General features: G+C 37.9%; 1 protein-coding gene and 1 non-coding gene across 2 annotated transcripts; one reads left to right on the top strand and one right to left on the bottom strand.

Moving 5' to 3' along the window:
• Positions 1–27,802: 27,802 nt before the first annotated feature.
• On the top strand, positions 27,803–63,862 carry SGPP1 (sphingosine-1-phosphate phosphatase 1). The gene is made up of 3 exons (XM_032624711.1): positions 27,803–28,633; positions 54,562–54,651; positions 61,414–63,862. Exons 1-3 carry the CDS (start codon positions 27,938–27,940, stop codon positions 61,963–61,965), a joined length of 1,338 nt encoding a protein of 445 aa, XP_032480602.1. The 5' UTR covers positions 27,803–27,937; the 3' UTR covers positions 61,966–63,862.
• On the bottom strand, positions 49,970–50,097 carry LOC116750252. Its single transcript, XR_004348950.1, has one exon. It is a non-coding gene; the product is annotated as a small nucleolar RNA SNORA61 (small nucleolar RNA).
• Positions 63,863–72,089: the final 8,227 nt, after the last annotated feature.

Genomic DNA, 72,089 nt, shown 5'->3' with positions numbered 1-72,089 from the left:
ACATCTACATGTGGAATAACTCCTACAGAACACCTTCTGAACACTGGCAGAAGACCTCAGACTTCCCAAAAGGCAAGAAAATCCCCAAGTACCTGGGTAGGGCAAAAGAAAAAAGAAAAAACAGAGACAAAAGAGTAGGGATGGGACCTGCACTTCTGGAAGGGAGCTGTGAAGGAGGAAAACTTTCCACACACTAGGAAGCCCCTTCACTGATGGGGACAGGTGGTGGGCAGGGAGAAGCTTCAGATCCACGGAGGAGAGCACAGCAACAGGGGTGCAGAAGGCAAAGCGGAGAGATTTCTGCATGGAGGATCGGTGCTGACCGGCACTCAACAGCCCGACAGGCTTATCTGCTCACCCGCCAGGGCGGGTGGGGGCTGGGAGCTGAGGCTCAGGCTTCATAGGTCAGACCCCAGGGAGAGGACTGGGGTTGGCTGCGTGAAGACATCCTACAGGGGGCTAGTGCACAACAGCTAGCCAGTAGGGAGTCTGGGAAAATGTCTGGACCTGTCAGAGAGGCAGGAGACCATTGTTTCAGGGTGTGTGAGGAGAGGGGATTCCTGCTCCATGTGCCCACAGAAGGCAGAGCACTGCCTAAGCGAGCTCCAGAGATGGGCGCAAGCTGTGGCTATCAGCTCAGACCCCAGAGATGGGCATGAACTGCTAACACTGCTGCCACTGCCACCAAGAATCCTGTGTGCAAGAGCAGTCACTACCCCCACCCCCACCCCAGAGCTTGTGAAGCCCACCACTGCCAGGGTCCCATGATCCAGGGACAACTTCCCCAGGAGAACACACAGCATGCCTCAGGCTGTAGTAATGTCATGCTAGACTCTGATCCCGCAGGGTCGCCCTGCATTCCAATTATGACTGCCATACCCCTTCTCCTCCCTGGCCTGAGTGAGCAAGAGAGCCCTAATCAGCTGCTGCTTTAACCCCCTCCTGTCTGGGTGGGGAACAGAAGCCTGAGGGCGGTCTACACACAAAGGTGGGGCTAAAACAAAAGCTGAACCCCAGGAGCTGTGTGAACAAAGAAGAGAAAGGGAAATCTCTCCCAGCAGCCTCAGGAGCAGTGGGTTAAAATCCCACAATCAACTTGATAAACCCTGCATCTGTAGAATACCAGAATAGACAACAAATGTTCCCAAATTTGAGGAGGTGGACTTTGGGAGAAACTGTAGATTTGGGGTTTGCTTTCAGTGTCTGATTTGTTTTTGGTTTTATGTTTATCTTACCTTAGTTTTTAGTGCTTGTTATCATGGGTGGATTTGTTTATTGATTTGGTTGCTCTCTTCCTTCTTTTTCTTTTAAATTTTATATTTAAAAATTTTTTTCCTTTCTTCTCTTTTTGTGAGTGTGTGTGTGTATGTTTCTTTGTGTGATTTTATCTGTTTAGTTTTGCTTTTACCATTTGGATTGGGGTTCTATCAGTATTTTGGTTTTTTTCTTCCTTTTCTTCTGACCCGTGTGGCTAGCAGGGTCTTGGTGCACAGCGGGTGTCGGGCCGGAGGCTCTGAGGTGGGAGAGCGGAGTACAGGCCATTGGACAACCAGAGACTTCCCGGCGCCATGTAATATCAGCCGGCGAGAGCTCTCCCAGAGATATCCGACTCAACACTAAGACCCAGATCCACCCAACGGCCAGCAAGCTCCAGTGCTAGACTCCCCATGCCAAACAACTAGCAAGACAGGAACACAATCCCACACATTAGCAGAGAGGCTGCCTAAAGTCATACTAAGTTCAAAGACACCCCAAAACACACCACAGGATGCGGCCCTGCCCACCAGAAGGACAAGATCCAGCCCCACCCACCAGAGCACAGGCATCAGTCCCCTCCACCAGGAAGCCTACACAAGCCACTGAACCAACCTTAACCACTAGGGACAGACACCAAAAAAAACAGGAATTACAAACCTGCAGCCTGCGAAAAGGAGACCCCAAACACAGTAAGTTAAAAAAATGAGAAGACAGAGAAATATGCAGCAGATGAAGAAGCAAGGTAAAAACCCACCAGACAAAACAAATGAAGAGGAAATAGGCAGCCTACGTGAGAAAGAATTCAGAGTAATGGTAGTAAAGATGATCCAAAATCTCGGAAATAGAATGGAGAAAATACAGGAAATGTTTAACAAGGACCTAGAGGAAAGAGCAAACAAACAATGATGAACAACACAATAAATGAAATTAAAAATACTCTAGAAGGAATCAATAGCAGAATAACAGAGGCAGAAGAATGGATAAGTGACCTGGAAGATAAAATAGTAGAAATAAATGCCACAGAGCAGAATAAAGAGAAAAGAATGAAAAGAATTGAGGACAGTCTCAGAGACCTCTGGGACAAGGTTAAACATACCAACATTCAAATTATAGGGGTCCCAGAGGGAGAAGAGAAAAAGAAAGGGTCTGAGAAAATATTTGAAGAGATTATAGTCAAAAACTTCCCTAACACGGGAAAGGAAATAGTCAGCCAAGTCCAGGAAGTGCAGAGAGTTCTATACAGGATAAATCCAAGGAGAAACATGACAAGACACATATTAATCAAGCTATCAAAAATTAAATGCAAAGAAAAAATATTAAAAGCAGCAAGGGAAAAGCAACAAATAACGTACAAGGGAATCCCCATAAGGTTAACAGCTGATCTTTCAGCAGAAACTCTGCAAGCCAGAAGGGAGTGGCAGGACATATTTAAAGTGATGAAAGGGATAAACCTACAACCAAGATTACTCTACCCAGCAAGGATCTCATTCAGATTTCATGGAGAAATTAAAACCTTTACAGACAAGCAAAAGTTAACAGAATTCAGCATCACCAAACTGCCTTTACAACAAATGCTAAAGGAACTTCTCTAGGCAGGAAACACAAGAGAAGGAAAAGACCTACAAAAACAAAGCCAAGACAATAAAGAAAATGGGAATAGGAAATACATATCGATAATTACCTTAAATGTGAATGGATTACATGCTCCCACCAAAAGACACAGACTGGCTGAATGGATACAAAAACAAGACCCGTATATATGCTGTCTATAAGAGACCCACTTCAGACCTAAGGACACATACAGACTGAAAGGATGGGATGGAAACAGATATTCCATGCAAATGGAAATCAAAAGAAAGCTGGAGTACCAATACTCATATCAGACAAAATACACTTTAAAATAAAAACAAGAGACAAAGGAGGATACTACATAATGATCAAGGGATCAATTCAAGAAGATATAACAATTGTAAATATTTATGCACCCAACATAGGAGCACCTTAATACATAAGGCAAATGCTAACAGCCATAAAAGGGGAAATCAACAGTAACAATTATAGTAGGGGACTTTAACACCCCACTTTCACCAATGGACAGATCATCCAAAATGAAAATAAGTTTTTATTTATTTTTTTATTAGACCATTTTTATTTCTCAACATTGCTTTGGCTATTTGGGGTCTTTTGTATTCCCGTACAAATTGTGAAATTTTATGTTCTAGTTCTGTGAAAAATGCCATTGGTAGTTTGATAGGGATTTCATTGAATCTGTAGATTGCTTTGGATAGTATAGTCATTTTCACCATGTTGATTCTTCCAATCCAAGAACATGGTATATCTCTCCATCTGTTGGTATCATCTTTAATTTCTTTCATCAGTGTCTTATAATTTTCTGCATACAGGTCTTTTCTCTCCTTAGGTAGTTCTATTCCTAGGTATTTTTTTGTTGTTGTTGCATTGGTAAATGGGAGTGTTTCCTTAATTTCACTTTCAGATATTTCATCATTAGTATATAGGAATGCCAGAGATTTCTGTGCATTAATTTTGTGTCCTGCTACTTTACCAAATTCACTGATGAACTCTAGTAGTTTTCTGGTAGCATCTTTAGGATTCTCTATGTATAGTATCATGCCATCTACAAACAGTGACAGTTTTACTTCTTTTCCGATTTGGGTTCCTTTTATTTCTTTTTATTCTCTGATTGCCATGGCTAAAACTTCCAAACCTTGATTGAATAATAGTGGTGAGAGTGGGCAACCTTGTCATGTTCCTGATCTTAGAAGAAATGGTTTCAGTTTTTCACCATTGAGGACAATGTTGGCTGTGGGTTTGTCATATATGGCCTTTATTATGTTGAGGTAGGTTCCCTCTATGCTCACTTTCTGGACAGTTTTTATCATAAATGGGTGTTGAATTTTGTCAAAAGATTTTTCTGCATCTATTGAACTTATCATATCGTTTTTATCCTTCAGTTTGTTAATATGGTGTATCACATTGATTTATTTGTGTATACGGAAGAATCCTTGCATTCCTGGGATAAACCCCACTTGATCATGGTGTACGATCCTTTTAATGTGTTGTTGGATTCTGTTTGCTAGTATCTTGTTGAGGATTTTTGCATCTATGTTCATCAGTGATATTGGCCTGTAGTTTTCTTTCTTTGTGACATCTTTGTGTGGTTTTGGTATCAGTGTGATGGTGACCTCGTAGAATGAGTTTGGAAGTGTTCCTCCCTCTGCTATATTTTGGAATAGTTTGAGAAGGATAGGTGTTAGCTCATCTCTAAATGTTTGATAGAATTCACCTGTGAAGCCATCTTGTCCTGGGCTTTTGTTTGTTAGAGAAGATTTTTTTTTTTTAACTGAGAGTTTTTTTAAAAAATTTATTTTATTTATTTATTTTTGGCTGCATTGGGTCTTCATTGCTGCGTGTTGGCTTTCTCTACTTGTGGCAAGCAGGAGCTACTCTTCGATGCAGTGTGCGGGCTTCTCATTACAGTGACTTCTCTTGTGGAGCATGGACTGTGGTGTGTGGGCTTCACTAGTTGCAGCAAATGGGCTCAGTAGTTGTGGCTCGCAGGCTCTAGAGTGCAGGCTCAGTAGTTGTGGCACACAGGCTTAGTTGTTCCACAGCATGTGGGATCTTCCTGGACCAGGGCTCAAATCCATGTCCCCTGCATTGACAGGCAGATTCTTAACCACTGTGCCACCAGGGAAGCCCCCCTTTTTAAAAAAATAAATACATTTATTTATCTTTTTTTTTTTTTTAATGTTTGACTGCACTGGGTCTTCATTGCTGTGCATAGGCTTTCTCTAGTTGTGGCGAGTGGGGGCTACTCTTCATTGCAGTGGCTTCTCCTGTTGCACAGCACAGGCTCTAGGTGCGCAGGCTTCAGTAGTGGCACGCGGGCTCAGTAGTTGTGACTACAGGAATCAGGCTCCCTGGCTTCCTACTATACTACAAAGCTACAGTAATCAAGACAGTATGGTACTGGCACAAAACCAGAAATATAGACCAATGGAACAGGATAGAAAGCCCAGAGATAAACCCACACACATATGGTCACCTTATCTTTGATAAGGGAGCCAAGAATACACAATGGAGAAAAGACAGCCTCTTCAATAAGTGGTGCTGGGAAAACTGGACAGCTACATGTAAAAGAATGAAATGAGAACACTTCCTAACACCATACACAAAAATTAATTCAAAATGGATTAAAGCCCTAAATGTAAGGCCAGACACTATCAAACTCTTAGAGGAAAACATAGGCAGAACACTCAATGACATAAATCACAGCAAGATCCTTTTGACCCACCTCCTAGAGAAATGGAAATAAAAACAAAAATAAACAATTGGACCTAATGAAACTTAAAAGCTTTTGCACAAAAAAAAAAAAAAAAAAGCTTTTGCACAGCAAAGGAAACCATAATCAAGATGAAAAGACAACCCTCAGAATGGGAGAAAATATTTGCAAACGAAGCAACTGACAAAGGATTAATCTCCAAAATATACAAGCAGCTCATGCAGCTCAATATCAAAAAAACAAACAACCCAATCCAAAAATGGGCTGAAGACCTAAATAGACATTTCTCCAAAGAAGATATACAGATTTTCAAGAAACACATGAAAGGATGCTCAACGTCACTAATCATTAGAGAAATGCAAATGAAAACCACCATGAGGTATCACCTCACACCAGTCAGAATGGCTATCATCAAAAAATCTACAAACAATTAATGCTGGAGAGGGTCTGGAGAAAAAGGAACCTTCTTGCACTATTGGTGGGAATGTAAATTGGTACAGCCACTATGGAGAACAGTACGGAGGTTCTTTAAAAAGCTAAAAATAGAACTACCATATGACCCAACAATCCCACTCCTGGGCACATATCCAGAGAAAACCGTGGTTCGAAAGGATACATGCACCTCAATGTTCATTGCTGTGCTGTTTACAGTAACCAAGGTATGGAAGCAACCTAAGTGTCCATCAATAGATGAATGGATAAAGAAGATGTGGCACATTTATACAATGGAATATTTCTCAGCCATAAAAGGAAACGAATTTGAGTTATTTGCAGTGAGGTGGATGGACGTCAAGTCTGTCATACAGAGTGAAGTAAGTTAGAAAGAGAAAAACAAATATTGTATGCTAACACACATATATATGGAATAAAAAATAATGGCTCTGATGAACCTAGGGGCAGGACAGGAATAATGACACAGACGTAGAGAATGGACTTGAGGACAAGGGGTGGGGAAGGGTAAGCTGGGACGAAGTGAGAGAGTAGCATTGACATATATACTCTTCCAAATATAAAATAGCTAGTGGGAAGCAGCTGCATAGCACAGGGAGATCAGCTCGGTGCTTTGTGACCACCTAGAGGAGTGGGATAGGGAGGGTGGGAGGGAGACACAAGAGGGAGGGAATATGGGGATATATGTATATGTATAGCTGATTCACTTTGTCTTACAGCAAAAAGTAACACAACATTGTAAAGCAATTATAGTTCAATAAAGATGTTTAAAAAATATTTTTTAAATGCCTGAAAAGATTTGCAAAAAAAAGAAATGTGGTACATATATACAATGGAATATTATTCAGTGATAAAAATGAATGAAATAATGCCATTTGCAGCAAGATAGATGGACCTAGAGATTATCATACAAAGTGAAGTAAGTCAGAGAAAGACAAATATCATATGCTATCACTCATATTTGGAATCTAATTTTGAAAAAATGATACAAATAAATTTATTTACAAAACAGAAACAGACTCACAGATTTTAAAAACAAACTTATGGTTACCAAAGGGGAAGCTTGTGGTGGGAGGGATAGATTAGGAGCTTGGGATTAACATACACACAGTACTATATATAAAATAGATAACCAACAAGACTTACTATACAGCACAGGGAACTCTATTCAGTATTCTGTAATAACCTATATGGGAAAAGAATCTGAAAGAGAATGAATATGTATATGTAAAACTGAATAACTTTGCTGTACACCTGAAACCAAAACAGCATTGCAAATCAACTATATTCCAATAAAATTAAAAAATAAAATAAAATAAAACTCTTCAACTATTAAAAAAAAAATAGTGTTCTTAGGACTTCCCTGCTGGTTCAGTGGTTTAGAATCCTCCTTCCAATGTAGGGGATGCAGGTTTCATCCCCAGTCTGGGAACTAAGACCCCCCCTGTGCTGCAACTACTGAGCACGCATGCTCTGGAGCCCACGAGCCACAACTAGAGAGAAGCCCACATGCTGCAATGAAAGATCCTGCATGCCTCAACGAAGATCTCATGTGCTGTAACTAAGACCCCATGCAGCCAAATAATTAATCAATTAAAAAATAAATAAGTAAAAAATAATAAAATTAGTGCAATCCAAATAAGATCTGTACCTGAGTTTATTAAAAAAAAAAAATAGTGTTCTTTCCCATCTCTGTAGGGGGTCATGGTCACTGTATGTATCGCTGGACTATGTATCCTTGGCGAACTTTGTATATGATTTTGATGTGTAATCCTTTGTTTCAAAAATGTATATGACTATTCCTTCAACTTATAACAGGTGGAACAGATCTCAGAGCTTTCTGAGAATCTACTTCCAGGGTTATAACCCTCAGTTTGGCTCAAATAAAATTCCCTTTTTTCTTCTTAACTTGATAGTTAATTGAATTTTCATTGACAGTAGAAAAAAAGTTAATTTATTTTTACTGCTGTGTAGAGTATTCCATTGTGGGAACCTACAACAACTTATTTGTCTATTCTTCTGTTGGAGGACATTTGGGTTTACCATTTTTTGCTACCACAAATATTGCTTCTATGAACATTCTTATATGCTCCTAAGGCACATGTGCAAGAGATGCCTTAAAGTGTATCTAGGAGTGGAAACAGTGGGATGTTGGGTATGCTTGTGTTCTTTTTTTCCAGGAAATGCCAAATTATTTTCCAAAGCGGTTGTAGCAATTTCAGCTTCTACCAGCAATGTATCAGAGTTCTGATTATTCCACATATTCTTACCAATATCTGGTATTAATGCTCTGTTTGGTTTAAATTTTCATTTTCCTGATTACTAAAGAGGTTGAGCATATTTTTATATGGTTATGAACCATTTGATTTCTTCTTGGTGAAATGCCTGTGTCTTGCATCTATTTTTTTGTATTAGTTTGTCTTTTCTTATTAACTAACAGTCTTACAATTACTCTGGATGCTAATCTTTTGTTAGTTTTATGTGTCACAGTATCTTCTCAGTTTATTGCTCTTTTTGGTGTCTTGATAAATAGAAGTTCTTAATTTAAATGTATTGAATTCATCCATATTTTCTTTCATGGTTTATGGTTTTTGTGCTCAATTTAAGAAACCCTTCTCTACTCCTAATATAATAAAGATACCTTCCTACATATCATTTAAGAGGTTTGAAGTTTTGCCTTCCACATTTACATCTCAATCCACCTGGAATTTTCTTTTGTATATTGTATGAGGAATGATCTGTTGCTTTCCTATAGGGATTCATAATGGCCGTGGCATTGTTTATTGAATGCCCAGTCTTTCCTCCATGATCTGCAATGGCCATTATGCTGGTAGGTTGTTCTGCTTGTTTGTTTGGTCTTTGTTATGCTCTGTTGGTCTTTGCATACAAGTCCATGCCAATTACACTTCGCTTTCCTTACTATAGTTCTTTAATGTCTTGTTATCTGGTAGATCAAGTCCCCTCACCCTGTTCTCCTTCCTTAGGAGTTCTTCTTGGTTAACCTTAGTCCTTTTAATTGGATATGAATTTTCGAATTAGCTATCAGGCTCCACTAAAAATTTAAAAATCTGTCTAGTTTTAAATTTTAACTTAATTGAATCTGTAGTTAAATTTAGGGAACTAAAACTATCAAATAGAGTCTTATCTAATAACCTGACATATTTATTTACTTAGGATTTTAATGTATTGTATTTTCATAACATTTTATCATTTCCATCAAAAAGGGATTATATCTATTTTATTAAATTTATTCCTGAGTACTTTTGGTTTTTCTGTTGCCATTGAAAATAGCATCTTTGGGGGCTTCCCTGGTGGTGCAGTGGTTGAGAGTCTGCCTGCCGATGCAGGGGACACGGGTTCGTGCCCTGGTCTGGGAAGATCCCACATGCCGTGGAGCAGCTAGGCCCTTGAGCCATGGCTGCTGGGCCTGTGGGTCCAGAGCCTGTGCTCCACAATGGGAGAGGCCACAACAGTGAAAGGCCCGCATACCACACACACACACACACACACACACACAAAGAAAATAGCATCTTTGGGGCTTCCCTGGTGGCACAGTGGTTAAGAATCCGCCTGCCAATGCAGGGGACATGGGTTTGAGCCCTGGGCCGGGAAGATCCCACATGCCGCGGAGCAACCAAGCCCGTGCACCGCAACTACTGAGCCTGCGCTCTAGAGCATGCGAGTCACAACTACTGAAGCCTGTGTGCCACAACTACTGAAGCCTGCGTGCCTAGAGCCCATGCTCCGCAACAAGAGGAGCCACCACAATGAGAAGCCCGCACACTGCAATGAAGAGTAGCACCCACTCGCCACAACTAGAGAAAGCTTGTGTGCAGCAACGAAGACCCAATGCAGCCAAAAAATAAATAAATAAATAAATTTATAAAAAAAGAAAAGAAAAGAAAATAGCATCTTTTTAAAAAATTACGTCTTCTGGACTTCCCTGGTGGCACAGTGGTTAAGAATCCACCTATCAATGCAGGGAACATGGGTTCAAGCCCTCGTCCGGGAAGATCCCACATGCCTTGGAACAACTAAGCCCATGCACCACAACTACTGAGCTTGTGCTCTAGAGCCTGCGAGCCACAACTACTGAGCCCACGCGCTGCAACTACTGTAGCTGACATGCCTAGAGCCCATGCTCCACAACAAGAGAAGCCACCGCAATGAGAAGCCTGGGCACTGCAACGAAGAGTAGCTTCCAATCGTTGCAACAGAGAAAGCCTGCATGCAGCAACAAAGACTGAACACAGCCAAAAATAAATAAATTAATTAGGGCTTCCCTGGTGGTGCAGTGGTTGAGAGTCTGCCTGCCGATGCAGGGGACACGGGTTCGTGCCACCGTCTGGGAAGATCCCGCATGCCGCAGAGCGGCTGGGCCCGTGAGCCATGGCCACTGAGCCTGCACGTCTAGAGCCTGTGCTCTGCAACAGGAGAGGCCACAACAGTGAGAGGCCTGCATACTGCAAAAATAAATAAATTAAATAAATTAATTAATTTTTAAAAATCATAAAAAAATAAAAATTACATCTTCGAATTGGCATTTGTTGTTGATGCTTTACTGTTGAATTGCAGTTGACTTTTGCATATTGATTTTTTTAAAATATTTATTTATTTATTTATTTGGCTGGGCTGGGTCTTAGTTGCGGTGTGTGGGATCTTTGTTGCAGTATGCAGGATCTTTAGTTGTGGCATGTGGGATCTAGTTCCCTGACCAGGGATTGAACCCAGGCCCCCTGCATTGGGAGCACCAAGTCTTAGCCACTGGACCACCAGGGAAGTCCCTGTATATTGGTTTTTATACATTCTTGCCAATTTCTCTTATCGATTTTAATAATTAATTTCTAGATTTTTAAATTTTATCATCTACAAATAATGATAGTTTTGTTTTTTTCCATCCCTATCTTTGTCTTATTGAAGCAACTAAGATTTCCAATACAAGAAGTGGTAATAATGGATATCTTTTACTTGCTCCTGATCTTAAAGACATGTTTAGTATTTTACTATTAAATAAAATATTTGGTATAGGTTTTTTGCAGATAACTTTTATCAAGTTAAGTAAGTTCCATTATAGTCCTAATTAAAAAAAATGGTTTTGTTGTGAATGGATGTTGAATTTTATTTAATATTTTTCCTTCATCTACTGAGAAGATCATATGTTTTTCTTCTTAGATCTGTTAATGTGGTAAATTACATTAATCAGTTGTCTACTATTAAACCAACCTTGTGTTCCCAGGATAAATCTGATATGCTAGCATTTTTAATGCATTGTTTGATTTGATTTGCTAATGTTTTGTTTAGAATATCCATATCTTATTTCATGAGTGCAAGTAGCCAGCAATTTTCCTTTCTTGTTTTGTCCTTTTCTGATTTTGGTTATCAAGGCCATGTTAGTCTGATTAAATATTACCCTATGAGATGGTACATCTAGAAACTATATCAGCTCTGGAATCCCCCAAATAATATATATATTTAATAAATTAAGTTATAGCATATAACCCCAAACATTCATTCAATCATTTCCATTAATATACTTAAAAACTGTTCAGGAGTACCATTTATCCATAGAAGAGAAATATATACATCTATAGATACAAATATTATTCCTCTGTAAATGGCGATTTCTGAATTATGTTGAAGATGAACCAGTTAAAGAATGCAGGTAAGACAGATATATTCAAACTAAATTCTTTCATCTACACTATCATTCCTTTTAATTTAATCTTCTTTCACTCCTACATAGAATATTTCTCTATGTATTGTGTAGGGCAGTGTAGTAAAAAGAAGACAGTACTCCACCAATACCCAGCAGACTTAATTCTCATTCCAGCTCTGCCACATTCTAAGATGTCTCAACTATAGACTGGTGAGAATAATTTATTATAGTATCACTGTTAGGATCAAATGAAATAGTGAATCATCATTATTCTTTTGATATTCTGGTATTCTTGATAACTCAATGTGTAAGAGTGTTCCATTTAAATTCTTTTTCAGTTGAGTATATTTTTGGATGAAAATACCTATTTTTGAAAATCTAAAGCAGCTAAATTTAGTTGCAGAATTAATATAAAAAGATTTTAAAAACAGAAATTATGAAGTTGAAAGATTGCTTTGTTCTTCTCAGACAGTAAGTGGGAGTGATATGGATTTATATACTCATAATTTATACATGAAACTAAATAATTTTGTGCACCAGACAATCAAAACAATATGAAAAAGAAGAATAAAGTAATAGGGACTTGCTTCTGAAGTGATAGCCTACTTCTGGATGTATATGCGAACTTGGCGTTGTTAAAAAAAATTGTTCATGACATTTTTAAAGAGAGTAAGGAAGATTTCATTCAAGACAAACTCCTGCAACGAGGATTTTGCGGTAGGGCAGGTTGTGTGGGCTCAACTCTGAATACCGTAAGGACAAGTGGGGATTTACAGCCAAGGAGCAGGGTAGAGGTCAGTGAATAGAACATTACTAAGAGGAAACATCAGGGGTAAGGGAGATTCTTGCTGAAGGCTGGCCCACGGTAATAAGATATCAAGAGTGCAGTATGAGGAATTTGATCTGATATTAAAGGTGATCAGATACCAAAGGTGGGGGATTTTCACTAAACCCACTCAGCAGGATTCTTGCTAAAACTAGACTAAGGGGCCAAGGACTGAGCCCAAGGTTGATTTAGGCTTGGTCAAGGAGAGTCTTTGTCAGTGGCTGTGATGTCTGCCTCTTGACTGGATGGTTGAAATGTCAGCTTTTTCTAGCCTCACACTGAGATAATCTAAGGTTGCTTCATGTCAACTCGCCTTGTTATCCTGAACTAGCAACACTTAAAACTACAGTGTTCAAATTACAGGTTTGAAGCCTAGGATCCAACGTTTGGACTCTACCTTTCAGCAATAATTTTAGTATCTGGCAACCATTTCTGTTCTTAGTGACTAGCACTAAACTGTAATAAGAACAACTTTGAAAACAGTGGAATGATTAAGCTCCAGATAAATTTTATAATACTGGAGTCTTTGTCCTTTTACTAGATGTGGGTGTGTTAGAATGAATGAGTATGCCTAGGTGTTGAAATGAAACTCAAGCAGGTTTGCACTTGACATCCAAATACTAACACTCTTGCTCCTCAACAGGAATCTGAGTATAAAGTAATGTCTTCTTATTTTATTTGACAACGTTGACCTTTATCTGAAGGTTAAGCAGTCCCCTCACCCTTCTTCCCCATAGGACTTAGATAAGATGCTTGCCTTGTTTGTCTATGACAGTGCCACACACAGACCCTCTAAATCTCCATTCTTTGCCTCATAAATGACTAGCTGAACTGTTTTGTCCCCACTGATCAACAGGAACAAAATGATACTAACCAAACTTTGGTTAAGCTTCTTTCCTTCCCCCAGGACCCTGAACTCGGACCCACCCTGAGCCTGAGGCAGCATACAGCCCCTCCTTAAGGGCAGCTCTCTGAGAAGAGGCTAGCCTCGGGGTAAAACATGCCTGATTTACTCTCCCATCACACTACCCTTGCATCCTACATCCCCTCACCTGGTCCTTTCTAGCCTTGTTCACTCCTCTCTATAAACGAGAACCCCTTTTTGCACAACTGCTGAGATACTTGCAGGTCTTCTGGTCACAGGTTCCCCCTTATTGCAACAGTCCCCCCACTTCTCCTGAACAATGCTTTCAGATTTGACATAGTCTGTCCTTGAATATGACATTTATTGAACTGATTTCACACTATTTCATCCTAAGTAGACCTATTTTCAGAATATCTTACATCTGCCATCTTCTTTCCACAGCTACTGCTCTCATTCAGGCCCTTATTAACTTCATCCTTGCCCATTATTAACTGGTATCCTTAGCCTCCAATTTAATTTGATTTCTCACATGGCTAGCAAATTAATCTCCCTCAAGATCACTACTCCAGCCTCAGCATTCTTTGCACTCTCTTTGTTCTTTTTTGGCTCTCTGTTGCCTAAGAATAAAGTCCAAATTCCTTAGTGAAGCTTTTACATCTTTCCAAGAGGTCTAACCTCATCTCTTCTTCCTCCCGTTGAAAGCTTTCAGCTGTTTCTAAAACCTTCCTTGATATTTCCAGTCTTGTTGTGTTTGCCCATTTTATTTTCTGCGCCTTGAATGTTTTCCCTCCAAAATTCCCCCCTCTGAATTTCTATCCAACACACATGCTATTCTTTCCCTGTTTGGGAATTAATCTCTTCCACTATTATTCCTCTGACACTGTGTCTGTACCTCCATTAAAATATTTAACACAGTCATCTTTTATTACAGTAACTTTACATTTTTGCTCTCTCCTTCCAGATTATAAACTTCTTGAGGGCATGACTGTGCCCATTCCTCTGTGTATCTTCTCTGGCCCTTAGTCTAATGCCTTGCATTTGGTAAACACTCAATATTTGCTCTTGTAATTAAAATGAATGGAGATAAAATATGAGAGTTCAGGACTCAGAAGTCAATTGAATGTTGTTTACAATAAGGCAGGAGATGGAATTTCCTGACTAATAATGGTAATAAGAGAATAGCAAAGATTGAACTGGTTGTTTTACGACCTCCTGGGAGGCAATATAGATAATGTGTCAAGACTGTGGGCTCTGGTTTCAGGTGTCCAAAGCAGGCTCTACTACTTACCAACTCTGTGACCTCAGGCATATTCTTTAATGTTTCTATGCCTCAATTTTTCACGTGTAGAATGAAGATAGAAAGATTTACCTTACAGGGTTGTTGTGAAGATTAAATTAGTTACTATTTGTAAAGCATAGCAAATAGTACACATCACATAACAAGATCCAATAAATATTAACTTTAATATCAAAATTGGGTATCCAAAAAGGAAAAGCTTCACTTTATTGTTCCCTCTAGTGATCATTTAAGTCAAATAATTCCAAGGAATTTGTTACCAAATAGTTACTGGACACACTGGTTTGAATTGATCTGTGTCATCTCTAAGGATCATCAGGTCTCTCAAAGATTTGTATAGGAACAGACAAGGGAATGACCTCTTACAACCTACAGCTGTGCTGGGAATGAGCCAAAGCCAAATAATCAAGTTCATATACGTTTTAACAATCTCTTTAGGCTTCAGGGTCTTTCTAGGAGAGTTCTGTAGGAATGGATTTCTAAAGTTCATTCACTCATATGTATTCATTCAGTTATTCAGTAAACACTGTGGGAGGAAAATCAAAATAGAGTTGGTATTGCTAGGAGAGCTCTCTAAAATGGAGCCAGGAGACCACTGAGGAAATGTGACTTATGCATGTCTCTGCCTGGATGGAATCTGACCTTTTGACCACTTATTGTCCTGACAAAGGCATCTAGAAAATCTGCCCAGGAGCTCAAAGTAATTGTTGGACCCTAAGAAAAGTTGGGAGAGCCTACCCCTTGAGGACAAATATTTCCTTTGTTATGTCAGAGTACAGCCTCGTGGCTTTTGCCTTTATAAGCTCCTGACTCCTTCTCTTCCCCGAAACACTCTTTTGGTTTTACCTGAACCTGTATCTTCTGAATTGCAATTCTTAAGACCCCCAATACACCTTTTTCTTATTTGCAGCCTTCTATATTTTATTACACACACACACACACACACACACACACACACACACACACACATATATTTTGGTTGACAACATTTAGGTGCTAGGTATATAGAAATCACTAATTCATGTTCTCGTGTAGGAAACAGTATTTTTTTTTTTTTTTTTTTTTTGGCGGTATGCAGGCCTCTCACTGTTGTGGCCTCTCCCATTGCGGAGCACAGGCTCCAGACACACAGGCTCAGCGGCCATGGCTCACGGGCCCAGCCGCTCTGCGGCATGTGGGATCTTCCCAGACTGGGGCACGAACCCGCATCCCCTGCATCGCCAGGCAGATTCTCAACTACTGAGCCACCAGGGAAGCCCAGGAAACAGTCTTGAAGGACTCAGCCAGGTGAGAGATGGAAGGAAGTGAGTTCAAGACAGAAATAACATAAACTGACACAGAGAATGGACACAGAGCACTGACACAGAGGCACAAGGGAGAATGAAATATTCAGAGCAATTCATTTCAGAATAACTAAATATAGAGTGAGGGTATCAGGGCAGTGGTAGGAGCAAGAGGCAGGAGCAGGATGATGACGACCTTGTATATGAGGCCTGAATAGCACCTGGCTTCCCTCACTCTGCCTGCCAACGTCCCCTTAGCTTGCATACCTCATGGGGGGAGGGGAGAAGACAACAAAAAGTCTGGTAGTAGCCAAACAGCCTCTGTAAAACCAAAGCTCTGGATAGACTAGACCTCAATCACCTGTTTTTCCTCTTGCATCCTGAGAGATCTAACATTAGCCCTTCGGGAATGCCAAAGTACAATTTGAATTTTATCCTGAAGGCCACGGGGAAAAAAGGAAGGATTTTAAGCAGGATAGAACTGGGATCCAGTTTGCCTTTCAAAAAGCAGTTTTTAAAGCAGGGAAGAGATTTGAGGGTCTGGTGAATGGAGCCAGAGGTATGAAGAAGACAATGATTCTAACCGAATATGCTGAGTTTGAGATAATGATGGATATTTGTACGGTGATGTTAAAATGATAATATACCAGATTCAGTTCTTTAAATAAAATTTCCAGGGTATATTCTGTGATTAACTCACTTAAGAGTTAAAAAATTTCTTACCTATATAATGTCATTTTAGCCTTTCCATAATCCTATAAGGTTCTTGTTCTCTCCACTTTGCAATGAGGATTTGTACCTCTGAAGTTGTAAGTGATTTATTTGCCTAGGATCTTAGAATCTTAGAGGAAGTCAGTGGCAGAGCCAAGCCCCAAATCTACCTCTTCTGAATCGAGATAGTGTTCTTTCCATAACTGCATACGTTTATAGTAACTCATTAACTCTTTATTCAGTGTCAATTTTGCTCCCAGCATTTTGTTACTGGAAATAAAAAGGAATTAGAAGCTCAGCACAGGGCCTTGACTCTGGGGGACAGCAAGAGGTTTTGCAGCAACAAAAAATTGTCAGCAAAGCTGTAGATTAGCAATCAGATCTGACTTCTAGTTCTAACTCTGCCTCTAACTACCTGACTGATTATATTTGATTTGAAAATTGGAAAACCTACCTCAAACAAATTTAAATAGAAAGGGGAATTTATTGGCTCATGAAATCCAAGGAAGAACTGAACAGTCAAGCATGAAGAAAGACAGGGCAGCAAAGGTGGCCTGAGGAACAACTGGGAGGAGGGGCTCAAACCTTGGCAGGAGTCTTTGACACCTTTTGTTTCTGCTGCTATCTGTGGCAGTTTCACTTTCTCTCACATGAACCCTGACTATGGGGCATGATATTGGTAGGTAGAAGGAAAGAAAGCCAGTGTTCCAGGTAGGCAAAGGAGGCTCTGAGTTAGTGATGTAAGTGGTCTATGAATGAAAGACAAGCCTGACTGGAATGGAGGCTTCATCCTTGTTCCTTGGAAATAACATTGGATTGCTAAGGTAGAAACTGATTATGTTGAACCTAAAAGATAGACACAGAATTTGTTATGGTTGAAGCAACAATTATAGGTTTCCTGTATAGAGTCAACTGTGACTCTGAAACCCCACTTTACAATGTAAATCTTCAACCACTTCCTAGAATGCTCCTTCCTTCCTTGTCAACTGAACTTGGCTTAAGAATAAAGAATGGGGGGCTTCCCTGGTGGCACAGTGGTTGAGAGTCCGCCTGCCGATGCAGGGCACACGGGTTCGTGCCCCGGTCTGGGAAGATCCCACATGCCGTGGAGCGGCTGGGCCCGTGAGCCATGGCTGAACCTGCGTGTCCAGAGCCTGTGCTCTGCAACGGGAGAGGCCACAACAGTGAGAGGCCCGCGTACTGGAAAAAACAACAACAAAAAGTACAGCTGCAAAGAGAGATGTTAACAAACAAAGAAGTAAAATATTAGGGAGAAAAAAATTATTTAAAAAAAGTACTACAGAATTGGGGTAAAATAAACCTGAGTGTAAATGGTCTGCATGGTAAGGAAAAAAATTCCATGGTGATCTCAGCCTGTGTGCACCAGAAACAAAGTGGGTGAGAGGCCATTTAATTTGTTGACTGAGATACACTCAGACCATTTTTCTATAAGGTATTTTTCCCGTAGAATCTTTCTTTGGGAGAAAGTGATTGAAAGGCTGGGGCATAGAAAATGTAGAGGATAAAAAATTTAACTGTTACTTATAAAATTTTATCTATATTTGTCATACATTTTCTTTACCTTTGTGGTATGATAGGTATCTTTTTGAGAATGCAAAAGAAATCCTATTTTTGAGAAATATAAAACTAATCAAAGATGCAGGATAAAACCATTAGGTTATATGAAGTTAATAAACATGGGTTTAATCTTTCAAAAATATTCATAATGACCACTTATTGATGCCATAAGTGCTATGTAATGATATCTACATGTCAAAAATATTCTAGTAATAGCAATAATTTATGGTAAATAGTTTGCAACATATAAATTCTGTAGTTTAACAAATACAAACTTAAGTTGAAACAGAAATAGGCTCACAGACATAGAAAACAAACTTATGGTTACCAAAGGGGTAAGGGCAGGGGGAGGGATAAATTAGGAGTTTGGGATTAACATATACACACTACTATATATGAAATAAACAACAAGGACCTACTGTATAGCACAGGGAACTAGACTATCTTGTAATAACCTATAATGGAAAAGAATCTGAAAAAGAACATATATATAGACACACACACATATATATGTAAATTATATATATATATGAATTCAGTTATATATATATATATATAAACTGAATCACTTAGCTGTACACCTGAAACTAACACAACATTGTAAATCAACTATACTTCAATAAAAATTTTTAAAAAAATTCTAAACAAAAAAAAGAATGAAATTAACTTGGGTTCCTGGTAGACAAAAGAAAATAAATTAATTATAATGAATATTCAGTTTAAAATGAATATCATCATTTTCTTATTAAGTAACACAGTTTCCCCCACCCCAGGGGGTTTTATGGACATATAATTCACATTGCACATTGTATTAGTTTAAGGTGTACAACATAATGATTTGATATATGTATATATTGCAAAATCATTACCACAATTTTAGTTAACATCCATCACTTCACATAGTTACAAATTTTTTTCTTGTGATGAGAACTTTTAAGATCTACTCTTTTAGCAACCTTCAAGTATACAATACAGTATAACATAGTTTTGAACATAAATTACTTAGAAGGTGCATTTCTAATGATAAAGTTCTTTGAACTCATTGTAAAAGTAGCTGAATCAATGATTTATCACAACTCAATATGATAAATTACCTGTTGAAGGTAAAATGACCAAGGCTAAGACTGTATATTGTGTTTTCCCACTACTTTTAGGAAAGTTCCATTAGAAATGACAGCAACATTTACCTTTATAGAACACGAGTCTTAAGAATGTTTCAGAGGAGGAACCAAGATGGCAGAGTAGAAGGACGTGCTCTCACTCCCTTATGCAAGAACATCAGAATCACAACTACCTGCTGGACAATCATCGACAGGAAGACACTGGAACTCACCAAAAAAGATACCCCACATCCAAAGACAAAGGAGAAGCTACAATGAGACCATAGGAGGGGCACAATCACAGTAAAATCAAATCCCATAACTGCTGGGTGGGTGACTCACAGACTGGAGAACACTTATACCACAGAAGTCCACCCATTGGAGTGAAGGTTCTGAGCCCCACATCAGGTTCCCAACCTGGGGGTCTGGCAATGGGAGGAGGAATTCCTAGAGAATCAGACTTTGAAGGCTAGTGGGATTTGATTGCAGGACTTCGACAGGACTGGGGGAAAGAGAGATTCCACTCTTGGAGGGCACACACAAAGTAGTGTGTGCATCAGGACCCAGGGGAAGGAGCAGTGACCCCAGGGGAGACTGAACCAGACCTCCCTGCTGGTGTTGGAGGGTCTCCTGCAGAGGTGGGGGGTGGCTGTGGCTCACCGTGTAGACAAGGACACTGGCAGCAGAAGTTCTGGGAAGTACTCCTAGGCATGAGCCCTCCCTGAGTCCACATTAACCCCACCAAAGAGCCCAGGTAAGCTCCAGTGTTGGGTCCCCTCAGGCCAAACAACCAACAGGGAGGGAACCCAGCCCCACCCATCAGCAGTCAAGCAGATTAAGTTTTACTGAGATCTGCCCACCAGAGCAACAGTCAGCTCTACCCACCACCAGTCCCTCCCATCAGGGAACTTGCACAAGCCTCTTAGATAGCCTCATCCACCAGAGGGCAGACAGCAGAAGCAAGAAGAACTACAATCCTGCAGCCTGTGGAACAAAAACCACATTCACAGAAAGATAGACAAGATGAAAAGGCAGAGGGCTATGTACCAGATGAAGGAACAAGATAAAACCCCAGATAAACAACTAAATGAAGTAGAGATAGGCAACCTTCCAGAAAAAGAATTCAGAATAATGATAGTGAAGGTGATCCAGGACCTCAGAAAAAGAATGGAGGCAAAGATCCAGAAGATGCAAGAAAGGTTTAACAAAGACCTAGAAGAATTAAAGAACAAACAAATAGAGATGAACAATACAATAACTGAAATGAAAACCACACTAGAAGGAATCAATAGCAGAATAACTGAGGTAGAAGAACGGATAAGTGACCTGGAAGACAGAATGGTGAAATTCACTGCTGCAGAACAGAATAAAGAAAAAAGAATGAAAAGAAATGAAGACAACCTAAGAGACCTCTGGGACAACATTAAATGCAACAACATTCGCATTATAGGGGTCCCAAAAGGAGAAGAGAGAGAGAAAAAGGACCAGAGAAAATATTTGAAGAGATTATAGTCGAAAACTTCCCTAACATGGGAAAGGAAATAGCCATCCAAGTCCAGGAATAGCAGAGAGTCCCATACACAATAAACCCAAGGAGAAACATGCTGAGACACATAGTAATCAAACTGGCAAAAATTAAAGACAAAGAAAAATTATTGAAAGCAGCAAGGGAAAAATGACAAATAACATACAAGGGAACTCCCATAAGGTTAACAGCTGGTTTCTTAGCAGAAAGTCTACAAGCCAGAAGGGTGTCCCATGATATACTTAAAGTGATGAAAGGGAAGAACCTACGACCAAGATTACTCTACCCGGCAAGGACCTCATTCAGACTCCATGGAGAAATCAAAAGCTTTACAGACAAGCAAAAGCTAAGAGAATTCAGCACCACCAAACCAGCTCTACAAGAAATGCTAAAGGAACTTCTCTAAGTGGGAAACACAAGAGAAGAAAGGAACCTACAAACACAAACCCAAAACAATTAAGAAAATGGTCATAGGAACATACATATTGATAATTACCTTAAACGTGAATGGATTAAATGCTACAACCAAAAGACACAGGCTTGCTGAATGGATACAAAAACACGACCCATATCTATGCTGTCTACAAGAGACCCACTTCAGACCTAGGGACACATACAGACAAAGTGAAAAAGGAGAAGTTACAACAGACAATGCAGAAATACAAAGCATCCTAAGAGACTACTACAAGCAACTCTATGCCAATAAAATGGACAACCTGGAAGAAATGGACAAATTCTTAGAAACGTATAATCTTCCAAGACTGAACGAGGAAGAAATAGAAAATATCAACAGACCAATCACAAGTAATGAAATTGAAACTGTGATTAAACATCTTCCCACAAACAAAAGTCCAGGACCAGATGGCTTCACAGGTGAATTCCATCAAACATTTAGAGAAGAGCTAACACCCATCCTTCTCAAACTCCTCCAAAAAATTGTGGAGGAAGGAACACTCCCAAACTCATTCTATGAGGCCACCATCACCTCAATACCAAACAAGACAAAGGTACTACAAAAAAAAGAAAATTACAGACCAATATCACTGATGACTATAGATGCAAAAATCCTCAACGAAATACTAGCAAACAGAATCCAGCAACACATTAAAAGGATCACACACCATGATCAAGTGGGATTTATCCCTGGGATGCAAGGATTCTTCAATATACATAAGTCAATCAATGTGATAAACCATACTAACAAATTGAAGAATAAAAACCATATGGTCATCTCAATAGATGCAGAAAAAGCTTTTGACAAAATTCAATACCCATTTATGATAAAAACTCTCCAGAAAGTGGGCATAGAGGGAACCTACCTCAACTTAACAAAGGCCATATACAACAAAATCACAGCAAACATCATTCTCAATGGTGAAAAACTGAAAGCATTTCCTCTAAGATCAGGAACAAGACAAGGATGTCCACTCTCACCACTATTATTCAACATAGTTTTGGAAGTCCTAGCCATGAGAATCAGAGAAGAAAAAGAAATAAAAGGAATACAAATTGGAAAAGAAGAAGTAAAACTGTCAGTGTTTGCAGATGACATGATAGTATACAGAGAGAATCCTAAAGATGCCACCAGAAAACTACTAGAGCTAATCAATGAATTTGGTAAAGTAGCAGGATACAAAATTAATGCACAGAAATCTCTTGCATTCCTATACACTAATGATGACAAATCTGAAAGAGAAATTATGGAAACACTCCCATTTACCATTGCAACAAAAAGTATAAAATACCTAGGAATAAACCTACCTAGGGAGACAAAAGACCTGTATGCAGAAAACTATAAGACACTGATGAAAGAAATTAAAGATGACACCAACAGATGGAGAGATATATCATGTTCTTGGATTGGAAGAATCAATATTGTGAAAATGACTCTACTACTCAAAGCAATCTACAGATTCAATGCAATCTCTATCAAATTACCAATGGCATTTTTTACAGAACTAGAACAAAAAATCTTAAAATTTGTATGGAGACAAAAAAGACCCCAAATAGCCAAAGCAGTCTTGAGGGGAAAAAACGGAGCTGGAGGAATCACACTCCCTGACTTCAGACTATACTACAAAGCTACAGTAATCAAGACAATATGGTACTGGAACAAAAACAGAAACATAGATCAATGGAACAAGATAGAAAGCCCAGAGATAAACCCAAACACCTATGGTTAACTAATCTATGACAAAGGAGGCAACGGTATACAGTGGAGGAAAGACAGTCTCTTCAATAAGTGGTGCTGGGAAAACTGGACAGCTACATGTAAAAGAATGAAATTAGAACACCCCCTAACACCATACACAAAAATAAACTCAAACTGGATTAGAGACCTAAATGTAAGACCTGACACTATAAAACTCTTAGAGGAAAACATAGGAAGAACACTCTTTGACATAAATCACAGCAAGATCTTTTTTGATCCATTTCTTAGAGTAATGGAAATAAAAACTAAAGTAAACAAATGGGACCTAATGAAACTTAAAAGCTTTTGCACATCAAAGGAAACCGTAAACAAGACAAAAAGACAACCCTTAGAATGGGAGAAAATATTTGCAAATGAATCAACAAAGGAGTAATCTCCAAAATATATAAACAGCTCATGCAGCTCAATATTAAAGAAACAAACAACCCAATCCAAAAATGGGCAGAAGACCTAAATAGACATTTCTCCAAAGAAGATATACGGATGGCCAAGAAGCACATGAAAAGCTGCTCAACATCACTAATTATTACAGAAATGCAAATCAAAACGACAATGTGGTATCACCTCACACCACTTAGAATGGGCATCATTAGAAAATCTACAAATAATAAATGCTGGAGAGGGTGTGGAGAAAAGGGAACCCTCCTGCACTGTTGGTGGGAATGTAAATTGATACACTCACTATGGAGAACAGTATGGAGGTTCCTTAAAAAACTAAAAATAGAATTACCATATGATCCAGCAATCCCACAACTGGGCATATGCCCAGAGAAACCAATAATTCAAAGAGACACATGCACCCCAATGTTCATTGCAGCACTATTTACAATAGCCAGGTCATGGAAGCAACCTAAATGCCCATCGACAGACGAATGGATAAAGAGGATGTGTTACATATATACAATGGAATATTACTCAGCCATTAAAAGGAATGAAATTGGGTCATTTGTAGAGATGTGGATGGATCTAGTGACTGTCATACAGAGTGAAGTAAGTCAGAAAGAGAAAAACAAATATCGTATATTAATGCATATATGTGGAACCTAGAAAAATGGTACAGATGAACCGGTTTCCAGAGCAGAAATTGAGACACAGATGTAGAGAACAAACGAATGGACACCAAGGGAGGAAAGCAGGGGGTGTAGGGGTGGTGGTGGTGGTGTGATGAATTGGGTGATTGGGATTGACATGTATACATTGATGTGTATAAAATTGATGACTAATAAGGACCTGCTGTATAAAAAAATAAATAAAATAAAATTCAAAGAACAAAGAATGTTTCAATATTACATAAAGTTAAACTGAAGTACAGAGAGAGAGGGATATAACAAAATTTGTTTAACATGTTGATTGTGAGACATGGATTAAGACATTTTTGGCTTTGTAGGCAAGACACTGAATCACACCCATATAGTCATATCCTTTCTTGGGAGCAATATTTTTTTCTTTTAAAAAATGTTTATGCTTTATTATAAAAATGCTTGCCACAGAATGTTTAAGTTTGAATCTTTTGATATAGTTAAATTTCTGTTAAGTTTTAAGATATTCTATTATAAAAAGTTCAGAGTGAATGTGAATAGCATCCACCAAAACTACTATTCTTTCCAGTGTGGTGTTTTGGTTTCCAGCTAAGACTTTGTCCTTATCATTAACAGATTTATTGCACCAGCAGGACAGTGTTAGCCTCTTAAGTTTGGTCAACTTGCATTCTTTTTCCTCTTTAGTGCAGTCGTAGGCCAAATTCCCATTTCCCCATCATTTTTGTCTCCATTGCCTTTAAAGGGAATATTGCATTCTGATAAAATCTGCCAGTGCTGAAGGAGTCGTAATTTGGCCATGGAATACACAGACAGTCCCCAGTATGTGATGGTTCGATTGAAGATTTTTTGACTTTATGATGGTGGAAAATATTACACATTCAGTATACACCATACCTCAAATTTGAATTTGATCTTTTCCAGGGCTAGGGGTATGCAGTACAAAAGGCTGGGCAGGGCAGGGAGCTGCAGCTCTCAGTCAGCCACTAGATCATAAGGGTAAACAGCTGAGACACTTATAACCATTCTGTATCCAGCCATTCTGATTTTCACTTTCAGTACAGTATACAATAAATTACATGAGATATTCAACACTTTATTATAAGATAGGCTTTGTGTTAGGTGATTTTGGCCAACTGTAGGCTAAAGTAAGTGTTCTGAGCACGTTTAAAGGTAGGCTAGGCTAAGCTAAGATGATGGGTAGGTTAGGTGTATTAAATGCATTTTTGACTTACGATATTTTCAATTTATGATGGGTTTATCAGGACCCCCACCTCAAATAGAGTAAGATCTGTAAAGATCACCTTCTACTTTGTTTTATATATTTTCCTCTTTTTCTGCTATCTTTAGATTAATGCCCAGAATAAAAATTTCTTGGATAAATCTGAATAATTCCCCTACAAACAAATTATTTTCACAGAAAAGCATGTGTAAAGTGCCTCACTGAGACTGTTCGACATTTCTTTCTACGAACAAAGTTGCTCCTTGACTATGTCTGTTTCACAGAACCAGTCACAGCTAACCCAATGCCGCCTCTCTGCCTCTCTCCACATAGTGATTGCTTGTATCTCACTTCCTAGAACTGTTTATTATGCCTGGCTTTACATCTTTGAATATACTTGCATGTTTTCTCATGTTTTGTCTTCCTCACTAGATTAGAAATGTCTCAATATTAGACACAATAATTTCCAATCAGGGATGGACTATTATTTGCCTGCAGATCTCTGAATTCAAATGAAATCCTTTCAAATCCCTTCCTTCCAATTCCCAGAACCCGGTTCTAGTTCAGGCACTCATTCTCTCTCGCCTGATTACTGTAATCATCTTCTAATGATTTACCTGGCCTTTGGTCTCTAACCTCTGGCAATTCATTGCTGATTTCCTTCCTAGTCATCTTTCTAAAGCACAGTTCTGCTGGTGTCACTGCCTAGCTTAAAGGCCTTTGATGGCTCCCCACTGCTTCCAAAATAAAATCCCCAGCCTTTACAATCTGGTCCTATCTTCCGTTTCTAACCCCATTCCAGCCACTTACCCTTCCTACTCTGTATTCTATGAGCTATTAATTGTTTACCAAATACATCTTTGCACATTTCCATCCCCTATCTTTATTCATTTTCTCTCTTCCTCAGATGGACTTCTCCACTTATTCATATCTTGCTCTTCAATTATGATCCAGCTCAATTGGATCACCTCTTAACACCTTTCTTGCTGTCCCTAGTCAACTTGTTTCTTCTTTCCAGAGCATGTTGTTTATGACTCAGTTGTAGCACTTACCATCTGCTCTGTACTCCAGAGGTGGATCTATCTCTGTCTCCCATTTATACTGTGAGCAACTTGAGCGCACGGCTGATGATTTATTCATCTTTCCATGGCCACGGCCTGGCAAGTGGAGTGGGAGAAGGAGAATAATTCTCCCTGGGAAAGAAGAAAATATTTCTAATGACATAAGGGAGGGGAATTTTCCAGCCTGTTTCTTGGAAGAAGTTCAAATTTTAAAATTATAGACATTCACCGTACCTGAAATAACTTCCTGGAATTAGAGTTCAGAGCCCTTCTGATAAAAAACCATTCTTTCTAGAAGTCAAGTTTGTAACTTGTGAAACATGAAAGTTAAGTCTCTCAACCAGACGTATCAAACTCAAAAATCTACACCCTGTGTTCAGCCACCAATTATGTATCTTCTGTGCAACCCTGCTAGCTATTAGAATTTACTAAAAGGAATTCTATATGTAAGTCAATAATAACTGTGATCTCTTAAAACCAAACAAAGGCCAGTCTTGAAAATTCCCTGGGCAGACAAAACCAATTTAGTCATTTCTTGCTTATGCCTTTGGAAATTATAAACAAAATTTGAACTGTTTCTCACGGTTGATATGAGGTAACCACTGAAAATTCTACTATTTTAACCAATCACTATGAAGAAGAAACAGTCACGGCCTTTTCACTATATAAGCTGCTTTATAACAATATATCCCTGAGCCTCACTCCATGTTTTGGTTTGAGTGATTCTAGTTTGCAAACTGTTTTTTGGTGTGTGCACAATACCCTTTCACTAATGACTATTTCAGTGATTTATTGGTTTTACTTCGGCTATTTGTGAACTTTTGACAATCAATGACACGCTATTGTCCTGGGATCTATATCTACTCTTGTCACCACTAGTCAACTGGCACGTGGCTTTCAGGACACCAACCATCAGGGACAGCTCCGTAATTACTTGTTATTCCTTGAGTCGAACGATTCCGGGCGCATGGTGGTTACTTAGCCTTCATTCACCATTTGATTCTGTGCCAGCAGGTCGTCCGGGTGCTTGGCCACTGGCACCGCCGAACCTGGCACCAGGATCGTGGCCTCTCCCAGTCAACGCTGGACCGAGAGAAGCCAGCAGCCCCAGCTGGCGGGGAACAAGGGCTGAAGTTGGAGAAGGAGGACGCGCAAAGTCCCGCCCGCCGAGCGCCGCGACGCCTGGTGGGTATTAATAAGGAGAACCTCAAGGCCGCGGCCCCGCCGAGCCTCAGGCGCCCTGACGCCGCCCGTGTGAGCTCGGGGCGGACCCAAGCGGCCGGGCCCCCTTCCAGTGTGGCCATGGGGGCGGGGCGGGGCGCGGCGCGCGCCGGCGCGTGGAGGCCGCGGGCAGTGGCGGAGCGCGCGGGGCGGGGACGCGCGGGGCGGGGGCGCGCGGCCGCTGAGGCCTGTGGCGCCGTCACCCGGCGGACTCGAGCGGGTGGAGGGAGGCGCCGCCGGCGAGGCGCGCGGAGACAGATCGGGGCTGCACCGGCGGCCGGTCCACCCTCCCGCCGCCGTCCTCCGGCCCGCGGACCGCGCGGTCCCGTTATCATGTCGTTGAGGCAGCGGCTGGTCCAGCTGGTCGGCAGTTTGCAGGACCCTCAGAAAGTGGCTCGTTTCCAACGGCTGTGCGGGGTGGAAGCGCCGGTGAGCCGCACCGCCACAGCTGCCGCCGACCCGAGGGAGGATGAGAAGGCGGAGGCGCCCCTCGCCGGAGAATCCAGGCGCCAAGAGCGGCAGCTGGGGGCGTCCAGAGGCCCCCCGCCGCCCGGGAGCGACCGCAATCAGTGCCCAGCCAAGCCGGGCGGCGGCGGCGCCCCCAACGGCGTGCGGAACGGGCGGGCGACCGAGCTGGGCCCGGCCTCGCAGCGCCGCGCGGGGGTCCTGCGCCGCAACTCGCTGACGGGCGAGGAGGGCCAGCTGGCCCACGTGAGCAACATGCCTCTCTACTACCTGTTCTGCTTCGGCACGGAGCTGGGCAATGAACTCTTTTACATCCTGTTCTTCCCCTTCTGGATCTGGAACCTGGACGCCCTAGTGGGCCGGAGGCTCGTGGTCATCTGGGTGCTGGCCATGTACCTGGGCCAGTGCACCAAGGACATCATCCGCTGGCCGCGGCCCGCCTCGCCGCCCGTGGTCAAGTTGGAGGTTTTCTACAACTCAGAGTACAGCATGCCCTCCACCCATGCCATGTCCGGCACCGCCATCCCCATCTCCATGATCCTCCTCACCTATGGCCGCTGGCAGGTAAGGGTCCCTGTCCTCGCCCGGCTCAGCCTAGGGGAGTTAAAGGACTCCGAGCCGCTGTTGCTGTCTGCAGTTATTTGAATTTGGCCGTTCCCCTCCCAAACCTCTCTTCCCACAGGTTTTCACAGTACCCGCAAACAGGCCCTTTTTAGCTTTTAAAAAAATAATGAAACGATGGGGGAAACCTTCAGACTTAGTCGTCAAACTCTATTTTAATAGTAATACCTTTGTTGGAACCTAAAGTAAACACTATTCGTGGAGTAATACATTATCATCGGGCTTTGGTTGAGTTTCTAAGCGATTTTAATTCTTGTGATGCACAGAATATAATTATGGTTACTTAATGTAATGTCCTTATAATTAATAGTTGGGTGACTAGGATTCACCCGTTTTATATGGTGCCTTTCCCCAGACTGATTTCTGTTTCAGTCCTAGGTAAAGTCATTGGATTTATCCCGAGACAATGTTTATGAAACAAACATGGTCGTTCAGGCAATGAAGTAATGAATTTTAAATGAAAGCCACCCTTTGTGGAAGTTAATGGAGCACCGCCTGACTGCTCTTTTAAAGGGGTGTGGTTGCTAATTTGCTGATAGACACAGTTTAATTAGCTTTTGGATCACTGATCTGAACTATCACTTTGAGCTACAGTATTATTGTTGAATTAGCTTTACAAATGGTTTTAAAGTTATTCTTAAAATTAGGGTTCTTGGTCAGACTAGTGGGTTTGTAAAAATGGTAAATATGACAGCAAGATCAGCCTGACAGCTGGGGATGAGTTTTTAACAGTAAACTTTTATATTTTGCCTACTTCTTCTGGCCTCCCATTTTTCAGTTTTTCATGGTCTGTAAATGTTACTTAGATTTAAAAGCGAATTCTTTTTTATACAGAAGCAAAATTTATTCTTAGACTGATTTTTTATCTGTCTTTCTAAAATTCTTATTTTAAAAAGTATAGTTGGTTTACAATGTTGTGTTAGTTATCTGCCTTTTAAATTGTAAGGAGGTTTGTTCATTCTGCAGACCAGTCCCTTAATTTAAGAATAAAGTTAATAACTATGAAGAATCTAAGGAATCAGTCTTCCTTGATTTTTTTTCCATTACAGCACAAAATCATTTCACACTGAGAAATACACATTCTGTATAAAACTCCATTATGGTAAGCTTACTTATCTCAGGCTTAATTTCAGTATAGATAAACCCTTGTCCTCATGGACATTTCTGTGCAGTGCATCTCTCTTACAGGAACATGGAAAGTATGTAATGTATATAGTAAGAATGGCAGAATTATGAGGGAAGAGTACCATGAACAGTTTTTTTTTTCCTGTTTAACCTAAGGAGATACGCAGTAATATTCAGATTGTAAATTAGTGCTGCCTGTTTTGCATAATAGATAAATATCTCAAGTTTATTTAATCTAAATGCTTCAGAATTTAAGACTGTCATTGACTTATAATATTAACTGGTTAGCTAATAATGGTTCTCTTATTTTTATGAGATTTTCCAGATTCCATAATAATAGAGTATTTTGTAACTCCTCGTTGAGTAGCTATGTTGCAAGCTATTAATATTAACAGTCCAAGAAAGAGAAAGTAGTTGTTGCTCATCATTCATTCAGAACACATGCTAACCGGAAGTCTGAAAACAGTACTGCTGGATTGTTTATGGGATGCAGCTATCAATATTTTAACACTTAAGGGTTATTTGAATTATCAGAATATGCTTACATTACAGTTTTTGAACAACCTAGTATATTTAATTCAAAGTTTGAGGAATTTATATACCATACAGTTTTAGAATTTGGGCTAGACAGGACTTTAAAAATCACCTAGTCTCAAACTGTCATTTTACAGATGTGGAAACTGACCAGTTACATTAGAATTAATCTTGGAAAATTGTTTCTTCTTTTACGTGTCCACTCTAAGTTTGAATAAACTTCCAAAATTTGAATGATTGTTTTTGGTTAGTTGGTTTTTTTTTTTTTTTTTTTTTGCGGTACGCGGGCCTCCCACCGCTGCGGCCTCTCCCGTTGCGGAGCACAGGCTCCGGAAGCGCAGGCCCAGCGGCCATGGCCCACGGGCATGTGGGATCCCACCGGACCAGGGCACGAACCCGTGTCCCCTGCATCGGCAGGGGGACCCCCAACCACTGCACCACCAGGGAAGCCCTGGTTAGTTGTTTTGAAAGAAAGACTCCCGTACGTGAAAGTTCTGTGTTTATGAATGTTTGGTTGTAATAATGCAGTACAAAAAACCAAAATGACTTTTTATATTTTTTACTTTTTAAAAAAATCCTTGTTTTGATTGAAAACAAAAGTACCTTCCTTTGCTTAAGGTGTTTTGGTCCTCTTCTCTGCCAATTAGTATTATAGTACTTAGGAGGCTTATATTTCCAGAGTGGGTAATGAAAAAAATATATATTGGAAAGTGGGATAAGAATTAAACAATGCAAGCCTAGTGTTTTTTTAATTAATAGCAGTTTTGGTTGACAGTTGTTTCCATCTGCTTGTGCTCCTACTGCTTATTCAGGACAGGTGTGTTTATTTCTAATGCCTAGGATGCTGAAACCTCTGGAAACTGAGTTATCTCACATGCTATCCCTTTGGCTTGAGACAACTACTTCACTCACTCCTCACTTCATGTTCTTAACTTGAAATCTGGACAAGATTCACTCACATGGAGCCTTTTAAATGAACCTTTTCTGTTTCATTATTCATTTGTTCTTAAAATGACAGTAAGCCAGAAAAATCACTTGGGGCTTCTGTAAAGTGCAGTTTCTGCACCTTACTCCCAGAGATTCTGATCCATTAGATAAGTGAGGGGTACTGCATTTTACTGAAATTCCCCAAATATTTTTGAGGAAAAAATGTACTTTCTTCAATCCATTCAAAAATATCAAGGAGGTCTGATTCCTTAGATTCTTTTTTTTGTTTTAATTTTATTTATTTTTGGCTGCATTGGGTCTTCAGTGCTGTGCGTGGGCTTTCTCTAGTTGGAGCGAGCAGGGGCTACTCTTCGTGTGGTACACGGGCTTTCATTGTGGTGGCTTTTCTTGTTGTAGAGCACAGGCTCTAGGCACCCGGGTTCAGTAGTTGTGGCACGTGGGTTCAGTAGTTGTGGCTCACGGGCTCTAGAGCACAGGCTCAGTAGTTGTGCCACATGGGTCTAGTTGCTCTGTGGCATGTGGGATCTTCCTGGACCAGGGATCGAACCTGTGTCCCCTGAACTGGCAGGCGGATTCCTAACCACTGCGCCACCAGGGAAGTCCCCTTAGATTCTTCATAGTTATTAACTTTTTTCTTAAATTAAGGGACTGGTCCGCAGAACGAACAAACCAACCTCCAGCCAGTAAAATCAACTCTTGATCCTTAGAATATATTTTATATTTCTACAACATTGCTGTCTCAGTTCTTTTGCAGTTCGATTCTTTGAATCTTTTAAAGATATGTTAATAATACAAAAAGGGAGATTGAAACAGTATGGCTCCAAACAATTATTTGATATGCTGGAAGAATTTTTTCCAGTAATGCAAGATAGAAAGTGTTATGGCATTTCTCCAGGTATTAAATAGCTTGATCCATTGGCCAAGATAATGATTATTGCTCTCATATTATTTGTTGGAATTTTTTGTAGTCTGAATTGGGAAAAAAATAAGAAGTAAGGGACATCAGATATTAAGAACATAGTCTTTTGAAGAATAATCTAAAATAAAGCACTCCTTTTGTATTTATGTCTGCATGTTCTTTCCAGAAATAAAAAGTCTTAATTTTTAAATAACATGACATATAATGAGTTCTAATTATATACTTAATTTAATAACATTAAGCAAGTTTTAGATGAATTTCATTTTTAAAAAATGAGTGACATCTCACATTTTATAGGGTTACCTATAGGTAACCTATAGGTGCTACCTATAGGGTTACCATTCCCAACTAGGGCATATGCTTTCACTACTTTTAATAATAATAATAGTTATATTATTATCTTTATTAACATTTATTAAGGTCTTACTATGGGTCAGACATTGTTTGAAATGTTTATTACCTCATTTAGTCTGCTCTTAAAACATCCCAATGTTTGGTCCTACTATTAATACAAGTTTACAGATTAGGAAACTGACATGGAGGAAGGATAAATGACTTAGAGTAACATAGCTAGTGAGTCACAGGCTGTCTTTTTTTTTTTTAATTAATTAATTTATTTTTGGCTGCATTGGGTCTTCGTTGCTGCATGCGGGCTTCTTCTAGTTGCAGCGAGCGGGGGCTGCTCTTCATTGTGGTGTGCGGGCTTCTCATTGCAGTGACTTATCTTGTTGCGGAGCATGGGCTCTAGGCGTGCGGCAGTAGTTGTGGTGCGAGGGCTCAGTAGTTGTGGCTCCCGGTCTCTAAAGCGCAGACTCAGTAGTTGTGGCGCTCGGGCTTAGTTGTTCCGCGGCATGTAAGATCTTCCCAGACCAGGGCTCAAAGCCCTGTCCCCTGCATTGGCAGGCGGATTCTTAACCACTGCTCCACCAGGGAAGTCCTACAAGCTGTCTTTAAACTTACAGACAAACTCCAGAGCTTACAGAGAAAACTCTTTTCATATCATACTTTGTGATTTTTAAATAATCTTTGCAATAATAAAATTTTTGAAATAGATATGTATGTTCTTAAAATATAAAAACAGCTTTTATATACCTTGAGAAGATAATGTGTACATACATGTGCAATAATGATAAATATTTCTTTTAAACATTAAGTTGTTGACTGAAATCAAATGCTGATTTGATCATCTTTCCTTTCCTCTATCTTCCTAATATAAATAAAAAATTAAGCATAATGAAGTCTTTGGGGAAAAAAAGAACATAAGATATTCCATCATAATGTAGTTTATTGTAGATTAAAAAGGAAGATATCTGTGAGATCATGAAACAATAAAAGAAAGGCAAGACATAAGAGTTAGAAAAGTAGGTCACAAATGAGAGAGACCAGAAAAGGCTTCAAGAGCCAAAGAAACTTATCATTATAGTAATTCTTGGAAGAAACACAGTTTATTAAAAAATCAAATTGGTTCGCTACTTTATTTCTTTTTACCTAGTATGATACTTGTGTTTGAAATGCACATTTTCCTGATTTTATAAGTACTTATTATTAAATCTTCATTTTAAATTAATTTATTTGAACAGGTAATAGATTGTAGAAAATTCAATATTTACATAAAAATATGAAGAGGAGAGGACAGTTTCTCTTCTTTTTCTGTTCCACAGCTATGAGAATCTCATTTCCAGAGGGATTCATTGTTAGAAGTTTCTTATTTAGTCTTATAGAGATAGTCTTTACTTTTGTAGGCATATATTTATATAGTTTATTTTTCATACAAATGGCAACATACCTTTCTGGACCTTGCTTTTTTAATGTAGAAATATATTTGGGAGATTTTCCTTTTCTTTTACCCAAAAATTAACGAATACTAATTTTGTGCTTGCGATTGTCTAAATGCCTTACATGACTTTTAATCTCCATAAAATCCCTTGAGTATTGTCACTGGTTTGCAGAAGAAACTGAGGCAGAGGGAAGATAAGTAACTAGCCCAAAATGACTCTGCAAGTACCTAACAGAGCCTGGATTCAGACCCAGGCAGTTCTGCTATGAAGTGACACCATACTACTGTTATATTGCCTCTCCGTATTAGCATTTTCCATGTTTTATACAGAGAGCTATCTGATTTTTTTCACATGTGCATGATGTTCCAGTATATTAACAGCGTAATTTATTTAAAAGTTGACTATTCCAGTACTGCCAATTCAAAGACTTTCTCTATTTTTTTTCCTATCAGATTGTTGGTATTTTACTAATTTTTAAAAACTATACCTCTTTGGTTTTCTTTTTTTTCTTTAAGTCCTTGCTCTACCTTCAAATAATGTTACACCATTTCAAGTATAGCAACAGTATACTTCATTTTTCCCTTTTCCCAACTTTTTTTTTTTTTTGCGGTACACGGGCCTCTCACTGTTGTGGCCTCTCCCGTTGTGGACGCGCAGGCTCAGCGGCCATGGCTCACGGGCCCAGCCGCTCTGCGGCATGTGGGATCCTCCCGGACCGGGGCACGAACCCGCGTCCCCTGCATCGGCAGGCGGACTCTCAACCACTGCGCCACCAGGGAAGCCCTCCCTCCTTTGTATTATTGTTGTCGTACATTTTACATCTACATATGTTATAATACTCAGAATACATTATTATTTTTGTAGAGTGTTCCAGCATTATTTCTAGCAATATTTTTTTCTCCCTTCCCTCACATCATCCCCTTCTGGAACTTCAATCTCATGTATGTTAGATTTGTTTAACACTGGTCACTTGTAAATCACGAATGTGATGATGATGATGATGATGATTGCGGTGTTTCTGCTCTCTGTGCTTCATTTTGGATAGTTTCTATTGCTACAACTTCAAATTCACTGGTCTTCTGCAATGTCTAGTTTTCTGGTAAACTCATCAAGTAGAATGAGATATGATTTTAGATACTGTATATTTTATATCTGGAAGTTCCTATTGGGTCTTTGGTCTAGTGTACAATTAAATTGCTTGTCAGTTTAATCTTTTTAGGCTTGCTAGAGTGGGTCTAGAATAACCATAGTCTAGAGCTAATTTAGCCTCACTACTAAGGTGATAACCTTCCAAAGACTACCCAATTCCCTCAGCACTCTGCCTGGTGGGAAAGCAATTACAGGCCTGTGTAAGCTTTGGGAATTATTTGGCCTACTGCTTTCCAATAGAAAAGCCTGATGGATTTTCATCCCGTGTGTGCACAGGTTAGTTACTCAGCCAATGATTTGCAGAGACCCCCTCCACCACCACGGGGCTCTTTCTCTGTGTAGAGTCCTCTCTTGAAAATTATTGCTGCTTTGACCTCTGGGAACTCCTGTTTCTCTCCCCTCAACTCAGTGAGACTGTTGGACTTTGTTTTGCTTCCTCCTCCTGTGCTACAGCCTGGAGACTGCCTCTAGCAGCAAGCCAGGGCAGTCATAGGGCTCATCTCATTTGTTTTCCCTTTTCTCATGAATCACAGTCCTGTGCTATTTGTTTTCCAGTATCTGAAAACAGTTCTTTCATATAATTTGTCTAGTTTTCTGGTTGTTTACAGTGGAATAGCTTTTTTTTCTTTTACAACAGTTAATCGTTTATGGGCAGAAACAGAAATTCTCTTACCTCTACTTTTTTTTTTTTTTTTAACATACAACAGCTTACTGAGATGTAATTCATATACCATACAATTCATCCATTTAAAATATACAATTCAGTGGCTTTCAGTGTATTCATAGTATTGTACAACCATCACCACAATCAACTTTGGAACATTTTCATCATCCCCCAAAGGAACCCCATGCCCATAGCAGTTGTTCTCTATTTTCCCCCAATCCCTAGGCACCCCTAGGCAACCACTAATCCACTCTAGAGATTTGCCTACTATTGTCATCTCATGCAAATGGAAGCATACATATGTAGTCTATTGTGAATAGCTTCTTTCACTTAGCATAATGTGTTAAGATTCATCCATATTATAGCATGTATCAGTAATTCATTCCTTTTTATTGCAGAGTAATATTCCATTGGATGGATATACCACATTTTATTTATGCTTTCATCTGTCGTTGGACATTTGAGTTCACTTTTTAGTTATTCTGAATAGTGTTGCCATGGATATTTTTGCATAAGTTTTTGTGTGGACGTATTTTTTTTTCCTCTTGGGTTACTTACTAGCTTTTTTTTTCTTTTTTTGCGGTACGCGGGCCTCTCACTGCTGTGGCCTCTCCTGTTGTGGAGCACAGGCACTGGACACGCAGGCTCAGCGGCCATGACTCATGGGTCCAGCCGCTCCGCGGCATGTGGGATCCTCCTAGACCGGGGCACGAACCTGTGTCCCCTGTATCGGCAGGCGGACTCTCAACCACTGTGCCACCAGGGAAGCCCACTTACTAGTTTTTGAAGCCTTTTATGTAGTGGTGAAATTTGCCTTTTGACTGTGGTGTGATTTGGAAGTATGTTTCCCTAATCATTACTTCTCTTCTGACTTTTTTTCCAAGGAGAAATTTTTCTTTTTATGTATCAGTCTTTTATTTCATAGTTTTGCAATTTTGTGTATTATTAGGATGGCTTTCTACCATGGTTTCTTTTTTTTTTATTTAATTTATTTCTTCTTGGCTGTGTTGGGGCTTCGTTTCTGTGCGAGGGCTTTCTCTAGTTGTGGTGAGCGGGGGCCACTCTTCATCGCGGTGCGCGGGCCTCTCACTGTCGCGGCCTCTCTTGTTGTGGAGCACAGGCTCCGAAGCACAGGCTCAGTAGTTGTGGCGCATGGGCTTAGCTGCTCCGCGGCATGTGGGATCTTCCCAGACCAGGGCTCGAACCCGTGTCCCCTGCATTGGCAGGCGGATTCTCAACCACTGTGCCACCAGGGAAGCCCCCTCTACCATGGTTTCTTATAGTACTTTTATGGTTTCATTTTTTATGCTTAAATTTTTGAATCATCTCTTGTTTTGAGAAAGGAATCCAACTTGGTATTTCCCAATGGCACCATTTATTGAATAATCTATTTTTCCCTACTGACTTGAACTGTCACTTTTATCATATATTAAGTATAGGTATATATTTGGGTCTATGTCCATAATTTGATTTAGAATTGATATATCTAATATTTTGTGCAAGTACTATACTATTACATTTATTGTAGTTTTATAAATATTTTTTCAGAATTCTTGCTGTTTTTATTTATCTGTCTTCATGTACTTTTGATTCTGTCTAGGTCTAAAAGAAAAATCCTTTTGTGGTTTTTTTTTTAATTGGAAAGATAAAGTTGTCCTTTCACATTTAAGTTTTTCACCATCAGTTGCCTTGTACGTGCTGTGAGGTATGGATCTGATGTAATGTTTTATATAAATAATTAACTGACCTTGTGCCATTTTTGAATAGTTTATCCTTTCTCCACTTATCTATAATGCCACTTATGTTACATATCAAGTTCCCATGTATGTATGGGTCTAATTCTGGGTTCTCTGTTTTGTTTCCCTGGCCTGTTTGTCTCTCTCCTTAGCAATATTATCACCTTTCTTAATTGGTATAGTTGCTTTAGAATAAGTCTTGGTATCTGTTTATGAAAGTTCTCTATCATATTCTTCAAGACTGTGTTGGCTATTTTTGAATATTTGTTTTCAATATACAGTTTAGAATCAGCCCTTTAATTTCCATGTAAAAATCTGTCTGGACTTTTACTGAAATTGCAATGAATTTATAAATTAATATGGAGAGAATTGATAGCCTGACAATTTTGAATTTTCTTATGTTTGAATATGGTAAATCTTATTTATTTATGTTTTCTTAAATGCATTTCATGAAGTTTTGTAATTTTCTCCATATGGATCAAGCATATCTTTTGTTGGATTTATTTCTAGTTACTTTATTTATTTTTGTTACTGTTGTAAATGATATCTTGTTAAAATTCAAATATTCTAACTTTTTGTAGCTGGAATATAGAAATGCCCTTGGTTTTTATACATTGATTACATATAAACTTTGTTCAACTCGCCATTTAATAATTTGTAGGATAGTCTCATCTGTTCTCTATAGGGAAAATCATCTCAGCTGAGAATAATGACAAGTATATTTGTTCTGTTGTAGTTGTACACTTTTTTCCTTCTCATTGACTGAAAAGCTTTAATCAAGGTAATGACATTCAATTCCACAAATATGATCTCTTCACATTTCTAATAAGTAGTAGGCAATAACATAAGCCCTCCAGATATCAGAGTGACTAAAACAAATATGGTCTGTTTGCTCAAGGAGATTAGATTGGTGTTTTAGAAATACTCTTGTGTCTGTAGGATGGAAAATGGACTGGAGAGAAGCAAGACTGGAGGCAGGCAAGCCAGGCCTAGTAAGAGGTTACTCTGCCAGTGTAAGGGAGAGATGATGGGGACCTAGATCAGGAGACTGCAGACAGGCCTGCTGCCTGATTTTATATGACTTGTGAACTGTGAATGGTTTTCACATTTTTAAATAGTTGAATAAAGTCGAAAGAAGAATGATATTTTGTGACACGTGTACATTATATTATTCAAAAATTTAGGGGCTATACAGTAAAGCTTTATTGGAACACAGCCATGTTCATTCATTACATAATTGTCTGTGGTGCTTTTGTGCTACAGCAGCAGAGTTGTGTAATTGTGACCTTGATTGTATAGTCCACAAAGCCCAAGATAGTTACTTTCTGGCTCTTTACAGAAAAAGACTTTGCTGGCCCCTGACCTTTAGGTGGCAGTAGAGAGAAATGGTGAATTTGAGAGTTATTAGGAGGTAGACTGACAAGGCATGGTGATTAACTGGGTGTGGCTGTAAAGAGGAAAAAGTGGAATAAAGGATTATTCCCAAATTTCCAGATATTTGGAAAGGTGAGAAATATTAGTTTGATTTATAGAGATAGAAGATATTGAAATCAGGTCAGATTTGTGGAAAGGGGCAGGAGCGTGGAGGAGATGAGTTCTGTTTTAGATACGTTGAATTTGACGTGTCTGTAAGACAGCCATTTGCAACTATCTAGGAGGCAGCTGTATACATGAAAGAGACCTGGACAGGTTTGGTGTCAACAACATAGACGTGCAGAACAAAGTGATTAGAGTGGATGATATTGCCCTCAGTGAGGATACAGAGTAAGAAGAACAGAGGGTCTATAGGAAAAAAAAATTTAAAGACATCAATATTTAAGGAATGGATAGAGTAAAAAGAACCTGGACCAGAATCTGACAAGTAGCAGTTCGAGAGGTTAAGAGGATATCTTAGGGATTGTCTAACTAAGGCAGCGTGTGTGTGAGTGTGAGTGTGTGTGTGTGTGTGAGAGTGTGTGTGTGTGTGTGTGTGTGTTGTGGGGGTGCAGTGTTCTAGTAACCCATTTGAACTAGCTTAAGCAAACAAACAAACAAACAAAGAAACCAAAAAACGTTATTTGAAGGCTAGAGGGGGGCTGTCTTGTGGAAGTCAAGGATAAGAAAGTGCTACCAGGTCTCATGAGGGATTGGAGCTAGGCTCTGGAATGCTATCAGAACTAAAGGCATGCCATCCATCTTTGTTTCTTGAGGTTGCATGGTCTCTCATTTCTGCTTCTTTCTTTTCTGTCTCTACTTTGGCATGTGTATGTCAGCCTCACCCCTAGTTCTATGTCATTTCCAATTTCAAGCATGTAACAGAGACTGACTGACTTTCTGACTTTATTACTATTAGGAAAAAGAATCTAATCGGCTCAGCCCAGCCAATGGATTTGCTTCCCTAGAGCCAAGTGTCTGATTCAGGGGCTGTGGTCAAGAGAGCAGGATCACACAGTATGAGCATGTCTCCAGGGCCACACTGCTGGGTCTAAGTGGGGATGTTTGCAGAAGAGAGGGATATAGATTGGACAGTATCATAAAAAGAATATACTATAAACTACAAGTGAAAGAAAGAGAGGGTATTCTGGAAAGGGAAAGTAGTTAATATTGTTAAATGCTACTAAGGATAAACAGGATAAGTACTGAACCTTATAGAAGGCTTGGAAAATACAAGAATAGGAAAAAGCTAGTGTTAACTTTATTTCCTTACAATTTTGAAATAATTGGGACCATATTGTATACGGACTTTATTCTTTTTTTATTTAATATAATGTGATGGTAAATTTTGAGTCATATTGGCTAGGCCACAGTACGCAGATTTTTGATCAAACACTATTCTAGATGTTTCTGTGAGGATATTTTTAAAAGACACTAACATTTAAATCAGTAGATTTTGGATAAAGTAGATTACCTTCCATAATGTGGGTGGAGCTTTATCCAATCAGTTGAAGGCCTTAAGAGAAAAAAGACTGTCCTCCCCCAAGGAGGAAGGGATTCTGCCAGCAGACTGCCTTTGGACTTGAGCTACATCAAGTCTTCCCTGGGTCTCCAGGCTGCTTTCATACCCTGAAGATTTTGGATTTGCCAACCTCCATAATCCTTAAAATAAATCCAATAATAAAGCCAATTCTTTATAATAAATCTCTCAATATATATGTATACATATACATCCTATTGGTTCTTTTTCTCTAAAGAATTCTAATACATTATGTCATAAATTTTCTATCAGTGAAAATTCCTAGAAAACATTATTAATGAATGAAATATTTTCATATTCCTGCAAAATACTTTTTATACTATAGGGTTGTCCTTACTGTTGATATTATTATCTTTATAAACAAGGAAACTGCATTGCAAAGAGACTATAAAACTAGCCCATGGTCCCACACCTGAAGAAGTAGGCACCTTTCAGAGAGTCTGCCGAGTTCCCAACCCTCTGAAGGTTCCCTCACCTATAGGGCTGCCATATTTTCTCTACGTGTTCTTGCCCATCAGGAACTGAGAAGAGTACTGTTTGGGCAGGTTCCTCAATGAAGAAGTAGTGAATTCAGAAAGCTTTATCTACCATGTGGACTGAAGAACAGAGAAACTAGTCTGCAGAAAAAGAAGAATGAAGTGGATATGTAAAGAGAAGAGATGGTCCTGTGACTGTCCAGTTTATAATTCCAGTTTCTTCTTGAAGCTTAGCCTCATTCTGCCCTAGGGTTCTGTGAGATGCTCTGTGTCTTTACAGATACATCTCTTTTTTTCCCTTCAAGATAATTTAATATCTGTTATTTACATTTTTAGAGTCCCAATAAATGCATGTAGTAAGTGGCTAGACCCAGGTCCGTGTAGCTCCAAAAACTGATATTTTATTTTATTTTTTTGGCTTTGCTGCATGGCTTATGGGATCTTAGTTCCCTGACCAGGGATTGAACCAGGCCCTCGACAGTGAAAGCGCCGAGTCCTAACCACTGGACTGCCAGGGAATTCCCCAAAACTTATATTTTAAGCACTACTTTATTATCAATAAATGTTGATTTATTCATTGTTGTATGGTATATATAATTTTATTATAAACATGTTTATGTATAATCCTTGCCCTCATTTCTATTTCTTTAGTGAAGAATTCTAGGAGAGAGGTTACTAATTCAATGTATATGAACATTTATAGCTCATTATGTATTGACAAAATGCTTTCCAGAAAGGTTGCCTCAATTTTTACTCCACTAGCAGTGTATGAGAACAATGCAAGATATATCATTAATGTGTTCTTCCTGTCCTTTGTTGTTCATATAAACACTGTCCATTCCTCAAATGGAAAATATAATTTTTTTTCTTGGTGCTTGCCTTTGTCCCATGTTTAAGTTACTTAATTTTTGACTTCTACTAAGAACAGTCTTTGTAACTGCCTTTTTTTTTTATTTAATTTAATTTAATTTTTTTTTTTTTTGGCTGCTTTGGGTCTTTGTTGCTGCGCGCGGGCTCCCCCTAGCTGCGGCGAGTGGGGGCTACTCTTCGTTGTGGTGCGCGGGCTTCTCATTGCGGTGGCTTCTCTTGTTGTGTAGCACGGGCTCTAGGCGCGTGGGCCTCAGCAGTTGTGGCTCGCAGGCTCAGTAGTTGTGGCTCACAGGCTCTAGAGTGCAGGCTCAGTAGTTGTGGCACACGGGCTTAGTTGCTCCGTGGCATGTGGGAATCTTCCCAGACCAGGGTTCGAACCTGTGTTCCCTGCATTGGCAGGCGGATTCTTTTTTTTTTTTTTTTTTTTTTTTGGGGTACGCGGGCCTCTCACTGTTGTGGCCTCTCCCATTGCGGAGCACAGGCTCCGGACGCGCAGGCCCAGCGGCCGTGGCTCACGGGCCTAGCCGCTCCGCGGCATGTGGGATCTTCCCGGACAGGGGCAAGCAGACTCTCAACCACTGCGCCACCAGGGAAGCCTGGCAGGCGGATTCTTAACCAGTGTGCTAGCAGGGCAGCCCTATAACTGCTTTAATTGTAAGTAATTTTATTAACTTACTGACTAAAGTGAGTGTGAATGGAAAATGTCCTAATATAAAACATAATTCCAATTATGAGTGATAAATAGTTAAGGAAAGCATATCAGTAAGAGTAAAAACATTTGGTAGAATAACTGAGGGAATGTTTAGATAAGTGTTCTGTGATAGGATTTGCAATGAAAAGATTAGATAGTGGCATGAAATTAAAAACATCTAGGAGGTCATATAATCTGTTTTGGGTTTGGTAATTTTTTATTGATTTGAAAATAGGAAGGATTTGTACATTTTTCTTTCATCTTTTTGCTGTTGTTGTTGTCATTTTGCTTTTTTCTTTGGCCGCCCAGCTTGCAGGATCCCCAACCAGGGATCGAACCCACAGTCTCAGCAGTGAAAGTGAGGAGTCGTAACCACTAGACTGCCAGGGAATTCCCTCTTTCATCCTTTTTGATAAGATCTAAAGACTTAAGTAAAAACACTCTTTTTAGAGGAAATAACATAAATTCAGCAGATAAAGCTCAATATTCTCTAAGAAAAAGAAAATAGAAGCTAGGAACCCTTACCAAACTCAAAATTATTACCTATTTGTGTAGTGATAAAAGTGTAAAGTAATAAGCATGGTAAATTGGAAAAATCATCAGAATAGGCCACTAGAATATAATACTAAATGTTATTTAGCATTGCTGGGTCTGTTTCTTATTTTGTAAAGAGAGGGGAGAGGAATTAGTGTAAGATCCTTTGTACTTGCAATTAAGTGAAGTTTGTACCTAGCCTCCATTCTAAGAAAAACTAAGTAAAATGTATCTGTGGTATTTTTGATCCTAGGGATACAAGGAATTAAACAAAGAATACATTTTATACAGTTTATTATAGTGGTTAAGAGCTCAGACTTGGGAATCAGACCTCCAGTGTTTGAATCTCATCTCTGTAACTTAATACCTGTTTGATTTGGGGCCTCTCTCTGCCTGTGTCATTTAAATTAGAACACCTACCCCTTAGGGTTGTTCTGATGATTAAATGAGCTAATATTTGTAAAGCTCTTAGAATAGTGCCTGGTACATGGTAAATTGTACGTTAAATTATTTAATCTATTAACATCTCAGTAGAAAACAAACCCACACACATTTCTTCTAACATCTGCCTAGAATTGAATTTGGGGTATAAAAAAATCCAGTTTGAGTTTTCTATTGCAATGCCTTTTGCATTTTGAAAATTGCTGTACTTAATTGCCTTTATTCCACTTACTCTCCCAAGTGCTGAGGCAGCTCCAGAAGAGCTGTTGTCATCCCAGACTAGATTTGCTCCCAACCCTAGAGATTTGAATTAGGAATTAAAAAAAAAAAAAATCTCTACAGAATCTGTACTAGACACTGGAGAGATTTTCTGGGACCTTGTGAGCAAATAAGCTATATTATCCAAGAGACAATTAGATTAAAAATGATTTGACAGGTTACAATCATAATGAATTAATGAAGTGGATACTGCCTGGAAGAGGGGATTTACTAAATTTCTTTTGTTTCTACTCTGGTTTCTGCGGAGGGAATTAAGAATTTGTTGTTCACCTTAACTATCTGGAGAGCTGTGGGCTTGAGCTTCCTTTAGCAGCTCTAAAATGATGCAATCTATATAATATTACATGTAGCCCTTATCTTTTTTCCTCACAAATCCCTTCCCTATAATAGGAATCGGGAAATGGACTTATTTTGTTAACATAAGGTCACATCAACTAGTTTGCTAATAAATAGTATTTCCTTATTGTGGTTTGTAATATAAAAGATATTTAAAATTATAATTAAGTTCTATTGATGAGTTCTTTTGCTAAATTGTGATATAAAAGTTTGACAGTGAAACAGTAACTAAGATGACAACAAATGTGTATAGGTCAAAACAGTAGATTGAGCTGAAAATGTTTTAGTACACATTTTTATTAATATGTACATTAAATGACTGTATATGGGTCAGATTTTCTTTTACCTATTTGAACCGACATATTACTCTACATTAGTCTACTGGTGTGGAAAGTACCATGAAGGAAAACATGCTATTTTGATTAAATTTTTTTGATTATTTATTTTTGCTTTTAGTGTGGAAAATATAGTTCATATTGTGTTGTTGAATGAAGTGGCTTTTATATTTCTATGCAACTTGAGTTACTTTATTTTAGAAAGTGTATATTACTTTTAAAAGCTTAAGCTACAGAATTCTTACCTAATAATGTTTATTCTAAAACAAGTATTGGAAGTTCCCTTTCCTAGTTTACTCAACAGGATTTTCAGATTGCAGTTTATCATGGTGAATTCCAGAGATGCTCTTAGAACTAAAGTTTAACATAGCCCAGGTTTGAGGCCAGGAATTGAATGATACCATGGCTTTTGACCCCAAGTTATCTTGAATGAGTTACTGTAAGACTGATGTTCTTAGTGGCTAAAGGCTTACGTTTACTTCATTCAACAAGTATTTATTGACTGCCTACTATATGCAGACACTAGACAATAATTAAAATAAATACTATTATTTTAAGTACATATAAGCATTTGTAATATATATGTACATATAGAATATACATAAAATATATCCTAATGCATAAATATATCCTGTCAAAGATAAAGGTGTTTAATTTCTTTTATTAATATTTTGTAGTTTACAGTTTAATTTCTTTTATTAATGTTTTGTAGTTTTCAGTATACCATTCTTTTATTTATCTGGCTAAATTTGTTCCTACGTATTTTATTCTTTTGGGTGCTATTGTAAATTGAATTGTTTTCTTAATTTCCTTTTCACATTACTCATCACTGGTGTATAGAAACAAAACTTTTTTGTGTGCATTGATCCTGTACCCTGCAACTTTCTGAATTCATTTCTTAACTCTAGTAGTTTTTTGTGGATTCTTTGGGATTTTCTGTTTTTAACATCATGTCATCTGTGAATAGAGATAGTTTTACTTCCTAATTTAGATGTGTTTTATTTCTTTTCCTTGCCTAATTGCTCTGGCTAGAACTTACAATACAGTGTTAGATAGCAATGGTGAGAGGTAGACATCCTTGTCTTGTTCCTAATCTTGGCAGGCAGGGTGGGAGGGACCTTTCAGTCTTTCAACCATTGAACGTAATAGTATCTGTAGATATTTCATAAATGCCCTTTATCACGTTAAGGAAGTTCCCTTCTATTCCAAGGTTTTGAGAGCTTTTATTAAGAAGGAGTGCTGGATTTTGTCAAATGCTTTTTCTGCACCAATTGAGATGATCATGTGTTTTTTTTGTTTTGTTTTGTTTTGTTTTTGCGGTAAGAGGGCCTCTCACTGTTGTGGCCTCTCCCTTTGCGGAGCACAGGCTCTGGAGGCGCAGGTTCAGCGGCCATGGCTCACGGGCCCAGCCGCTCTGGGACATGTGGGATCCTCATGGACTGGGGCACAAACCCGTGTCCCCTGCATCGGCAGGCGGACTCCCAACCACTGCGCCACCAGGGAAGCCCATGATTTTTGTTTTGTTTTTAATTCATTCTATTAATGTGGTGTATTACATTGATTGATTTTTCTTTGTTGAGCCACCCTTGTATTTCTGGGATAAATACCACTTGATCGTGGTGTATAATACTTTTAACGTGCTGTTGGATTTTGTTTGCTAATACTTTGTAGAAGATTTTTGCATTAGTATTCACAAGGGATATTGGCCTGTAGTTTTCTTGTGATGTCTTTGTCTGGTTTTGATATCAGGGTAATAACAGCCTTACAGAATGAGTTAGGAAGTGTTCCCTCTGCTTCCGTTTTTTGGAAGAGCTTGGGAAATACTGACATTAAATCTTCCTTAAATGTTTGGTGGAATTCACCAGTGAAGCTGTCTGGACTCAGGTTTTTCTTTGGAGGTTTTTTTTTTTTTTACATCTTTATTGGAGTATAATTGCTTTACAATGGTGTGTTAGTTTCTGCTTCATAACAAAGTGAATCAGTTATACATATACATATGTTCCCATATCTCTTCCCTCTTGCCTCTTCCTCCCTCCCACCCCTCTAGGTGGTCACAAAGCACCAAGCTGATCTCCTGTGCTATGCGGCTGCTTCCCACTAGCTATCTATTTTACGTTTGGTAGTGTATATATGTCCATGCCACTCTCTCACTTTGTCACAGCTTACCCTTACCCCTCCCCATATTCTCAAGTCCATTCTCTAGTACTTTGGAGGTTTTTGATTACTTACTCACTTTCTTTACTTGTAAGTCTGTTTAGACTATATTTCTTCTTGAGTCAGTTTTGGTAATTTGTGTTTTTCCAGGAATTTGTGTATTTCATCTAGGTTATCTAATTTGTTAGCATATAATTGTTCATAGTTTTCTCTTATAATCCTTTTTTAAAAAAATAAATTTATTTATTTATTTTTGGCTGTGTTGGGTCTTCGTTGCTACGTGCAGGCTTTCTCTAGTTACAGCGAGCGGGGGCTACTCTTCATTGCGGTGCGTGGCCTTCTCATTGCGGTGGCTTCTCTTGTTGTGGAGCACAGGCTCTAGGTGTGAGGGCTTCAATAGTTGTTGCACGTGGGTTCAGTAGTTGTGGCTTGCGGGCTCTAGAGCGCAAGCTCAGTAGTTGTAGCAAAAGGGCTTAGTTGCTCTGCAGCATGTGGGATCTTCCTGGACCAGGGCCTGAACCTGTGTCCCCTGCACTGGCAGGCAGATTCTTAACCACTGCACCACCAGGGAAGTCCGTCTTATAATCCTTTTTATTTCTGTAAGATCAATAGTAATGTTTCCACTTTCATTTCTGATTTTAGTTATTTGCATCCTCTTCTTTTTTTTTTTTTTGTCAGCCAGGATGTAGATTTATTAGTCTTGTTGTTCTTTTTTTTTGCAGTACGCGGGCCTCTCACTGTTGTGGCCTCTCCCATTGCGGAGTACAGGCTCCGGATGCGCAGGCTCAGCGGCCATGGCTCACGGGCCCAGCCGCTCCGCGGCATGTGGGATCTTCCCGGACCAGGGCACGAACCTGTGTCCCCTGCATCGGCAGGCGGACTCTCAACCACTGTGCCACCAGGGAAGCCCTTGTTGTTCTTTTTAAAGAAATAACTTTTAGTTGTGTTGCTTCTCTTGTTTTTCTATTCTGTATTTCATTTTTCTCCACTCTTATCATTTTATTATTTCCCTCAGTTGCTAGCTTTGCATTTAGTTTGCTCTTCTTTTTCTAGTCCTCAAGGTACAGAGTTGTGACTGATTTCTTTCTTTTTTTTTTTTTTTTTTTATGCGTTACGCGGGCCTCTCACTGCTGTGGCCCCTCCCGCCGCGGAGGACAGGCTCCGGACGCGCAGGCCCAGCGGCCATGGCCCACGGGCCCAGCCGCTCCGCGGCACGTGGGATCCTCCCAGACCGGGGCACGAACCCGTGTCCCCTGCATCGGCAGGCAGACTCCCAACCACTGCGCCACCAGGGAAGCCCCTAATTTCTTTCTTTTTAATGTAGGGCTCCACTGTTATACACTTCCCTCTGAGTGCTGCTTTTATTGTATTACATGATTTTTATTATGATGTGTTTTGTTTTTACTTGTCTCTATTTTATAACTTCCCTGTGATTTTATCTTTGGCCTATGGTTATTTAAGGGTAGTTTAATTTCGGGACCTCCCTGGTGGTCCAGTGGTTAAGAATCTGTCTTCTGGGCTTCCCTGGTGGTGCAGTGGTTGAGAGTCTGCCTGCTGATGCAGGGGACATGGGTTCACGCCCTGGTCTTGTGCCCTGGTCCGGGAAGATCCCACATGCCACGGAGCAGCTAGGCCCGTGAGCCATGGGCGCTGAGCCTGCGTGTCTGGAGCCTGTGCTCCGCAACGGGAGAGGCCACAACAGTGAGAGGCCCGCATACCGCAAAAAAAAAAAAGGAATCTGTCTTCTGATGCAGGGTACACGGATTCGATCCCTGGTCAGGGAACTAAGATCCCACATGCCACGGGGCAGCTAAGCCTGCACCGCAACTACTGAGCCCTTCCGCTCTAGAGCCTGCAGTCCACGACTAAAGAGAAGCCTGTGGGCTGCAACTAGAGAAGCCCCCACACCGCAAGGAAGAGCCCTCGACTTGCAACGCGTGCCGCAACTAAGACCCAACACAGCCAAACAACAATTAAAAAAAAAAAAGAGTAGTTTAATTTCTACATACAGTTGATCCTCATTTTTCATGCATTGCTTGTTTGTAAGTTTACCTACTCAGTAGAATTTGTCGCTTGAGAATCAGTACATTCAGACCTGTGTAGAGTGGTGAAAAATTTGAGTCATCTGGTATACATGTTCCCAGCCAAGGCTGAGCAAGGCAATAAACTGCTTTCTTGTTTCAGCTGTTACACTGTAAACAAGAGTCCTTTTTGCAGTCTGTTCAGTACCACATTTGTCATGTCTTTGTGCTTTTTTTTGATGGCTTTGCTGTTTAAAATGGTCCCCAAGCTGCAGTGCTGTTTAGTGTTCCTACATACAAGAAGGCTGTGATATGCTTTACAAAGGAAATATACGTGTGTGAAGTAAGATTCATTCAGGCACCAGTCATAGTTCTTTTGGCCATGGTTCAATATTAATGCATCAACAATATAGTACATCCAGAAAATGGAAGAGGAAATCACTGATGTGTATGTAAGGCCACTTGGAAATGCTGAAGTAGTAGTATCTGTAGTGTCTGATGAAGCTATGGAAAAGATGGAAAAGTGGCTGACTTTGTGGATTCATGAGATGATAACTAATTAAAAAAAAGAAAGCATAGTGGACAGCATCGTTATAAAGCTGAAAGTCAATGAAATTATGTTACCCAGAGTAAGGAAAATATTAAATTCTTCTCTTGTAGTACTGACTGGCCTGCACATTTCAAAAGACTATACAGCATGAAAAATGTTAAACTTGCAATAATCCTGAGTCAAGATCAAGAGGCTGTGGGAGAATCTTTAGGTTGTCTGCTAAGTGTTATTTAGGAAAAAGGCTATGTGGAAAAGCAGGTTTTCAATGCTGACGAGACTGGCTTATAGAACTATTTCTCCAATTCTGTCAGTGTTTGCTTCAGTTATTTTTGGGCTTTGTTTGGTGCAAATGTGTTTACAATCATTATATCTTCTTAATGAATTGATCCTCTTATCAATACATATTGTCCTTTGTCTTTGGTAACAATTTTTGACCTGAAGTCTGTTTTGTCTGATTTTAGTAGTGCCACATAGTTCTCTCTTTTGGTTACTATTTGCATGAAATATGTTTTTCCATTTGTTCACATTCAACCTATTTGTGTCTTTGGATCCAAAGTGAGTCTCTTTAGGCAGCATACAGTTGGATCGTGTTTTCTTATCCATTCTACCAATCTCTGCCTTTCATTGGAGAGTTTAAACCATTTCCATCTAAAGTAATTACTGATAAGGAATGACTTTTGACATTTTGCTATTTGTTTTCTGTATGTCTTTTACTTCTAATTTCCTACATTACTGTTTCTTTTGTGTTTGAGCTTTTTATAGTGTACCTTTTTTTTTTTTTTTTAACCTTGTTTTAAACTAGCCCACATGCTATATATAGCAGACGCTATGAGCACAGCTTCAGGACTACTATTCCTCCTTTTACGACCACTGAGACCAGGGTTCAAATCCAATGGGAAAGGGAACTGGAGGGTTATGGCATACCATTTTGATTCCCTTCTTATTTCCTTTTGTGTATATTTTTTAGATACTTTCTTTGTGGTTACCATGGGGATTACAATTAATAACTAGATATATTTTGAAGGTATAACTGACACTTTTAATGGATTGGATGATGGGTATGAATGAGGAAGTCAAGGTTAACAACAAGGTATTTGTTGTTTTTTGAGGAATGGAACAGTGGAGAAGTCATTTGTTAGGAAGGAGATAACCATAGGAATTTAAGCTGGTCAGATGTGGAGACGGCAGAGAAATCAGGAGTTCAGATTTAGTCATGTTACATTTGAGATGCCTGTTAGACATTGATCACGTAGGCAGTTGGATAATAAAAGTCTGAGATTCAGGAGACGTGTCCTGGCTAGAGATGGAAATTTGAGTCATGAACATATGGATTGTATATAAATCCTTGGGACTGGATGAGATCACTAAGGGAGTGAGTGTAGATTGGGAAATGGGCACACTAATACTAAAGAGTTGTGAATAAAGGGGAGAACTAACAAAAATGACTGAAAAGGAGTGGTCTATGTATATTTTATATATTTGTAATAGATTCTGTCATTTCTTAGGAAAGGATAATTCCACATAAATCTGTTTTTTTTCCAGCAATATCTAAATGAGGACAGTGGTCCTAAATATTAGTGGTCCTAAATTTTAGAGACAGTTTAACATAAAATAAAAAGGTAGTTATAATTTGGATATTCTTAAATATAAAATAAGTGTGCCAGATGAATTGGTTATTATGCATAATCTTCCTCCCCCAACATGATCCCACTTGAGGAATATTACTTTATCTAGTTTTTCTAGGTGGTTTTACTTTTTTTTTTTTTTTTGGCGGTACGCGGGCCTCTCACAGTTGTAGCCTCTCCCGTTGCGGAGCACAGGCTCTGGATGCGCAGGCTCAGCGGCCGCGGCTCACGGGCCTAGCCACTTTGCGGTATGTGGGATCTCCCTGGACCGGGGCGCGAACCCGTGTCCCCTGCATCGGCAGGCAGACTCTCCACCACTGCGCCACCAGGGAAGTCCGGTTTTACTTTTTATAGTCATTAAAATCTGTGATCTTTTTTATCTGCTTAAAAGATTGCTTGATAAAATACTTCTTTGCTTTGATACTGTAATTATACTGAATTCTGTTCTGTGGGGAGCGAATGTGAAAGTTATGTAGTAAGAACTGAATCAGGTCTTCCCCCAAATGTGTTTCTTTCCACAAAAAAAATCTAGGGAAAATATTGTGAAGGTAGAGACTAATTGCTTAAAAAAAATCAAACATCAATAAAAAAAAATGACTTGTTCTTTTCCCAAGTAGTCATCTTACCCCAGTGAGATCTAAAGGTGCTCTGGAATAGGGGAAAAGCTTCCGCATCTAGCTTGTTTGTATTCCTAACTCTCCCATTTAAACACCTTGGAGTTAGTAAACCTGAATAAAGGTGGATTAAGTTAAATTCAGTTAACTTAAAATGCTTCTTTTTGCCTACCTTCAGTCCTAGCTTTTGAGAGTTAATAAATGAATTTTTCCTCTATTGTGTAAGAGAATTCCCACCAATAACTTTGTACTTTTTTACTTCCTTATGGGGTCTAAGTGAAAAAAGAGGAAGAAGAAAGACGCATAGGAGACTTTTTTGGTGGTGGTGGTAGTTTTTACTTCTTTGCCTCTCCCTTGCTATTAACAGTTAAAAAAAAATTAACAGAAAAATTGAAAATACCTGAGTGCCTGCTACAGAGACAAAAGCCACTGTTATCATCTCTCACCTAGATTGTAACAGCAGCCTCCTAACTGGTCTTCCTGCTTCCACCCTTGCTCCCTTATTGTCTAATCCCATGACACTGCTCTGCTCAAAACCCTGCAATGGCTCCCCATTTGATTGCCCACAAAATCAGATTTCTTACGGAGGGCTCTCAGGCTCTGGTTGTCATGACCTCTCTCACCTCTCCTCCTACCTGCTCTCTCTGTTCCAGCCACACTAGCTTCCTTGCCAGTCGCATTTCCTCATTAAAGACTTTGCTCTACCTGATCCCACTCCCTCATATATGTTCTTTCCTCAGATACCTGGTTGGCTAATTCTCTGACTTCCATCCAGTCTTGCCTTAAATCTCAGCTTGTCAATATAAAGCCTACACTGACTATCTTTTAATACTTTAACCTGCCCCACTCACACTCCCATACTCCTCATCCTATTTCTGTTACAGTTTTAATTATGATAGGTGTGGTTATGCTCTGGTAATGACTTAACCCTGAAAACAGCTTAACAACAAAAGCTTATTTCTCATTTGTGTTTCATATCCATTATGGGTTAGCAAACGACTCTGTTCCACTTAGAACCTTAGGGACCCAGGCTGATGGAAGTTTGCCCATCTTGTGATGCATCTCAACATGCAGCTTCCAGCGTCCCATCTGTAGGGAAGAGAGAGTTCATAGAATGATTGAAAGGGGCAGAAGTCACCTTTTTCCCAGTTCATTGTCAGAACCAGTCACATGGCCCCAATCTAACTGCAAAAGGAGCACAAGGAATATTTGGTGAAGATTACTGTTTCAACACCTGTTCTCTTTTTATTTCTCCATAGTACTTATCATATTTTATTGTATAATTTGTATATTTTATATAAAATGTCATTTATATATTTACATATTGTATAATTTGCATATTTTGTTTTTATTATTTAGTGCCTTTCCTCAGCAAGAATTTAAAACTTATTCTCCTAGAAAACCTCACTACTTACAGCTTCTTGGACACAAGCATTTCTTCATTTGCTCCTGCTGTTTGTAATGTCCTCTATCTTTTTTGCCCTGTGCTCCTTTTTCCTCTAAAGAGTAAATCCGACTTATCTTTTGGGACAATTTGAATCTTAATCTGGGAGACTCAACTAACATCCTTAAACTAAGTTAAAGGCCCATCCCTTAGACTCCCTCTGAATTTTTATTATACTCCTATCATAGCCCTTAACCTCCTTATAGGGTTACATGTCTGTCTGCCCCATTAACCAAGTTCCTCATGCACATGGAAGAATGTCTGGAGAAATACATGGGGCCTAGAAAAGAAACTATGAGGATCCGAATAAGGACAGTATAAGTAGGGTGAAGAGATGACAGAATCAAGAAATATTTAGAAAGTAAAATCAGCAAGACTTGCTTATTGGTTGAATATGAGGGATAAGGGAGAAATCAAGGATAATTCATACTTCTCATTTAGATTATGATACTTCCAAGTGAAATAGGGAATATGAGAGGAGGAACAAGTCTAAGTGGTGGGATGATGAGTTGGGTTTGAGGTATAGTATGTTTAACTCCATAAGGATCTCAAGATGGAGATATGTGCAGGGGTTGGCTAAATGGTTCTTAATCCAAGGACATGGATAGGTGTTCAGCATGCTAAGCAGTAGTTAAAAGATAAGAAAAGGTGAGACTGCCAATAACTACTAAGGGCAGAACCCTTAGTTAAACTAACGTTTAAGGAACAATTAGAGGAATCCATGCTCTTGTGCAGAAAACACAGAAAAAAATAGGTGGTGAAAGGGGAACCACGAGAGTGTGGTGCTGTAGAAATCAAGGTATTTAGACTTTCAGGAAGAAATATGTGGGCCATGTTAAAAGCAGTAGAGAAGTCAAATCAAAACAACTGTGTACTAAATCTTGACCACTCTTCTTGCAACGTTACTTAACTCTTTCAACTCCACTTCTCATTGAACCACCTTGAATTCTTATTGAATTGAACTATCTCGGCTTCAATTTCATTGAGAAATTTGAAGTTATCAGGCACACGCCCATCCATCAATCATTTCCTCCTTCCGTTTAATATCAGGAGCTTCAAAGCCAAGTCTGATACCAGTGTCATTAATACTAAGAGTTGTCTACATTTTAAGTTTTTTCCCAATTTATGGCTTTCTGCTCCGAGTATCCCACCACAATTTTTTGCAATAAGGTTGCCATTTGAAATTTTAGTGGAGGGGCAAAAATGGACAACAAATTACGTGATGCTGAATATCAAAAGGAAGATGTGGAAATGGCAAATAGCAGTCAGTCACTGATGGAAGTGAGAGGGAGATAATGCCTCCTCCCCAAGGGAGCAATGATATTCACCTGGACCAGATTCAGGTGTTATTCCAGAGGCACTTTCATTTTGGAGCTACAGTAAAAGTATGTCTCTTACTTGTTTTTCTTCTGTAGCATACCAGTGATTGAATCTTTACTGTAGAAGCAAAAATGAGCCAGTTCCCACAACGAAGATTGTAGAAGCATTCCATTTGATTCATTTGTTCATTCATGTAAAAGTATTTCCTGAATGTTTGCTATGTGCCATGCTTATGGTTAGGTGCTGGGAATACAACGGAGAGTAAAAACCACATAGTTCTTGTTCTCCTGGAGTTTTGTAGTATAGTGATTTTTTATTTGCTTGTTTATATTTAACCTAATTTATTTAACTAATTTTACTTTTTTTTCCCTTTAGTATCCTCTTATATATGGACTGATTCTTATTCCCTGCTGGTGTTCTCTAGTTTGCCTAAGTAGAATTTACATGGGCATGCACTCCATTCTGGTAAGGAAAACATTGTGTTCATAGAGCTTTATTTTTTTCTGAAATCGACAGGCAATTGTATAATTTTTACTCATTTTCAAACTTACTGGAAACCTAAATGAGAAAATATAGTTACTGTAAATCTTCTTTGTTTTGCAAAAATAGAAACAGGATGCTTTGTAAAGTTTTAATGTAGTTATCACGTATTTCATACAAACAGTTCCCACAATAACCAAGTATTATACTCAGGATAACATTTCTCCCTCCTTCCATTTTCACTTTTCTTTTCTTTCTCATTCTCTTCTATGCCTTTCCTACCACTGAGTCAAAACCAACAATGTAAATACAGACACCAAGGAGCTCTACTTAAAAGTGAGGACCCAGTGACTAGAAGCTAAATGAACTTAAAACTGTCCTGGTGCCACTTGTATTTGAATATTAAACTCTAGTTTTCTTCTCTTTCCTGACAGTATTTTAGGGCTTACATCAGATATTTTATTTTGAGAATGCAATTCAGTTTCAAAAGCAGCAGCACAGAGACCCTGTACTCTTTCAGCCAACCACGCCTACTCACTTCCCTTCCCCTCCATCCCATTGACATTTCCTAGTTCTGGCCTGTACCATCTCTTAACCAGATTACTGCAGCAGCTTCTTAATTAGCAGCCCTACTTCCAATAAGATACTGCTCCGTACAGTGTTTAGCCTCCTGTTGTAGTTTACTGTCCAAAACACAAGTGAGATGCCGTACTGAATGACTTATGTTTCCTCAAATGCAAAGGGTGTTTCATATCCCAATACCATTAGGAATGCCTTAACCGCCACACGGAATGCCCTTTCCCTTTTCTTTGCCTAACGGACTATCCTCTCCTGTTCTTCACGACACACAAAAAAACATTATCTCCTAAAGCCTCATTACCTTCCCCATCTTTCCTTTCTCAAGACTGGTTAGATAGCCTTTCTCCCAGAGCGTATTGAACATAATTCTGGCATAGCACTTATGCTAAATTGCTATTGCTTTTTTCTTTATCTTTCATCCCCTCTAGATAATAAGCAACATGAGAAAAGTAACTCTCTATCCCTTGCATTCAGTGTGGTGTCTCTTACGACACTCTGTGAATGTATTATGTATTATCTTGTAGATAAAGGATCAGAAGAAAGATGGAGAGATAGAAATGAATTCATGGAATCCAAAAGTTTATAATAGGTTATATAAAATTTTTCTTGTCCTTAACAAGTTCACATTTTTAGACTTTTCTACTCATAAAAGGGTCTCATTAGCTTATTTCGTAGCTGTAGAAGTATTGGGTTTCTACTTCTTCCTCAGATTGCTTGCTTCCAGCAGCTGCCCCTTCACTAGTAAATTTCCAGAAGTGCCAAATGCTATGTTAAGAAGCAAGCTATTTGTGTTTTATTTTTTATAATTATTTATATTAATGCAAATTATGAATTGGCATATAATTCTGTCTTTGACTAATCTCTACTAGTTTTATAATAGACTAAGTATCACATTTTTATATCAAATCTTAGTCACAAGAAAATGTTTTCCATCTCTGTGCCATGTTACAGTTATTCCCTTCCACTACTAGTTAGCAATATTGCACCTAAAAAACTAACAAAAGGTTATGCATCTATGAATGATAATATTATCCCTAGATTCATTATCATCATAAAAGAGGAATAAGAATCTTAATATATTGAATATGTAATCTCAACCATGCTGTTCTTAAAAAAAAGGAAATGTATAGTGAATTAATTAAATATTCAAGCTGAGTTCAGTTCTTGTTTAGCTACTGGATAACATCTGTTCTTGAATCAGCTGAAGTAAAAACAATATTGATGTATTATTTTTCAAATCATGAGTCTGACAACCAAATCATGAGTCCGATAACCCTCGGTCTTTTTTTATGGCCGCACTGTGAGGCTTGTGGGATCTTAGTTCCCAGACCAGGGATTGAACCCGGGCCCCAGCAATGAGAACACCAAGTCCTAACCACTGGACCACCAGGGAATTCCCCAGCCCATCTTTTAATTATTCAAAAACAATCTTGTCCCATAAAATGTCTTTATCAGTTTTATTCTGACTAGCTACTGAATTTTATTATGTATAGCTTTGCAAGTTGTTTTCCTTTTAAAAGTAAAATCACAGATGACTTGCAAGCATTGTAAATTATGTTTCTGTATTATAAGCACAATTATTCCTAATCAATAATATATTGGTTTTATCATTTGATAATTGATATATGAAATTATAGTCATAATAAACCCCCCTTTTTATATTATGGATCTAATATAGTCCCACAATTTTCACTTTTTCCTATATTTTAATGCTTCAGTAGTTACCTGCATTTTGAACTATTTTCTTAATCATAATTTGTATCTTCATCGTTTATTGTGAAATTACTATGGAACTATAGGCAGAGTATGCCCTAGAAGTTGCTCATAGGTGCTTAGATGCCATATTATCTAAGCAGATGTCTTTATTAACATTAAGAAGAAAGTTCTAATAATGTAGGCTAAATAATTTATATTAACAAGCACTTTGTTGAGTATTTTCCATATGCTTTGTTTTTATTGTTATAACACAAAGAGCAACACTTAAGTTTATTTTTAACATTTGCCTACCTTCCTAAATAGATTTTCTTAATCCCCAGAAAAGTAGAGGAGTTACCACATCCATTTTTCCTCTATTTATTTATGTATGTATTTGTTTGTTTGTTTATTTATTTGGCCGTGCCATGCAGCATGCGGGATCTTAGTTCCCCAACCGGGATCAAACCCATTGGGAGTGCAGAGTCGTAACTTAATGGGGAAGTCCCCATTTTTCCTTTATTCATTATCAAACCTAGCTCTAAAAATTTCTTGAAACACAAGCCATTTTTAAATTACTAGATTAAGTACCTGACAAATTACTGTTTTGTTTCTACATTAGTAAAATTATGAATATGTTATAATTACATTTACCCAAAATTGTACTAAAAGTTTATTTTTCTGTATGTGGAAAGTCTTTTTAGAAAGGTATTATAAGATCATAAAGTAGAATGTACCTCTCAAACCCATTTTTATAACAAGACATAAAAATCAAACTAACCAAACAACAGGAAAAATCCTGAAAACATGTTATAGAGAAAGATCCAGAACAGTAAACACTAAGAGTTTTAATAGTGGTTATTTCTGGGTAATAATTACTTGTTATTGTTTATCTATATTTTCTAGTTTTTCTGTACTGAACATGTATTAAATTTGAATTTTAATTAAAGATAAAAATTTCAAAATCCATCCCTAATAATGCCTTTATAATCAAGGATTGCATTCCAATAATGCATTTTGTTAGAAACCCTGTTGGCATCACTGACACGTTGAATTAGAAGCAGAACACCTGAAATATGTTACAATTTAAAAAAAACAACCCTAGGAGCCAGCAGAAGTCTTGAATTCTAGCCTCAGCGAATCACTAGCCTCTCTAGTTTTATTTACTGATTGGAAGAAATGAAAAGGAGACAATTTCAGATTTAAAACATAAGAAATCTTTATTGAATTTATGGTATTTGATATCTTCTACCGTAAATTTGATAACCATGAACATTCCATTCAAATGTGTAATTATTAACTTTTATGGCATATATGTTATCTATAATTAATAAGTATCTAAAATTATTTGCTGTTTCTTTTTGGAAAATTTCCTACTTTGAGTTCTTTATGCTACCTTTAACGTCAGCTTTTCTTTATTGCATACTTTGTGCTGTAATGCTTAAAACCACTTACACATTTTAATATTGTACATTAAATTGATATTACAATGATAGCCACCATGTTTATGTCCTGAATTCAATCATTCTTCCTTCTGGTTCTGTAGCATGGAAATTAAATGTGCCTTTTTATCCAGGATAATATTATAAATAATTAATAATTCAATCAGAAAAGGAGGCAGATTTGTATAGAGACTTGTAGCAATCTAAGTTTATTATTCATAGAGCTATAAAAGAAAAGAAATATTGGATGTTTTATGTCATACTGAAATATACATCTAAAAATATAATTGATGTGTTATCATATATATATATATAACCATGTAAATCAGTAAGAAAAAGAAAATCCAAAGGAATAGTTGCCTTAAAGACACAAATATACATTGTATAGAAAAGGAACAGTCCATAAACATATGAAATAATGCTTAATTAATTATCAGGGAAATGCAAATAAAACATCAAGAAATACCAACAACTGATGGGATATAAATTTCTATAAACATTTTGGAAATTTTTTATTGTCTTGTAAAATTGAACGTGCACATATACTATGATTCTGCCATTACATTCCTAGGCATATGTCCTGGAGAAACTTTCATAGACCCATATGGGAACATAAAAAGAAAGAACATAGAGGCATTGTTTATAATGCTGCTTGGTTTAAGAATATATACCAATTAAGAAAGCTCAACATTACCAATGAACTAATCCAAAAGCTGAAAACATCCTAAGTGACCATCAGTGAGAAAATAGATAAATTGTATAACCACACAATAAAATATTACATGGTTGTGACAGTGAATGACCTATAACTACATATGATGAATGAATCTTAAAAACTTAATGTTAAGTGTAAAAAGCAAATCAAAAGAGACTGCTTACTGCCTAACATTTTTATAAAGCTCAGAAAGAAGCAAAAGTAGATAATGTTTTGTTTGGAGATATGTGATAAAACAGTTTTTAAAAGCAGGTATTTATTCAGCTAATACTCAGGCTTATGCAGAGTGATAGAACTAGGAAACAGCATACCAATAGATTCAAAGTACTGGTAATATTGTAGTTCTTTTTGGGGCAGTGATTTCCTAGATATTCTTTTTGTAATTTCACATATACTTTATGTATCTTATTCTATGTACTAACTATTACATAATAAAAATCTTAGGACAGAAAAACATTAAGCAACTACTCTGGTGCTTAACTGTACTGAATGCTGTTGAGAAGTAACCATTGTTTTGGGCAGCATAAAGGTCACTAGTTAGTATCCATGAAAAGAGTGGTTTCAATGCAGTGATGAGTTTAGGAAAAAATAAGAAGTGAGAAGGTGGAGGCAGTGAATATAAGCAACTCTTCCGATAAATTTTTCAGTGATACTAGATCCCAGGGTTTCGTTTTGTTTGTTTTAAGGTGGAAATTCTGAAACAGTTTTGTTCATGTCAGGAATGATTCAGAAAGGAAAGTTCTTTTAATAATAGTGTTATTTCCTCCAATAAACCAGCTTCTATTTTCTACCCAGTTGTTTGTACCTAAAAGTAGGAGTAGGAGTCATTTTTGATCCCTTTTTCTTTTGCTTCTCTCTTACATTCAGATCATCACCAAGTTGAAGTTCGTCAACTCTAATTTTAAAATATTTTACTAAATCCATCTATGTACGTCTCTTTATATGGACCATATCTAGAGTGAACCACTACAGTAGCCTCCCACTAGTGTCTCCTGTCTTCCATACTTTACCCCTATAATATATTCTCTACACAGCAGATGAAATGTTTTTCTATAAATATCCATCAGATTTTATTACACTCCTACTTGGGAATCTTTCAGGCTCCCTATCACTTTTGAAATAAAATCTGAACTTCTTACCTAGCCTACAGGGGCCCTATCTACATGATTTGACATCTGTCTGTCTCTTGGATCTCATATCACATCACTCTTCTCACTATTTGAGCCACACAGAATTTCTCTCAGTTCCTTGAACTCACTAGGTTCTTTTCTGCCTCAAGGCCTTGGCACTTGGTATTCCGTCTACCTGGGACACTTCTTCTTAGATCTAAAGATAGGGCTGACTCTTTTTTGGAATCAGATTTCTGCTCAAGGGTCACCTCCTCAGACAGGTTTCCCTAATCACTCTAATAGGGTCTTTCATCATTCTATCCCATTGTCTTGTTTTAATTTCTTTATAACAATCTGAAATTGTAATATTTATCTATTTTTTACTCACATGGTTATTGTCAGTCATCCCCACTAAAATGTAAGCTCTATGGTGTAGGAATCTTTTCATTTATTAAGCAGTGTATCCTCAGCCCCTAAAATAGCGTCAGGCACATGTAGGTACTCAATACGTATTTGTTCAGTGAATAAATGAATGAATGGGAAAAGGAAAAACAGGCTTTGTATCCTCTTTAGTCATGGAAATAATTATGTATTTAAATGTGTGATTATTATATTAAATGCATGAAGATGAAGTCTTTGAAAAATAAGTACAGTTGATCCTTGGACAACGCGGAAGTCTGCACAATCAAAAATCCACCTATCGTTACAGAGTGCCCTTCATAAACTTGGTTCCTCTGTATCTGCAGTTCCTTTGTATCAGGAGTTCTGCATCCTCAGATTCAACCAATGGGGATCATGTAGTACTGTACTACTGTTTACTATTGAAAAAAATCAGCAGTTAAGTGGATCCACACAATTCAAACTCATGTTGTTTAAGGGTCAGCTGTATATTGTTTTCCCCAGAAATCACTACATACGTTAAGCATAGTTTATTGTTCATTTGAATATACATTTGTGTGTAGCATATATGTATTAATTTGTAAAAGGGCAGAGCTATAAAAGCATAATCATTTTATTATCATCAATGAATCTTTTTAGTATTATTAAAACAGCTTTTAGTACCTATTATATAAAGTTTACTTTAAGAATGTGACATATTTAAAAATGTACATTTATTAACATTGAAATGTGAAATATATATATATATATATATTTCCTTAAATGCCAAAAAAGTATTATACTAAACAACTCTACCTTCTTCTTTTCTCAGGATGTTATTGCTGGATTCGTATATACCATTTTAATCTTAGCTATCTTCTATCCATTTGTGGACCTGATTGACAACTTCAACCAAACTCACAAATATGCTCCATTAATCATCATCGGGCTTCATTTAGCCTTGGGGATCTTTTCTTTCACTCTAGACACTTGGAGTACATCCCGGGGAGACACAGCTGAGATTCTAGGAAGTGGTGCTGGGATTGCATGTGGATCTCATTTTACCTATAAAATGGGTCTAATATTAGATCCTCCTCTGGATATATTACCTTTACCTAGGCCCCCCATTTCAGTGACTCTGTTTGGAAAAGCCATATTGCGGATTCTCGTAGGGATGTTGTTTGTACTAGTAGTCAGAGATATAATGAAAAGGATCACTATTCCTTTAGCCTGTAAAATCTTCAATATACCATGTGATGATGTTCGAAAAGCAAGACAGCACATGGAAGTTGAACTTCCTTATCGGTATATTACCTATGGAATGGTTGGTTTCTCGATCACATTTTTTGTTCCTTACATATTTTTCTTTATTGGTATCTCTTGATGGAGAAATATTGTTTACGATAAGAAAGGAGGGTATCAGTTACTGATATCTAAAACCATATTCTAGTTAAAAGCCAAATCAGAGTTAGGCTTTTGCAGGAATTTAACTTAAATAATTATTTAAGTAAATTCATAGGAGTCAGTGCATTTTATCATTGCACATCCAGTTATTGTTTTAGGTGAGCTGAGCTATTTCAACATTGAGAAAATGATAAGTATCCATTTGGAATGTTCATGTAATATTTGGAGAGTTTTATGCTGTTATGGATTCAAGTTATATATAATATATATTAAGGAACATAATATATAATTATGTATCTAATATATGTTATATATAAAATAATATACCTAAGTTTTTTTTAAACCATGGGGGTGTATTATAAAATCAATAATAATATGCAAACAGTTGTGCCTGTGTATTTGGACTTAATACAGGTATGTTGTTATTAACAGATACATTTAATGTTTATTTACTATGGGAGCCATTTCCTAATCAAATTGCATAATTACTAGACCAGAATTCGTATGCTACCACATATTGATTTCCTGCCTCTTTTTATACTGCCATCACCTTTCATGTTACTCATGATGTTGAACATAGGAGGCGTTTTTAATGGACCAAATTTTCAGAAAAATTAGTTTTTGAATTCCTTTTTTTTGTTTCCCAGTTCTGTACACTGTGTTGAATGTACTTTATTTGCACTTGTTCTGGACATTAGTTTAATAATTCAGGTACTGAATTTTATTGCTTGCTAATTGTGCCTTTCTGTTGCTGAATTAAGAAATGCCATGTATACTGTGATATAAAAATAAGACTAACTTTATCTTAAGTTACATGTAATCAGACAAATATTTTAAAAAATATCTGTCAAGCTAACAGGGCTAGCAGTAAACCACCTTCAGTTCTTTAGCCTTTGTTTAGAAAGAAATGTGGAATGGACTAAACTTTCTCACTAATTTATTGGGAACCTAAATGGATAAATATTTCCATTTTTGTAGGTATTTTTCTGTGCATTGTAAGTTATAGGAACAAGATATATTTTTTGTACATTGTCTTGATCATTTATACTACAGGTAGATATTTCCAATGAATGGAACTGTAATTGAACTTTATAGATGGGATAATGCACATTTCATATGTAAACAAACCATTTTTCTAAATTATTTGGAAATGATTGGGTTTAGCAGTGTTAACTTTTAATACCATTTATTAGCTACTGTGGTAAATTATAAAATTTTAAAGTATCAGTATTTTAGGTTCTATTATTGTTTTCAACCTTTTGTTATCTTCATGGTGGAATATTTGAGTATAAATATTAAACTATTCTTTATTCTGTTCGTGCCTTTATATTTTGAAGTGTAATTGTAATTAGGTTAACATTATTTGTAGTAAGTTTTTCATAAAGAAGAGAATTAACTTTCCATGTAAATGAGCATCAGGTATGGAATTACTGACTTAGTGCAATATCTGTCTGATTATCCAGAGGTATCAACTTAAGATGTTTCTATTTTGGGCAGCATAACTATTTGAGCTCATATTTTTATAATTATGATTGAGAATTTAGGGACGTGGTAATTTTTGCCAATAGTGAATCTGATAATTGTAAGTAAAACAACTAAATTTTTGACATTTACCTATTAGTTAACAGAAAACCAAGGCACTTAGGAACATATCGGTACGTTGGAAAATGTGCAAAGAACTTTTCTTTCAAAATGTGTTCACTGAATCAAATTTTAGGGACTATTTCCCATAATTTGAGTATATGCTATCTTATTAATTTTTATATCTAGCTTAAAAGGTATTCAAAAATATTCCATTTCTTTGTGATTTATTATTTTCTGTCCTATGATAGTTCCATGCTAAATGTATTTTAAAATAAAAGCCAAATTCAAGATTGGAGGGTGTTTTGTTTGCCTTCTATGCATTTGTTTCTGTATTGTCTGGTAGAGATTTATAAAATATATCTAGTATTTTCATTCTAGCAGTCTTTTCCTGTGAAGCATTTTATTCAATATAAGTACTGTTTTTAGAAATAGAAGACATTGAAGAAATTCTTTAAGGTTCAAACTGCTTTGGACTCTATATATAATCATTCTGACACTGTACTTGTAGTGAAAAGTTTCATAACTTTATTTTTAAAACTTATGCATAAAACATGTTTCAGTAAAATCCACAACTGAGTATTGTAGGTAGTTGGCTGTTAATCCATTAATCCAGGAATTAATCATAATACAAAGAACAGGTACTTTTACAAGCAAAATAAACATATGGACATTTCATTTTGTAATTATAAAGTGCCATGACATGTGAACTGCAAAAACTAGGGCTTCCTGAACGTCATTATAAGACCTAATATAAAGCAATGCTACTATAGTAGATTTATGTAATTTAATTTTATCTACTAGCTTTCTTTACAAGTAATGTTTATTAAATGTGTCTTTCAAAGACAACATAAAAATTAATTCAGTGATATGAGTATAATTTAAAGGCAGATTTTCATAAAATGTTTGATAAAGATGAGTAAATGTTTTTATTTTGAGTAAAATTGTATATAATCACACAATTTTATATGCAAAGATTTTTTATTGCCAAAGCAATTTCATTCTTGTTAATGAAGAATGTTTACTCTAGATTTAAAACCAAACTGTTTAATCTGGACATCAATAAGGCCCAGTTTTTAAAATGCAACTTTATAGCTGAATTAGTTTTTCTGAAGGGAGTTTTTGTTGTTTGCTGTGGAGATTATTTTGAGAAAGGAAAGAGGCAATAGTTTGAGAAAGTAATTTGATGTGGTGGATGTTACTATGCTATTATTTTGTCAAATTTTGGTCATGTTCTTCCAGTTTTTGCTGTTACATACATAAGTTAAAAAGAAAAATTTTAGGGCTTCCCTGGTGGCGCAGTGGTTGGGAGTCCGCCTGTCGGTGCAGGCGACGCGGCTTCATGCCCCGGTCTGGGGGAATCCCGCGTGCGGCGGAGCGGCTTGGCCCGTGAGCCATGGCCGCTGAGCCTGCGCGTCCGGAGCCTGTGCTCCGCAGTGGGAGAGACCACAGCTTTTAAACTTGAACTTTTTTTTTTTTTTTTTTTTTTTTGCGTTATGCGGGCCTCTCACTGTCGTGGCCTCTCTCGTTGCGGAGCACAGGCTCCAGACGTGCTGGCGCAGCGGCCATGGCTTACGGGCCTAGCCGCTCCGCGGCATGTGGGATCTTCCCGGACCGGGGCACGAACCCGTGTCCCCTGCATCGGCAGGTGGACTCTCAACCACTGCGCCACCAGGGAAGGCCTAAACTTGAATTTTAAATAACTTTTATACTTGGATTTTAATGGTGGTTACATAGGCTATAAATAGCACAACAAAAATAAGTTTTAACATGCTAATTACAAAGGACATTTTAGAAAGTTCTTCATTTTTAAGCACACCAGACCACTACAAATCTTTACAAACAAAGCATGCCATGCCTTCCTTGTGAGACACACAGGAGGGAAAATTCAAAGAAAAATTAAAGAAATATATTTTTTAAATAAAAATGTTTACAGAAATAAACACTAACTTTTTAACCTCAACTATCTGGTATCTGCTAATTTGTCCTTTTTTCCTTTCATCATGTTTAGTCTTGGTGCACTTTCCATGGATGTCTAAAAAGCCTAGCTCCTAGTACTGTAAGTGACAGGATATGACAGAAATCTAAAGTGTGTTTTTAAAGGGTATTTTCCTGTCATTTTCTAAAAGCCAAGTGAATTTTAAAATAGCTTTATGATGTATACTATATCATGATGTCTACAACATCATTGGGTTTATTTCAACCTTAAATGTCATAAAGTCCATTATCTCAGGTTTTAAAAGTTCATATACTTACCTATTATGCTGTTTGCAATATTTGATTTAATACATATTTTTAAAGTTTCCTTTGTTACATAATGACATTTTCTTATGAGATGTAAAATGGATTCTCTTTTTAGAAAATAGTTACTACAGTAATATTACCTCTTCAGATTTGAGGTTTGTCCCTTGTCCTAAATTAGGGGTTCTCATAACTGAAATCCATTGTAGCACATACCACAACCTGTGATTATTTATGTATTATTTTCTTAAATTTTCTATCTTCATCTCCATGATGTAAGCTCTATGAGGAAAAGTGGCTTGTGCCTCTATTTACTTCTGGATCCCTGGGACAGAGCACGCATAATAATTATTGAATGAATACCCAGTCCCAGTCCCTAGACAGGCTTCAGTATGTGTATTTATCTGGGTGAAAAATTCTACAATTTTCATCAGCTTCTCAGAGAGATCGGTGATCTAAAAAAGTTTAAAATTATGTAATAGTCTACATTTTACTTCTTGTTCTAGCTGTTTTAAAGGTTTAGATTGTAAATAAATGCATCCAATTCATCTAGTAAAAATTTTGTCACTTTTCATGCAAATATTTAAAGGATAATCATTTAGATTCTTGAAATGTTTTACAAGTAATTACTATAATACCCCATTGTATAGAATGTGATTTGTATCCAAATAAGTTTTAAGATGTTATTTTCTTTGGAATTAAAATAAAATCTGAGAAGAAAATATTCTGCATATATGGGGATATAACCTTAGTTTCTAGTAATAAGCTATATAAATATGTTCTTGAGAATATTACTTTGTACAGTTTGATCTTTAATCTTTCACATAACCAACTACTTCACAATCTGTGATTTTTATAATTAAAGTGATATTTATAATTAAAATGTAGATGAGATATAGTCAGGGATTAAATATCAATTTTTTTACTTAAGCACAAAGACTCCCCTGGATTCCAAATGTCTCCAGGCCCAGACTTATGGGACTCAACTGGGGTTGGTGACAATAAAGTGGATTCTAATTCCCCTAATATTTAAAGTTCCCCCAGTGTCCCCCTCCCTGCTTTTATCTGGGCTGACTTAAGGGATAAAATTCACCAAACTCATTTTAATGGTGGTGTTACTTTTGCTAATTTCTGATTGAAATGCTGTGATGACAGACTTGAAAAAGTAAAAGAAAAAACAGAAGTTATAGTCCCTCAACATTTCCACTCTGCAAAATGTTTCAAGTAGCTTTACAAAATAAATATTTTAAAAATATTTCTTTCTCTTGGCAGTGTATTCCCAAAATCTTATTTAAATTATTCATGGATACAAGCTGTAAATTTTTTAAATTAACATATAACTTAATTTATAAATATAATTAATTAATTATAACCCAAACATGACATTTATATCTGAAATATTTTTCTTCCTTTTCTAAAAATAAGTTGTCTACATTTTCCAACTATGTTATATATGTTAAGGCTAATCGTAGATTTACAAAATACTTTATTTTTTTAATCTATTTTTTATTGAAGTATAGTTGAATTACAATGTTGTGTTAATTGCTGTACAGAAAAGTGACTCCGTTTTTAATATATATATATATATGTATATATACATACACATTCTTTTTCATATTCTTTTCCATTATGGTTTATCACAGGATACTGAATATAGTTCCCTGTGCTATACAGTAGGACCTTGTTATTTATCCATTCTATATATACCAATTTGCACTGCTAATCCCAAACTCTCACTCCTACCCTCTCCCACCCCCCTCCCCCTTGGCAACCACCAGTCTATTCAAATGTCCCTGATTTTGTTTCTGTTTCATAGATAGGTTCATTTGTGTCATATTTTGGACTCCACATATAAGTGATATATGGTATTTGTCTTTCTGACTTCACTTAGTATGATAATCTCTAGTTGCATCCATGTTGCTGCAAATGGCATTATTTTGTTCTCTTTTTTATGTCTGAATAGTATTCTACTGTATATATGTACCACATCGTCTTTATCCATTCATCTGTCAGTGGACATTTAGGTGGTTTCCATGTCTTGGCTATTGTGAATAGTACTGCTATGAACATAGGGGTGCATGTATCTCTTTGGATCATAGTTTTGTCTGGATAATATGCCCAGGAGTGGGATTGCTGGGTCATATGGTAAGAATTACAAAATACTTTAGATGTATCTGGCATCTTAGAGCTCATATATGGCAATTTCTTACCAAGTGCATAAATCTATAATACTATTAGCAGATATCATGTGCAGTCTTCTTAAATACTTAGGCAGATTGTAACTTTATGATGCATTGTTGAAATAAATGAACGAATGAAATAAGTGAAATAAAATTTCAGTGGGCTAAGAGCAGTGTGGTGGGACAGAGGATACATTTTAGGTAGAAGTAATCGGATGAACCAAAACATGGAAATGGGATGTATTAGACCTGTTTGGCAAACAAATGGATTGCAGTTTGTCTGGAGCATCAAGGTACCTGGAAGGGAGTGGTAGAATGTAAAGCTGAGAAGTTTGTTAAATTGTTCAGTAAACAACGGTAATAGTGGATGTTGCCTTTCTTTACCAGTAGAAGAGCTGCACTATTTATTGCTTGTGGATGAAATTACACCCAACTTGAAGGTAACCAAAACCATTGTTTGTTCAATAAATAAGGATATATTTTTAATCTGTGATAAAGGAAGAGAGTTGTGTGTTTAGCTTTAAGTCTTGTTTACTTATTGAGAAGAGAAGTAAGGCAATTTTTTATTATTAATCCTGGATTTTATATGAAGAAGCCCAAGGCCTTGAACTTTGGTGACATGAGATCATGACTGCTACAGTTGCAGTTATTTAAAGGAGCCCCAAGTGACTTAGGAGAACTTTGAATGTGAAGTTATACGCCCCCAACCTTCCACCCTCACTAGAGGGTTGTAAAGCAAATAATGGCACACCAAGAGCCCCGTGAACGACCCTAAGGAATGCAGCATGAGGACTGCAGAGTTTGCAGGCCTTTCATGTGTTCCACAACAAGGACTACCTCCCAGGGGATGCACTGGGATTTCTAGACATGCTCTGGGAGTAATGTTGGTGTTCTTCAATTTATCTCCTATCCCACCATACTTGAGACTGAACTTTCTTCTTTGGTTTGAAGTCAGAACCTATCACACATCTGGTCAACCCCAACTGCTTGAGACATGGATTGTGGGGTGAGTGTAGGAAGGATGTTTGCTAGTAGAATCACAGAGACACCATAAATATATTCTATATATGTCAGATAATCCACAATACACCCATGAGCACCTGATTTTTCTGATTCAACATTATTGTTCAGGAGGGCTCTTAGCTTCCTCATTAGAAGTGTGTATGTGTGTCTATTACCTATTTTAAAAGGACATAATAACTATATTGTCTTATATTTACCTTCCAGTTAGCCCTCAAACATGTTACTAGACAGTGCAGATCTGCAAATATAGCCATTCCATATCATTCACTTGAAACTCTCATTCAAAGAACCATTTGGCGACTTTTCCATGAGATGGTTTTGTAAGTAGAACAGAAAGATCATAGAATTTTGTTTTGGGGGACTTTAAGGTGTTCCATGTCATAATATGTTACATTCTTATTCTTGCCCTTGCAAGTCTATCATAAAGCTGACTTCAGATTCCCAGCTCGCAAGCAGTGGTTTCTCAAATCCTGACCCTGATAAAGAACTCTTCATTTTTTACAGAACTCTTGTTCATCCTTGTGAAAATTTTTGTGTATGAATTCCATTCTGCATGAAGATGCTGGTGCCAAACTGGTATTGACTTTTGTGTTCCCATTCTGTATCTGTTTTCTCCAGTAAATACAACAAAACAAGTATGTTGAATAAAAGAAACAGACTCAAGCCAGTATGTTACAGATGTCAGAAGAGCAGAATTTTGGTTTTGACTTTGTTTTGTCTTTGACTATAATTTGCTGTATACCTTTAGGCACTAGCTCCGTCTTCATGAAACACCACGTCCTCACGTATAAAATGAAGACGTTGGACTTGATGTTCTCTAAGATCCCTTTCAAAACTAAAATTTAATAAACTGTATTAGACGAAGCATGCAAAAACAAAGGGAATATTTCTATTGGTTTTATGAGGATACTGAAATTTAATGGAAAAAATTTTACTCCCTTTTCACTGAGGGAATAGAGTCGAAGGAACCTATCTTGTCCTGTCCGTAAAAAGTTTGTAGACACCCATCTAAGAAAGTTTCAAGTTTCTCCAAAGAGAAACAATGAGTTAATAGCTTTAGAAGGGTCATAATAAGAGGTTATAAGTCTCCGTTATAATTCTTGTTTGAATCACAAGGTTTAAAGTGACCACTAGGCATTACCTAATCCAGCCTACTATCCAAATAGCTGTGAACTGTAATCACCCTAAACAGATGGTTCTTTAAAAAATAAAGGGAGGGGGGCAAGGACAGGGTAGACGCCAAAGACCTCAGTAATTCTATAGTTCATTCAACAAATCTTGCTAGCTATGGAGATGAACAGTAAATGAAAAAGAGAGAGAGAGAAAGAAAGAAGAAAATTCCCTTTGGGAATCTCAATCAGAACTAAAAGAAAAAACAGAAGAGAATGCTTGATAAAGAATGTAAAACTACCTCATTACAAGCATAAATCTCGTATGAACATTGAAGATTCATGTTGTATTTTAGAAAATAAGACCCTTGTAATAAATTCAAGACATTTAAAAATTGCAGAGCACATTATCAAGTTATATTTTTTAAAAATAAAATAAGCAGGGCTTCCCTGGTGGCGCAGTGGTTGAGAGTCCACCTGCCGATGCAGGGGACACAGGTTCGTGCCCCGGTCCGGGAAGATCCCACATGCCGCGGAGCGGCTGGGCCCGTGAGCCATGGCCGCTGAGCCTGCGCGTCCGGAGCCTGTGCTCCACAACAGGAGAGGCCACAACAGTGAGAGGCCCGCGTACCACAAAAAAAAAAAAAAAAAGAAAGAAAAAAAAAAAAAGAAAATAAGCAGAACATAAAATCACTACCTTTGTTCATGAGAACATTTCTAAAATTTCAACAGTGCTCATTGCAGTAAGGCATTTAAAAAGTGTTTCAAAAGTTCTGTTAGAAAACATGAGGTTATTGAATGTCAGTCAGCTGTTTTCTTACAGTGAAATTTTTTCACAGAAATGAGAAGTTAACTTGCCACAAAAAATTACACGAGATATATATGGATACCTTGGTGGTGTAAAAAAATTCAAATACAAGAAAAGCAGAAGTCCTATTTGACCATTATAACAATTGCATTCTCCTCCCAGAAGTAACCAGTGTTGCCATTTGGAGGGTTTTTTTTTTTTTCTTTTGTATGTATATATTCACACGTGTTGAAATACATAATTGTGTTTTATAAAAGTTGGGTTTTCTAAACAAAAGCAGGATGTTGTACATATTGTTCTGCAAATTGCTCCCCTCTTTTTTTTCCAGTTAATGATATATATTGGAGTTCATAGAGAATTTCTCTCCTGGAGTTATCTTTTTTATCCTGAAACGTGGACTTTTCCCTATCTACTTAACTGCTGCCAAGAGCACACAAACATGGTCTGCCTCATGTCTCTGTTCTCAGCTTCTTGCGAATTGTCTATGTATTGTCTTCACTTCCTCACCACCCATTCCGTGTTTTATTTGAGAATTTATAACAATTACAGAAAAGTTAAAAGAATATAATAAATATCTATATTCCCATTACTTAGAATGAACTACCCTTGGTATTTTGTCATATTTGCTTCCAGTCTATTGTATTTTACTTTTTAAAATTGAGATATAAAATAAATAAAATTGAGATATAATTGACAAATAACATTATATTAGTTTTGAGTGTACACATGATTTGATATATGTATATATTATGAAATTATCACCATAATACGCCTAGTTAACATCCATCACTACACATAGTTACAATTCTTTTCTTATGATAATATCTTTTAAGATTTACTGTCTTAGCAACTTTCAAGTATATAATACAGTATTATTAACCATAGTCACCATACTGTATGTTACATCCCCATGACTTATTTATTTTATAACTGGAAGTTTGTACCTTTTGGCCACCTTCACCCATTTTGCCCACTCTTCTCCCCCCACCTCTGGCAACCACCAATCTATTCTCTGTATCCATGGGTTTGTACTTTTGTTTTTTAGATTCCACATATAAATGAGATCATATGGTGTTCATCTTTCTCTGTCTGACTTATTTCACTTAGCATAATGCCTTTAAGCTCCATCCATGTTGTCGCAAATGCAAGATTTCATTCTTTT

This window comes from Phocoena sinus, chromosome 2, assembly GCF_008692025.1.
Source record: "Phocoena sinus isolate mPhoSin1 chromosome 2, mPhoSin1.pri, whole genome shotgun sequence".
Taxonomy (NCBI): Eukaryota; Metazoa; Chordata; class Mammalia; order Artiodactyla; family Phocoenidae; genus Phocoena; species Phocoena sinus.
The sequence above is the reverse complement of the archived record's forward strand: the minus strand, read 5'-3'. Positions and strand labels throughout refer to the sequence as shown.

What these genes read in the sequence shown, in the direction of transcription:
- SGPP1 (XM_032624711.1), top strand. Translation starts at nt 27,938, where the DNA reads ATGTCGTTGAGGCAGCGGCTGGTCCAGCTGGTCGGCAGTTTGCAGGAC. An exon ending in TCACCTATGGCCGCTGGCAG is followed by an intron (nt 28,634 to 54,561) that starts GTAAGGGTCCCT and finishes TTTTCCCTTTAG; the next exon opens with TATCCTCTTATATATGGACT. An exon ending in TGGGCATGCACTCCATTCTG is followed by an intron (nt 54,652 to 61,413) that starts GTAAGGAAAACA and finishes TTCTTTTCTCAG; the next exon opens with GATGTTATTGCTGGATTCGT.